The sequence below is a fragment of the Paramisgurnus dabryanus genome, chromosome 12, assembly GCF_030506205.2.
Source record: "Paramisgurnus dabryanus chromosome 12, PD_genome_1.1, whole genome shotgun sequence".
In the NCBI taxonomy this organism is placed as follows: domain Eukaryota; kingdom Metazoa; phylum Chordata; class Actinopteri; order Cypriniformes; family Cobitidae; genus Paramisgurnus; species Paramisgurnus dabryanus.
Window position 1 is genome coordinate 5994270 of NC_133348.1, and position 72089 is coordinate 6066358.

At 37.6% G+C, this 72089-nt stretch overlaps 5 protein-coding genes across 23 annotated transcripts in view; 2 read left to right on the forward strand and 3 right to left on the reverse strand.

The window, feature by feature from the left end:
- Positions 1-4397: 4397 nt before the first annotated feature.
- On the forward strand, positions 4398-21204 carry LOC135738570 (uncharacterized). The gene is made up of 17 exons (XM_073811489.1): positions 4398-4472; positions 5539-5635; positions 6844-7023; positions 9276-9770; positions 12101-12242; positions 12440-12539; positions 12837-13825; positions 14027-14120; positions 14226-14399; positions 16751-16858; positions 18111-18138; positions 18290-18360; positions 18829-18930; positions 19036-19173; positions 20080-20164; positions 20250-20370; positions 20584-21204. The coding sequence occupies exons 1-17, from the start codon at positions 4398-4400 to the stop codon at positions 20771-20773; spliced, it is 3189 nt and encodes a 1062-aa protein (XP_073667590.1). The 3' UTR covers positions 20774-21204.
- Positions 8601-9905, reverse strand: gpr31 (G protein-coupled receptor 31). Its single transcript, XM_065255742.1, has one exon. It carries the CDS (start codon positions 9752-9754, stop codon positions 8807-8809), a length of 948 nt encoding a protein of 315 aa, XP_065111814.1. The 5' UTR covers positions 9755-9905; the 3' UTR covers positions 8601-8806.
- Positions 21205-24695: 3491 nt separating the features above from the next.
- On the reverse strand, positions 24696-26680 carry ttll2 (tubulin tyrosine ligase-like family, member 2). Its single transcript, XM_065255743.2, has one exon. The coding sequence runs from the start codon at positions 26657-26659 to the stop codon at positions 25004-25006; it is 1656 nt and encodes a 551-aa protein (XP_065111815.1). The 5' UTR covers positions 26660-26680; the 3' UTR covers positions 24696-25003.
- Positions 26681-30713: 4033 nt separating this feature from the next.
- On the reverse strand, positions 30714-49541 carry unc93a (unc-93 homolog A). Its single transcript, XM_065256270.2, has 8 exons — positions 49302-49541; positions 48982-49163; positions 45487-45716; positions 45284-45409; positions 35361-35578; positions 35139-35274; positions 34685-34816; positions 30714-31153 (listed from the first exon to the last, which is right to left on the reverse strand). The coding sequence occupies exons 1-8, from the start codon at positions 49389-49391 to the stop codon at positions 30861-30863; spliced, it is 1407 nt and encodes a 468-aa protein (XP_065112342.1). The 5' UTR covers positions 49392-49541; the 3' UTR covers positions 30714-30860.
- Positions 49542-69601: 20060 nt separating this feature from the next.
- Positions 69602-72089, forward strand: part of afdna (afadin, adherens junction formation factor a) — a 166956-nt gene continuing 164468 nt past the window's right edge. For 10 of the 19 annotated variants that reach the window (XM_065256271.2, XM_065256281.2, XM_065256273.2 and 7 more), the window contains exon 1: positions 69602-69931. In XM_065256271.2, the coding sequence (XP_065112343.1) occupies positions 69830-69931 (102 nt within the window). In that variant the 5' untranslated portion in view covers positions 69602-69829. The remainder of the gene's footprint in view (positions 69932-72089) is intronic. The other 9 variants (XM_065256279.2, XM_065256275.2, XM_065256282.2 and 6 more) reach the window with 2 other exon arrangements.

Here is a 72089-nt window from a genome sequence, read left to right on the forward strand (position 1 = left end):
TATGCAAATGTTTTCTCTTAATTGATTTGTAACTCGTCAATGGCAGGGAAAAAGTTAAACAGCTTTTGAAAGCGTCTTTGGTTGGGGCAAATCTAATATGGAGTGGCAGACTATTGCATAGCATATGTGCAGCTACTGCAAAAGCCCTATGATCCATTCACTTATGTTTGGTCCTTTGAACACAGAGAACACCTTTTTAGGAGACTTTAGGGACCTAGGGGTGCTTATAGACCTAAAGTAGCTGAAATAGATAAGGGAACTAAACCATCCCGTGCTTACACAATTTTAAGTACACTCTTAAAACAAAGTGAAACAATGGACAGTTTATGAAACTTAAAGGAATAGTCAATTTTCTTAAAAGAGATAATTTACTCACCACCATGTCATCCAAAATGTTGATGTCTTTCTTTGTTCAGTCCAGAAGAAGTTATGTTTTTTGAGGAAAACATTGCAGGATTTTTCTCATTTTAATGGACTTTAATGGATACCAACTCTTAACACTTAACTCAACACGTAACAGTTTTTTTTCAACAGAGTTTCGAAGGACTATAAATGATCCCAAACGAGGCATTAGGGTCTTATCTAGCGAAACGATTGTCATTTTTGACAATAAAAATAACAAATATACACTTTTAAACCACAGTTTCTCGTCTAGAGCCAGTGGGGCGCCCGGGAGGAGCTAGGTGATGCTGTAGCTCCGGCTATAATATCCATAGCACCCGCCCAGCACCCCCAAGAAATGTCTGTAATTTTTTATATTTATATTTTAATGTCATGTTTGAATAGTGTTTTCATGTTGTAAAAAATGGAATTAAATAATAATTAAAAAAATATATATTTTTGTCTAAAATATCATGACGCCCAAACAGGTGATCTTCTTTGGCCAATGGGTGCAGCTTGTTTTTGATAGCAAGTTTGGAAATTTAGCCAAGTAAAATACACCAAAATGGATACACCAAAAACTACCCGAGGAACAGCAGAGGACACACTAGGACCAGTAATCTGGCACTTTTGGCTATAAATACGGAGAGAACGAGGACTTTTGACTGCGTCAACATCATTGATGATGCTGTTTTGTTGTGAAGACGTCTATGATAAGTGCTTGATTTTCCCCTCTGTTGGCTTTTACAAATTGAATTAATTTGGTGGCTAAAGCACAAATCTTGGCTCTGCATTGTTAGATCTATAACGTGCCCATACGTGTCATTCTTCCCGGACGCGTCCTGTCCAGGATTTCGGTGCGTCTTCCGGTAGTCGTATTTGTTGACCGCATACGCCAATCAGTTAAAAACATAATTCAATTCAATTCAATTTTATTTATATAGCGCTTTTCACAATTGTTAATTGTTGCAAAGCAGCTTTACATGAGTAGATGTAGAGGAGAACATTGAAAATCAATACATAGTATAAGAAGTAGAATATAGCGGCTAAGGATAAAAAACCGTGTAAGCGAGCATATTAATAATGTAACGTATACAGTAAAGTGCTAAGTTAAGCCAAAGTTGGCTGACTCTCCCTGGGACTAAAAAACCCCCTAGGAGAAAACCCAATGGGAAAAAATCCTAGAAGGACAAAAAACCCTAGGGAGAGATTAATATTTATATTTATAATATATAGACACGGTAGGGATAGGAAGCGTGTAAGCGGATTAAACTGGTTCAGCCGGTGGCCGTTGGTCGCGCATCGGTTGGGCGTCACGTGTAAGGACAGCCAGTTGATTAGTGGTGCGATGACCTTCACAGCAACAGGAACTGGGTCTGTTTGTCTCATTGTCCTCAGAGTCGAGGACGAGACAGGGAGACAAAAACAGAATTCTATTAGCGTAGGGGCCGTTCGCATGTAATGCAAGTGTCATACATTATAGTGGTTTAATTCAGCTCGGTTCCAGACAGGCTAACTATAGCGGCAAGAGTAAATTACCCGTATGAGGTATGTGAGTGCTTTGTTCTAGACAAAATAACTACTGCGGGAAAAGTACATTTACTGGACATTCTATGTGAATGCTTTGTTAAAGAAGAATGTCTTAAGTTTAGATTTAAATTGATCGACTGTGTCTGATACTCGAACATTATTTGGTAAATCATTCCAGAGCTTAGGGGCTAAGTAGGAAAAGGATCTACCACCTTTAGACACTTTTGATATTCTAGGGATAATTAAGTAACCCGAATTTTGTGATCGCAGTTTACGTGGTGGATTGTATTCTGATAGTAGTTCTTTTATATACGAGGGCGCTAGGCCATTTAAGGCTTTGTAGGTGATTAGTAATATTTTAAATTGTATGCGATATTTAACTGGTAGCCAGTGTAAAGATGCCAGAATTGGACTAATGTGGTCATACTTTTTAGATCGAGTAAGCACTCTTGCGGCGGCGTTTTGAACCAGCTGTAGCTTGTTTACCTGATTTGCATGGCATCCCCCGAGTAACGAGTTACAATAGTCTAATCTAGAGGTCATAAAAGCATGGATAAGCTTTTCTGCATCTGATGCAGACAGCATATGGCGTATTTTTGAGATATTTCTAAGATGGAAAAATGCTGTGCGGCAGACGTTGGAGATATGACTATCGAAAGATAGATTGCTGTCAAACATTACGCCTAAATTCTTAACCGTGGAAGATGGCACCACCGTGCAGCCATCTATGGGCAACTTGTAATCTGACATATTATGTTTGGAGCGATTTGGTTCAATAATAAGTATCTCTGTCTTATTGGAGTTTAGCATAAGAAAGTTATGTGCCATCCAGTCCCTAATATCACTAATGCAGTCTGTTAGCTTAGCAAACTGGTGGGTTTCGCTAGGATGTGACGAGATGTAAAGCTGGGTATCATCCGCATAGCAGTGAAAACTTATGTTATGTTTCCTGATAATGTCTCCTAGAGGTAACATATATAACGAGAATAGGATAGGGCCTAGAACTGATCCCTGAGGTACGCCGTATTTAACGGGGGAGTGATGTGACTCTTCCTCATTTACATAAACAAAGTGATATCGATTGGTTAGATACGATCTAAACCAGGCTAACGCCTGACCACTGATGCCAACATAGTTTTCTAGTCTATTGAGTAGGATTCTGTGATCTATTGTGTCAAAGGCTGCACTAAGGTCTAGTAATATAAGGATTGAGATTTCACCACGATCGGATGTTAATAGGAGGTAATTTGTAACTCTAAGCAACGCTGTCTCTGTGCTATGGTGGGGCCTGAATCCTGATTGGAACTTTTCATATGTATTATTATTCGCTATGAATGTGCGTAGCTGGCTTGCCACTATTTTTTCTAATATTTTAGAAAGAAAAGGTAGATTTGAGATTGGTCTAAAGTTATTAAGATCTCCCTGGTCAAGGTTTGGTTTTTTAATGAGCGGTCTAATAACTGCTAGTTTGAAAGCTGTTGGAACGTATCCTAATTCTAGCGATGAGTTAAAGATATTTAGTACAGAGTCGGACACTACATGAAATACCTCTTTTAGTAATTTTGTGGGAATGGGGTCTAATATACAGGACGATGATTTAGATGACGTTACTAATTTAGAGAGCTCTTCTATTGTAGTAGGTTTAAATGACTCAAGATGTTCGTATGATAATCTAGTGGTAAATGTACTATTGGGTTGAGTGGTGGCTGCTTGCGTAGTTTCTATGTTTTCCCTAATAGAAATAATTTTGTTAGTAAAGAAGTTCATGAAGTCGTTACTATTGTGTTGGAATTTACTATTGGTTTCTGTTTGTTCTTTGTTTCTAGTCAGTTTCGCAACTGTGCTAAAGAGGAAACGAGGGTTGTTATGATTTTCTTTAATAAGCGTACTGAGATAGGTAGATCTGGCGGTTTTAATAGCCTGTCTGTAGTGTTGAACACTCTCTTTCCATGCTGAACGCCATACTTCTAACTTTGTGTTTCGGTAGTTTCTTTCCATTTTTCTAGCTACTTTTTTAAGGGCTGCAGTATGATGGTCATACCATGGAGCTGGCGTTTTTCCTTTGATTCTCTTTTTTCGTATGGGAGCAACGGCATCCATCGTGCTAGAGCAAACGTTGTTCAGGTTTTCTATTATAATATCCAGATCTTCACGGTTATCTGCTACATGTTTCATTTGAGACAGGTCTGGAAGAGTGCTAATAAAGCTATCTTTAGTGGTGGAAATTATTGTTCTGGCTAATCTGTAGCATGTTGTAGACTGAGCGGTCCTATCTAGAAGTATTGTGTATGACACAAGGCAATGGTCTGAAACGGCATCGCTCTGGGGTGATATTTCGATGTCATTAATATTGAGTCCGAGTGACAGAATTAAGTCTAATGTGTGCTTACGAGTATGCGTGGGTAAGATATACAATAATAGTTTCATTCTTGCCTTAAAATGTAACGGTTGCTTTTCTGTAATAATAATAATAATAATAATCCTATATGACGTATGCGGCAGACAAATACGACTTCCAGAAGATGCACCCCGAAATCCTGGACAGGACGCGTCCGGGTCCGGTAAGAATGGCACGTATGGTCACCCTATGATGCTCCAACAATAGAAACAATGCTGATTCATCACTAGTGTTGGTAACTGGCTGTGTGATTTCGTGATCTGAGCATTTTAAGCTGAAGCGTGCACAGTGTCTGTTGCTGCGTTTGCTGCTCCGTTGTATTCAGGGCTAGACTGTGACAGAACTGTGAAATATTATTTTCAGAGGTTTACATTGGCAGGCTTATGTATGTTGTATCTATAGCCCTTGTGTTGAATACTTTTACATAGTCGCGGAATGAGTATAGACGGGTGTGTACGCGTGTATAAAGGGTGGTCCGATGCAACCCCCTTAATGAAACGGCCCAAAATTTAAAGCACCTTCTCTTAAGTGTTGAGCATCCCCATAGCAACTGCATCAGAAAATCTCTGGAGCCGCCACTGTCTAGATCCGGTCCTGAAAGCGTCAGCGTGACCTCACGCAATACGTCATCACGTCAAGAGGTCACAGAGGACGAACGCGAAGTGTGTTGAAAGAGGACCGTTCCGACGTTGCTGTATGTCAACTGATACTAATTAATGTCTTTGTGTCAGTTTATTGTTTACAATGGTCCGCAAATGTGCGTTTTATATATGTAACATGTGACCTCCCTATGTCACTACGCATTTACGTTAGGACCGGATCTAGACGAAAAGTTGTGGTTTAAAAGAGCATATTTTTAATTTTCTTGTCAAAAATGACAATTGTTTCGCTAGATAAGACCCTTATGCCTCGTTTGGGATCGTTTATAGTCCTTTGAAACTCAGTTAAAAAAAAACTGTTACGTGTTGAGTTAAGTGTTAAGTGTTGGTGTCCATTAAGTCCATTAAAATGAGAAAAATCCTGCAAAAAACATAATTCCTTCTCGACTGAACAAAGAAAGACATCAACATTTTGGATGACATGGTGGTGAGTAAATTACTGGATTTTTCTTTCAAGAAAATTGACTATTCCTTTAAGGTATCTTGTAAAGATTTTACAGTAGGCCTATTTACACTTTTACTGTTTATCTAGATTTTTATTTTTTTTAATCATTTGATGTTTGTGGGCAGAGTCGAGGTCAAGATGAGGCGCTTCTTCAGCTTCAGGTAAAACAGTTGCAGAAGGTTTTACAGGAACAGAATGCGTTGCTTTCTCTCATCAGTCCAGGTAGATCCACAGCACTTCATATTATTTAGTAGTCTGTTGGTTTTTTGCTTTTACGTTTCGAGTAAATGTTGTCATCATTCACTCACACCACTGTCATACCAAATCAGTATTGTTGTTTTACAGCTTTAAAAAAAACATATTCAATCAACCCTTTCCCATACATTAAAGAGCTTGAAAAATACATTATACTGTGTGTAAATATTGGACAGAACACATGTTGGGTTATAAATAAACATATGCTGGGCTGTTTGTTAATCCAGTTGGTACAACCCAGCCTAGGTTGATTTATTAACCCAACATGTGTTCTGTCCAATATTTACCCATGCAGCATTTGGTTAAAAATAATAATAACCCAGCAGAATTTAGAGTGAAGGATCACAGAAGTATCTATATAATTTTAGTAGAAGGGTTTCATTTACAATACTTACAAAGCACCCTGAAGCACATTGTAAAAAGGTTGAATTGGTCATCCCAAATGGGATTAAAGGATTACTCCACTTTAAAAAATCCCAATAATTTACTCACCCCCATGGCATCCAAGATGTTGATGTCTTTCTTTGTTCAGTAGAGAAGAAATTTGTTTTTTTAAAGGAAACATTCCAGGATTTTAGTGGACTTTAGTGGACCTAGGTCCACGTCGAAAGGTCACGGGTTACATATGTAAAACGCACACTTGCGAACCATTTAAAATAAAAAACTGACAGAAAGACATATATTAGTATCATTTTACAACAACAACATCGGAACGGTCCACTTTCTTCGCACTTGTAAACACTAGCGGTAGTTTCGCATAAGTCACGCGTGACCTTTCGATGGGATTAGTTTTATTACTTTTGGCAAAAATGACGATTGTTTCACTAGGTAAGACCCTTATGCCTTGTTTGGGATCGTTTAGAGCACTTTCAAGCTGAAATGAAACTGTAAATTGTTGAGGTCCACTAAAGTCCACTATATAAAGAAAATCCTGGAATGTTTGCCTAAAAAAATGCAATTTATTTTCAACTGAACAAAGAAAAACATTTTGGATGACATGGGGGTGAGTAAATTATCAGAATTTTTTTACGAAAGTGGATTAAGCCTGTGATGTTAACTTTACAAGTCCACTGCCTTAACCATCAAGCCCTCAACAACAGTGCTATATAGAGAATTCTTTTTTTAAGTAAACATTTTAATTGTATTTCATTTCAGTTCATCCCTTTCTGTTTCAGGGCTGATTTTATCTCCCACATTCTTAGCGCATCTGCAAGCCCAGACAACTTCAGGCTTTCCACAAACTGCTCCTGTCAAACTTACCAAGAATTCGCCTGCTTTAAAGGAAAACTTAACCAAACCCACATTGTCTAGTAAGGTTGAGAATGGGCCCGAGGGCACTGGTAAGAGACATGTTGGTCATTACTTTTGAGAAGTGCTGACACACTATCAGTTTAAATCTTTAGAAATTACCTACAGCAGTGAAATAACTATTAACTAATACTTATTTATTTGTGATGTTTCTAATAGATATTAAAGTAGTTGCTCACCCAAAAAATGGTCCCCATTGACTAGACCACACTTTAAAAGCAAAAAGTTGGTTTAACCTAAAATAATAAATACTCCAATTGGTTCAACTTAAAAAAATTCACCTAAAGTGAACCACAGTATTTTTTTGTTTGTTGAATTTTAAGTGTTACCAACTGAAGTAATATTTTAAGTTGATCCAACTTTTCACTTTTTGTAGTGCATAGTAATTTCTGTTAATACTGTCAAAAGTCAATGGGCCCCATTTATTTGGGTGAACTACTCCTTTAAGTGACAGAACTTGTATAACCTGAATCCGCCAATCACAATTATTTAAGTACATTTTGTGTACATTACATGTGTTTAATACAAACCATTCAGGGATAAAACTTAAACTGGTGCTAATGATTTAATGTTACAACCTTTGACTGTAATTTACAGTTTTGGGATAAGTTGTAGATTACAAAACTACTTCATAGCAAACAATTCAGAGTATGAGATAAACAAAAACAAATGGGGAGAACTGGGGCAAAGTAACACAGGACGAATGTAACAAATCAATTTTCTCTGAGCCCTGAAACTAAGCATCTTTAGCACGCAACTCTTGACAAGGCTGACAAATATCGAGTTACTTCATCACCGTTTTGTGCGTGTAGATCCCGAAGGGTGCTAAGTTGTTTTTTTTCTTATAACGCGTTGTGTTTCTCTTTTCATGTGATCAATACTGGTCAATCTACAGGTTATTTTGTGTTGTAACACATCCTGAAGTGTGACTTTTTAGAGTTTTTCAAAATGAAAGTAAATCGGGTTTTAATGTCAAGAGTTCCTGTCTTGACGAAAGTAACACTTATTACTTTGTCCCGCTGCTAATACTGTTGCATTATGTTGAAAATGTAATTAATTTTAATTTTATTTAATTTAATTTTCATAGTGTTCAAACTGTTGAGATTTTATTTTTATTTTCAACAATTCAAGTTTGTCGGGTTGCGTTTGAAACATTTGATGAAACTGATATGTAAAATGAAAATGTAATTTCATTATTTTTAAAAAGTTAAACAACAACATATGTTTGCAGTTACATATTAACAAGGTCATAGTCATGAATATTTACTAAAAAACAAGTGTAACACAAAAATCTAGCATATTTACACAAAATACATAATGCATGCATATTTTGTTAGTTTATGACGATTGTATATTTCCTACTTGAGACGTTTACTGAATCATGATTTGTAAGAAACCAGACAACTGTGAGTCAGATATAGGTCACATTACTGTCATAAGGCTTAATAGAAACTCCATTACGTTCAATTCACATATTAACCCGATTGTCATCTGTTACACACTTCATAATGTGTTTGGGTAGTTGATGTCATGCGATGTCGAATGCAATACTTTATCTAAAACGAAACTAAAGACACTGTAACATTTTATAATTATTGCTTTATGATTAAGAAAGCTAAAATACTTAATCTAAATATTTGTTTATTTCAAAATATACACATTTTACATTACATATACAATTTTATCCAAAAGATATGTGCATTTTATGCAGCAACTACTTATTTACAAAAAAAAACAAAAGTGCAAAAAACACATTTGACTAAACTTTTCTTAGCAGTCTTAACAAAGCATCCTTACTAATAATTGTATCATCTGGCATATTGTAAACAATCATTGTGAGTTTTCTTCTGACGTTTCCATTGGCTCTTTCTCCAGCAGAAAGGGAAAATAAATCGACACGTATAACTTCTTAAATTTGGTGCTGCTCAAGCAGTACAGGATTGGATCTAGCAGGCAATTCAGATACGACAGACAAACAAGACCGTCGTATAATTTAACAACAGCAACTTTCTCCTCGGACATCACGGGCCCGATGCGCTGTAGTTGCACTGCTCGCGTGAAAGTATACGGCAGAAAGCAAACGGCAAAAACAAGAACGACAGCCGTGACCAGGAGCATCGCTCTCTTGAGCTTCGTCCTGTCTCCAATCGACTTCTGATTCCGAAGTCGTCTGATAATCCCAATCGAACAATACACGAGAACAAAAAAAGGGATGAAAATCTGGGTGTAAAACACGATTTCCCTCAACAGAACCACTGCACTGAATTCATCCTTTTCATTGCTGTGGCATCTTATGAAGCTTTGCATCATGGCTGGAATAGTCAGAATCCCCAGAAGCACCCAGATAAAGATGGAAATCTGAGGCGAATGTTTCAGCATCCTCAGGACTTTCCTCTTCTCGGGATGGACCACGCTGAAATAACGATAAATGGAGACGACGGTCAGAAAGGCGATGCTTGCTCCTCGGTTGAGAAACTGCAGGAAGAGCTGTACCTTGCACACAACCTTGTTCTCGCTGCATTGTTGAAAGTTATAAGCCTTCACTGGCAATCCAATAAGCAACAAAATGTCAGCCAAGACCAGATTGAACAAGAAAATGTAAATGGTTTTAGATTTCCAGAATTTCAACTTGAAGATGAAGACATGAATGACCGTAATGTTCAAAAGGAGACCGAAAACAAACTCCAAGCCAACCACAGACGAGTAGAAAATGTAAAGTGGTCTGTTATTGTTGATGTGATCCTGGCAGCCCTCATCTGTATCGTTCTCCACGTTCATATTTTCCAGATTTATTGTAGGAATTGCTTCCTGATGTGTGTAGATAGCACAGGAGATTTCCAGCACATAGCTTTAGACTTCATCTGTTCGCCTGAGAGCATTGCATTTTAAAGCTGCTCAGACTTGTAGGCTGGGTACTTCCTATGCTTCGGTTGCTTTTCAAGTCCCTGCCTGTCATGAAGATAAACACCTGATCTCACAAACTTCTCATGCACTTACCTAAAGAATGCCTTGCACTCTTAAAATAGTGACAAATAAAAATATAGTTCCCTAAAAACATCTATGATTAAGAGACAGGAAGGTTGACACAATGTGAAAAGTTAAATGTGTAGTTCAGCTAGTAGTGCATGCAACGCCAGAGTCCTGGGTTTGATTCCAAGCTCATGAAAAGCATACCTCAAATGCACTGCAGTTGGTTTGGGAAAAAGTACATGAAGTACAAAAAAATACATGATTTAGGCTTAAGAGTCTTTAGAGTTTTCTAAGGAAAGTCAATTCGTGTTGATTTAATAATATGACAATTCAATGAGTTCCAGAGATGAGCAGATTAAAACCGTACAATGGCATGGCATGTTGACTTTAACAAGCAAGTTCAAACGAATGTACTGAAGTGATCAAACAACTTTGGTTATTGATCTGCTTTCTTAAGCACCTGTGTTTGCTGAATGACGCATTTTAGGTGGCTTGTCCGGGCAGGTCTGATGCATTTTTTGTAAAGAAAAGTAATTGACAGGCCAGCGTTACCTTTTATAGCTACAGGACCTGGTCTGCTACACCCCCTATTGTATTCACTTAACATATTAAGTTTGTGTAAAGTCATTTCAAAAATGTTTTTGCACATTTCTGTGTTCAGTATTATTTGGGTGGGGCTAAAATGCTCCTAACACAATCGCAAACATACATAGAGGTTGCAGAGGTATTTGAAAGTTGAGAGACATGGCAGCTTTCCCACGAGGGGGCGTGGTTTCAGCACAGACGGCGACACGCCCCCAAGCATTCGAGAGCAGAGAATCTTGCTTATTTTGGCCAGATTTTGATAACAACTTGTATTTACTTGCCGTTTTTATCATGCAAATTTGGTTGGGTAGGTAATAACACATTTTTCTGGGCTGTGACAAAACTCGGAATGCATTTAATATCTCTTTACACATACTTTAACATACAGATTCCATTTCTCTTGGCAACTTTTTACATAACAATTGTGCAAAACATGATTATTTGTGTGCTGCACGATAAATCGCATGCGCATGGCGTCGGAATACAGCCTTGACTTCCACACTGCCGCTTCCTCAAATCCATTACACTTGGCTCATTTAGAGTCCATATAAATGAAAGTCCATTAACTAAGCTCCGCCAACACAACAAGCTAAAAAAAACTTAAAAAACTTAAAAGCAATTGTTTAATTAAAAGGCACCAGAATATAAGAAAATGGTATCTACTCCAGTACTTTTGACGCCCATGGTCATGCGGATCTCGTCAGTAAAGTAAATCGGCATCACCTGCTTTCAGATGGAGCGACATTTACTTGACAATCTGGTCAATTAATCCTTCATTATCACGGACATATCACCTGCAATAAAGAATGCGATATTACCCAGCTTGTCAATGAACTAAGGCTTTGTGTAGTAAATGCCGCTCCATTTGAAAGCAGGTGATGGCGATTTACTACTAATTGAGGAACCGGCTTTACTGATGAGATGCGCATGACAATCACACGCGATTTATCGTGCAGCCTTATTTATTTGCAATAAAAAAAAAAGGTTAGGTTACCTAGTTCAGACTGATTTCAAGAAAAGTCGTGTTATAGTCACGCAAAATTTGATTAATTTATTTGTGTCAATGGCACGAAATTCAGCTTTTTTGTGACTTGAGCACAAATGTCTTTTCCGTGTCACTTGCACAAATTTCCATAGTTTTTCGTGTCCGTTGCAAGACTTTCTTTTTCATTTCATTTTATGTATTGTTTTCTCATAGTTTTTTTTCCTATTTTCTTACCATTGTCGCTTGGTGTTGGGATTAGAATCACTTTGTGTTACATTTTTGGGCATCCTAACCCAAACCCCTACTCCAGGCGAGAATAGTTTTAAAAGAAAAACATGTAGAAACCAATACATAAAAGTACATCCTACTCCCAAATTTAACCCCAAGCGACAAGGATCTAAAAATAGGAAAAAACAATAAGAAAACAATACATAAAATGATACGAAAAAGAAAGTCATGCCACGGACACGAGAAACTATTTATAGAAATTCATGCGAGATCTTTCTGTGAGATCATGTTGGCTTAGTTATACTCAAAACTATTCCAATAAGTTTTCATTAAATGGATATCTATTTGCATTGTAGATGTTACTGTCAACAGAACACAATGGATAGAGCCCAGAATCTTATCACCCATTAAAGAAGAACGGTCAGAGCCTGCCATAGACAACTGTTTCTGTAGCCCATTTGGATCCAGACGAAATGTCCTGGCAAACCCAGAGGAAAGGTATTGAAGATTATCTGGGGAGAAAACTGTTTTATTGTGCCACTATTTTGTTACGTTTTTATGGCATATGAGGTCATGCTTGAGTTTGTGTGAAGAGGTGTTTCTTTTGTCTGTGGTAAAATTACTTTAATGGCTTTTTAATTTAATTTAAAAACATGAAATACAGTACTGTATTGAATAATTACATTTTTACACAGGCCTATTCGCCCAGGACTTAAAGAGAAGCAGAAAACGTTTGAAGAGTTTGTTGAGGAGCATCTCAAAGTACATCAGCCTGTTCTCCAACAGGATGATCAGGTATGAGCTGCATTCATAAGGCGCTTTTTCATTGCATAATACCGCACGGTTTGGTTTGGGTCAGCTCACCTCACTTTGGCTTGGTTAGCGTTTCCATCAAGTTTAGTAAAACTTCAGAGTGGGAGGGATTATAGGCGTGTCGTTATATTTGCTGTACGGTGTACTGCGCCCAGTGGAAAAGCTCACAAAAGTAAGCTGACCCGACCCAAAACCAAACTATGCAATGGAAAAGCGCCAATAGAGTGATATGACACAATGCAAATATACTGTCTAAGCATTTTTACATCTCTTTCATAGACTTGTAGACAAACCACACAAGCACAAAAGAAGGATTTCCTTCGTAAAGGAGAAGGAATGTCTAGGATGGTGAAGGGTAAGGATGGCTCACAGATAATCCAAAGGAGAAATTCTCTTAGTCCACAATTCATGAATCTGAAGTCCATGCCGCAGAAGATATCCTCTTTTGAACTTCATCAAAATGGAAAAAAGAATGAGATGCCAAATATCAGCCGTACCAGAAGATATTCGCTCCCAAATGTAAAGGACTTGAGCAACCTTGGTGACCGAAAATGTGACCTTGAAGGATTTCAGAAGAAGCCCATTGATCCACAAGATGACCATTTGAAACAGGCTTACAAACCTCTGACGTCTAGCCTTGTTGACATGACAAACTCGCTCAAAAATATGCACAGTTCTGAAGACAAGGGTAAAACCAACAAAGCAAAGTCCCAAAAAAGTGGATTAAATAAACCTAACTGTCCTAGAGATGTCCGGAAAGTGGATTCCTTCAATGAAAATGTTGGCTTTAAAAAAATTAATGACCACATTGTCAAAGTCAAAGAAAAAAGTGACCAAGCTACAAGCAGTTCGCATGGCCGAAGCGAGCGTAACAAAGAGTTGGGTTTATGCAATGAGGTAATGGAGTCTCTGGCTCTTAGTGATTCCAATGACAGCACAAGCAGTGAGGATGGACCCATTTCTCAATCTCATAGACCGTTGCCTCTTTTTCCCTCAAGGCACACGGATTATAAAGATCAAAGTTTAGATCTGTCAGACGATGACTATGCAAGCGATGCCCCGAGTGAGACTGAGATAGTTAATGAAAAACATCGTTCCTCAACTCCTACCTCCAGTTCTTCAAGCTCCAGTAGTGACTCAGAACTTCAAAGGTTACAAAAGCCAATGACAAACCATTTCAAGAAAACAGAAGATCAACACGTTCAACCAAACGAGGGCAAATGGCCAGGAGATGCTGTCGGTGATTTCAGACCACCTTCAAGACTCATGCAAGTTCTTCTTTACAGTTTATAGCAGTATATAGTCAATTAATAGGTACTGTAGTGAAACCACTTACCTATGAAGTGGATAATAAATGAACCATTCTCAGTCAAGAATCTCAGTCAAGTCACAACTCTTAAAACTTTTAAAATCTTCATAAAGTTATACTGTATGTGTTAAACTTGAGCTTAATTACTGAATCTGACTAGGAAGGAGACAGGGCAGCATGACTTTAATGATGGAGATGACCACACACCTGCCAGAAGACATAAAGAAGACCCATCTGAAATTTGTAAGACTCAGGTAAAACCAAAGGTGTCTTTGCGAGACACTGAACCAGCCTTTTGTTTTTCATAAAGTGTGGGTTTGGTAACAATAAATCATATGTTTTTGTCTGTGTGCTTGTAGGATCTAAGGCAGCAGATCTTTTTCCTAAAGCAGAATTTGATGGAGAGGGAGGTTCACTGGTCTCAGATCCACAATCTCCTGCAGAACCGTGTGGAAGTCCTCACCAAAGAGAACCAGGAGCTTTATAGCAAACTCAGTGGGAATGGAAGATCTCAACTTGGATCATACAATACAGTAAGAACAAATATATGAAGAGTTTGGTTCCAAAATGCGATAAATGTCATTTTAAAAAAAATAAGTTACTGCCAAAATCAGTATACAGTGATTCTTGGGAATTTGGATAAAACAGGTTTAAATATTGAAAAAAAATTTTTTGTTAAATTACAAAATCTGAATGTATATGATTATAGACCAAGGTCTTGGCTGTTCAGCAGTTTACTGGTGCAACCTCCCCTGTTCGTATTTTTTTCATAAAATAGGCGTTTTTCCGGTTATTACTCACACAACGTGTACTTTAAGCCTAAATAGAAAAAGTAATGATTTTTTATTAAATAAACATATTTTTGTATTAATAGAGACTATTAATTTAATAACTTAACAGCACTGACGAAACCTATTGTAAGCATATTCACTTAAAACAAATAAAACTCCGTCTGACGGTGGTGACACTAATCTGACGGTGGTGACATTTGTCTCATTTTTCCAAAATGTATACCACTCAAGTCAAGGGCTTCTTGCTTAAACTTTATGTAAATATTTGTTCCAAAAATAACAATCCTGAGCACTGTGATGAACAAATGTCAAATCATTACTTCCTAAAATACATAAAACCTGACAGAAAAGACAGAAAACTTGACGGTGGTGACATCTGACGGTGGTGACAAAAACCTAATATAGATAAAAAAAATAGATGAGTTGTTCACATTAGCCATCTTGTTTCCCCTCTGTTGTTAGCTACTTCAGACTTCTTCTTAAAAATGATACATTTATTTCATAATCTAATCTAATATTTTTTACAAAGATGATGGTGTTGACATGTTATGGTTGTCACAGTAGCAGTGTCAAAAAATATGAACAAGTTTAAGAGAAAATAGCAAACATACAGGAGCTTGAGTGATCTTGAAGCATGCAGTAGAGCCGAAGGTTTGAAAATGGGGTCCTCAGGAATGCAGTTGACCCTATAGTTGTCTGATTTTTATAAATATCTGACGGTGGTGACGAATATGTGGGACACATTTTGAGCAATCACAAAATAATAGTAAATATTGTCAAAACTCACTGTTTGTAGTTTTTAATACATATTACAATGTACGCTTTCATGTGGTAAATATATTATTCAATTTGATTATTACTTTTGGCTTTTTTAATCAAGTTGAAATGATTATCTCTTAACCGAGGACAGCTGATTTTGTAAGCAATGGGCCAGCATATAATCATTAAATTAATAAAAAATAAAAATAAACCTATAAAAGAACCTTACATATGTGCAAATGACCCCCTGATTATAACATTACTTCTTTTTCTTCATGAAAATGTTTTTAATTTCCAACAGAATTAGCACTTTTCTTAGTGGGACATGTTTTTGCCAAAGTTTTAAGAATCAGTGTATAGTATCTGGTCAGTATTAAAAAGTCAATTCTTAATTTTAAGCAAAATGCAATATCCGCTGTGTTATTCTGTCATCTTTTCTCCCATTTTCCCAAAACGCAAAAAACGGCAGTCAAATACACACAGGGTGCTAGTTTTTGTCATCTCCTTTGTACTTTGTGATCATTAAACAAACAAAAACAAAATGATACTTTTGATGGCATTGATAAACCTGTGGTGGTTTTCTGTGGCAAGGAAGAAACGTAAGCCACTCGGGCAAAGGAAAAATGCCGGTTGTTGCTTGTTCTCACATCAAGCTTCTGTCATGCTTACACATTGACCCCAGGCGATCTTATGAAAAACTTTCCATTATTTTACCCAAAGTCAACGAAAGTCAACGAAAATCGAGCAGCCCCAAAACATTTTACAGCTGATCGCTGTCAAAAAATGTAAGCGTTGACGTCCCAAGGATGACAGCAGCAATGACAGTGTTCTTAATATGACAAAGTAAGTGTTTTGATTAATGTAATATTTTAATCAGTGTATACCACTAGTCAACTAAATGAATATAACATGGCAAAGATGAATGCACATTTATATATTGATTCAATAGATTTATAGCATTTAAAAAATATATATTTAGTTTTAATAATAAATCTTTAAAAATCAAATTATGGATTTGAATTTTTTATGTTTTTAGAACCTAAAGATGCTATGTAACAGTTTGTACCAGACAAAGGGGGTTTTCATCTAGTCACTTTCTTACTTTCTTGGTATAGAAAACACGTTTTTATCGAAATTAGTCAAAATGGATATATTGCGTTTTGGAACCAAACTCTTCATATATTTAAAATATATTTAATCAAGTATTTTTAACTTTTTTTACACAGTGCATAAGTATAACCTCCAAACTTTAGCCTGACTTACACACTTTTAATCCATTAGAGCCTGTCATTCAGTTCTCTGCTCTCTATGAATAATACAAATTGAATTTTTAGGGTAATACGAGCAGAGAGGACATGCAGAGAAACTCTGGAGTCAGAAGTGCCACTCCTGCGTTTACCAAACCCTCTGTCCACAAGAAGGAAACACAAACAGGACACCTGGTGAGTGTGCAAACACTATTAATGTGCATTATTCTCCGGTTTGAGCCATTTAAAGCCTCAGTCAACATGAGAATTGATTTGGTGTAAATTCACTGAGGTGTATAATGTGTTTTGAAGTGCTCTTTAAGCTCCAGTAATAATTCATGATGTCTTTCAAAGCTCAGTGTCTAGACTCTTCATAATTAATTCATGCATGTGCAATGAATCTACTGAAGTCCACTTCATAGAGTGTCTTAAATCTTGATTTTCATTTTTTCATATTTTTGTTTGTACTGTTTTTATTTCATGACTGCAAACAAACGATTCACTAAAAATGGTACACAAAGACCCTATTGAGCATCCATCGCAAATAATTCCTTTACTGAGTCAGTTTGCATGATAGTGTGGATTTCATGCCATGTACACTAACTTTATCCTGCTTTAATATCATTAAACATTATTCAATAATTTGATTTCAGTGATGTCCCAGAAAGCAATTTTGCATTTAAATGACCCAGGCACAGCCCAGACATCTAAGCAAAAACAAGGCAAATATTGGCCTATCAGTGAAAAATTTAAGGGGACATTTCACAGGACTACAGATTAAGGGGCGCTATCATCCCCTTCTGACATCACAAGGGGAGCCAAATTTCAATGACCTATTTTTTCACATGCTTGAAGAGAATGGTTTACCACTTTTAGCATAGCTTAGCATCATCCATTGAATCTGATTAGACCATTAGCATCACGCTAAAAAAAAGTGAAAATAGTCCCCTGCTATTGAACGTAACCAAGGGGACTATTTTCAGGCAGTGCGTAATATCACTACGCCTGCTGCAGCCATGTTACGGCAGCAAAGTCCTTGATTATTACGCCAGAATGAGAGTATAGTTCCTAGCCATATCGGCCTAGAAAATCACAACTTTTAATTTTCTGTCAGTCTTAGTACACGATGTAACTACGGAAGAGTCAAGTTTTAAATAGGAAAAATATTGAAACTCTTTGGTTATTTTTAGCGTGATGCTAATGGTCTAATCAGATTCAATGGATTATGCTAAGCTATGCTAAAAGTGAGACCGCCAGTCCCGGAGATCAGCTGAATGGATTCCAAAAATAAAAAAAATCAATTGTTTAACTCTAGGGGAGCTGGAAAATGAGCATATTTTCAAAAAAAGTGGAGTGTCCCTTTAAACGACTATTGCTCGCTAAGTTTTTAGGTTACATTTAAGATGATCCTTCTCACTTTTATGTTTCCCACATCTTTAATACACAGGCCAACGAACACACAGCCATCTCTTTGAGTAAGTATGTGTTCTTTACTTTATCCAATGAACTCATATTAATCACCTTAAGCTTATGTAAATAGATACAGTGCTGTACTAGATGTACTTTACTCAAGTCATCAACTTGTCTTGTCTTGTGTGCTGTATAACATCTTATATTTTTCTAAAGGAAAACGTTCTGCATGTTCACTTGATGTTGGGAATCTTGATAGTGATGCCATGATAACACAAGGCAGACCGGTATTTACCTTTCTTTTAAAGCAATTGTCATTCCAACACAGCATGAAACATAAAATGAGAAATTTAGAAGATAAAATAAAGTCCATATGACACATGTTTTATATTTCAACTTATCTGAAGCTATATGACCTGAGCATATGTTGATTTGTCCTTCACAAAAACTATTGTATGGCTTTTAACATATATTTTAACATACTATACACACCACATATCATATGCACAGCATATTGGCATGTATCCATTAGTGATCAGTTGGTAAACTGATTTATTCCTGGTATGTTCAGGGCCTGTGTAGGCCTGTAGACAGCAGATATGAATCAGAAATTCAGAGATGCTTTATCAATCAGTGTTCTCATATATAATTATATTAATAAGGATATTACATTATCCAATTGTGTCAGTGATTATGACTGAATAGTTGTGTTGGGCAACAAACTGAATTGTTGTATCATGATGTTTCAAAAACAGGGAAGTTTGTTTCAGCGCAATATCAACTGCAGTGATGCACAAATGACATCTCAATCCAGAAAAGATCAAGTGAAAGAAGAGATACGCTATCCAGATGGAAGGGTACGGAGGGTGGTTCTTATTGTATTTTACATGGTGCATGCAATGAGATATTTGAATTAAACTAAGCCATCTTTTAACCTGTTCTCAAAAAATGTTTTATGCCAGGAAGAGCGTCTTTTCTTGAACGGATGTCGCGTAATCACGTTTCGCAATGGAACGAAGAAGGAGATTGGTGTTGACAGGTCTATCACAGTTACCTTCTTTAATGGAGATGTTAAACGTATACTGGCTGATGGGACTGTGGTATGTGTCATTTAGTTATTCACAGAGCATCAATATCTTAGATTTATGACCCTGGACCACAAATCCAGTCATAAGTCGCATGGGTATATTTGCGGCAATAGCCAACAAATGTATTGGTCAAAATTATTGATTTTATTATGCCAAAAATCATTAATATATTAAGTAAAGATCATGTTCCATAAAGTTATATTGTACATTTCCTACCGTAAATATATTAAAATGTATTTTTCATTAGTCATACTAAATGACTTGCAAAGGACTTCATCTTCGTCTTGATCTTTTTAATTTTTTGCACCCTCAGATTCCATATTTTCATATAGTTGTATCCCGGCCAAATGTTGTCATATCCCAACATAAATCAATGGAAAGCTTATTCATCCAGCTTTAAGAAGATAAATCTCATTTTTAAAAATTGCCCCCTATGACTATGGTATCGTTTCTGGTCCAGGGTCACGTTTGTGCTGTATGCAACTTATGTGACCCTGTCTGTAATATCAAGGCCAAAGTCTTATAATCTAATAATGAGATTAAGTGCATCAAAGTTTGATTTCAATCATTAATTTCAATATTTGACATGATCCTTCTCAGTCAATAATAAAGGTATCAATGTTATATATTTTTTAAATGACTAAAAAGTGACTTAATCTGGGTTTTACCCTGCAGTGTTGGAAATTTACTGACTACGAAATATCTTTTGTGACCAAGCACCCGAATCATTACGTGTTGCTACAGGCCCAGTCTTTTGTTTTCTGGTTTCTAGTAATTTCATGGCTCTGCCACACCTTTTTTGTGAGTTCCTGCCATTGTATACAATAGGTGTATACTGTCTGGGCAGTTTTTTAGTGGCCTTAAGGTGATCGTTTGGTTTAGTTACAAAAAATGTACTGTTCACTTTCATCCATTTAGATTTACTATTATTGTGATGCTCAAACGATTCACTCAACGTATCCGTCTGGTTTGGAGGTTCTGCAGTTTCCAAACAACCAAAGAGGTGTGAATAAAATGATGCAATTATGACGTCTTTTTTCTGGGAAATTGGGGTCAGGTGTAATTAATGCCGTTATATGTCTTCCTAGAAAAACGCTATCCTGATGGTAAAAGAGAAATAGCCTTTCCTGACGGCACAGTCAAGATACTCTACCTGGATGGTCGAGAGGAAAGCATTTTTTCGGATGGAACGGTCGTCCGGATATCAAAGTATGGATTATTGGGATTGTTTATGCAAAAATCATTTACTTACACACATAAACACAAAAGAGATTATTTAGCATAACGTCCAAACTTTTATTTTTATACAATGAAAGTAAATGGTAACCACAGCTGTCTCTGCTTCCCATCCACTTTCATTGTACAGAAGAGAGCAGAAAAGAAAATAATAAATTAAATCCCTTTCTATGTCTGTTTCTACAGACACGGTGAAAAGATAGTGGAGTTTACTAATGGCCAGAGGGAGATCCATACTGCGCAGTATAAGCGGAGGATGTACCCAGATGGGACGATTAAAACTGTCTACACAAACGGGAGGCAGGAGACCAAGTTCTCATCCGGGAGGGTTCGCATAAAGAACGATGAAGGCATCGTTATAATGGACAAGAAATAAATCCCTTTTAATTTAATTATTTGATTTTTTAAACTGTTAAAGACATTTCACAAGACTTTTTTAAGATGTCAAATAAATCTTTGGTGTCCCCAGAGTACATATGTGAAGTTTTAGCTCAAAATGTCATATAGATAATTTATTATAGCATGTTGAACATGCCACTTTATAGGTGTGAGCAAAAATGTACAGCTGATCTATGCACCAAATGGCAGTGCTGTGGTTGGATAGTGCAGATTAAGGGGTGGAATTATCCCCTTCTGACATCACAAGAGGAGCCAAATTTCAATGAAGCACTGGGGACCCAATTATAGCACTTAAACATGGAAAAGTCTGATTTTCATGATATGTCCCCTTTAATATAACGTTGGTATAAATATAAACACAAAGCCATAATCAACAGCACAGTGGCTCAGTGGGGAGCCCTCTGTTTGAGCCCCGGGACTGTGGATTTACTCTGTGTACTCCATTTTCCTTCCAGAGTCCAACGATATTCTCATGTGAAAAAGTAGTACACTTCCATAGTACTCTTTCCCCGCCAGCGTTTTTTTTTTTTTTAAAGTTGCCAGCCAGCGGCAGCATTTTTCATGATTTTCACAAAAGTTTAATGCCTTCCAGAAAATTTTCTTCTTTAAATATATAAACATAAAATATAAATGAAAGAACCCCCTGCTTTCAAAAAAAAAAAAGTTTCATCCTACCTTGATTAGTTATCTTCTTATCACCTCTCAAATATGGGAAGGTTTCATCAAAAACACCAAATTTTGAGCAAAAAGCTGAGATAATTACATTTTTGTGAAGAACTTTTGATAGTGTTCCTATTCAGAGCGAACCTCAAAACATACATGGAGTTCTTTCTCTTTCACGTGAGGCATTGCTTCTGTGTTGTATAAGTTGTGGAAAGCCAGAAATACTCGTCATTGGCAGGGAAGCTCTTAATTGACGAGTTAACTTGTCAATGGCGGGGAAAGAGTTAAAGAGCTTTATTTTTGTGCACTAATTAATATATGCGCTTATTAAAGGTATAGCGGAAGATTTTCCCGAATTATTTAAAAGAACCGCCCCTCGATATTTTTTTAAAAATGCTCCCGAGAGGGAACGCCTGTTAAACGCGTGCACGAGACAGAGAGAAAGCATGCAGGAGCTCAGTTCTTCTCTTCGCTCTGTTTACAAGTTTCTGTCGGCGTGTTTACCGTGTCTGTGCGGTTCGTGACTTGTGCCAGGGCTAGCATCGCAAATCATAGCTTACATCAACTTTTACTAGCAGTGATTTTAAATGGATTTCTCCAAATAGCATGACAAAATGTACCTTTCCAGTAGAAACTTCGCGTGGGAAGCCCAACCTGTCCTTTTAGCTCACGCCAGCATGTGAAATAGTCTCCCATAAACATTCTGGTCTTGTTTCTTTATTTATAGTCCTTTCTCTTCTTGTCATACAATTCGTAGACACTTTTTCTCTTGCGACCCTCAGACATTTTGAAAAAAAACACAGTGAGAACGCGACCTTCAATGAATGGTTGAAACCGTAGCACAACACACATACACGTGAAAGTGCGCATGTGCAGAAAGCGAACGTAGAGGCGAGCATGTACGACGATTATACGTCAACATATAATCAGAATGATTGACATCTGGGATGACCAATAACAGTGGTGATCCACCCAGAAAACGAAAATCTTCCGCTATACCTTTAACTTAAGAAGTACCAAAGAATAATTTTTAGTATCTTAAAAACATCTAAGTGTACTTATCCGTGATATTTTGAGACAAAGTGAATATGAACTAAAATATGTAAATGTAAACTTAAACCTATCTTTGTATAAAAGATGGGTTCAAGTTTACTACAAGTGGAAATTAAATATATTTTTAATACTAAGATAGAGGGCCCTATCTTGCACCCAGCGCAATTGACTTTGTCAGTGACGCATGTATCATTCGTATTTTGCACCGGCGCACAGCGGTTTTTTCCCTCCACAGACGCACGTCGGCAAACTAGGGAATGAACTTGCGCTCCCTGGGCGGTTCAGCGCAAAAAAGGAGGCGTGTTGCGGCGCAAACCATCCCTGATGCTATTTTGCAGTTTCAAAAAACAATTGCGCCACTGACCAAAAAAACTAGTTTAAAGTCAGTGGTGCATTGCGCGTGGTTCATTATGCTATTTTAAGGGCGCATGCTTGACCATAATGTATAGCGTGCACAACGCGCATACACTTTGCATCTAATCTACACAGATGCAACAGTTATTTTTGTAAATCATAAATTGTTACAATAAAAAATATAAAAGGGCCCATGTCACAGGACTTTTTTAAGATGTCAAATAAATCTTTGGTGTCCCCAGAGCACATGTGTGAAGTTTTAGCTCAAAATACCATATAAATAATTTATTATAGCATGTTAAAATTGCCACTTTGTAGGTGTGTGCAAAAATGTGCCGTTTTGGGTGTGTCCTCTAAAATGCACATGTGCAGATCAAGTGCAAACACTGATCACAATGATGGTGGTTTGTTGAAATTGAAACTCAATTGTTCTGTGAATTATTTTCTCTCTGTACTAAATGGCAGTGCTGTGGTTGGATTAAGGGGTTGGATTATTATAATAAGACCTCCTTATGACATCATAAGGAGAGCCAAATTTCAACGACCTATTTTTTCATGTGCTTGTAGAGAATGGTTTACCAAAACTAAGTTACTGTGTTGATCTTTTTCAAATTTTCTAGGTTGATAGCATCACTAGGGACCCAATCATAGCACTTAAACATGGAAAAAGTCATATTTTCATGTCATGGCCCCTTTAACACATGAGATAAGGGGAATCCTAGTGGTGAGCATTGTGGTGATAGTTTTTATTTATTGTGTGGCTGCGTTAAAAAATTCTCATGCAAATAACGATTAAAATATTTTCATAAGTTTGTTGTGTGGCTGTATTACGTTTATTTTATGTAAATAATAATTAAAATGTTTTCATAAGAAACCTTAATGTATATGAACTTGATTTGTAAGTTTACTTTGGGGTTGGACCTTGCTTGCGTTTCTTGGGTCCGATTTCAATGCCTCCATACGCTTTCAGCGGTGAGGGTGGACGCAGCGATGTCCTCTGCTGGCGTCGGCGTGCCCGATTTATGCTGGCAAACTTGGGATTCCCCCGTCTCCTGACATCATTGTAGTGCTTGGCCCAACAATGGGGGGATGCCAGCTGATGAGACTGTGGCTATTTCCTCTCATGCCTGTTTAACCGACGCTGATTTGGGCGGGTTTCTCCCATCCCCATACAAAACAACTTCTCTGTCTTTGACTGCTCTTACAAGAACGTCGGTCTCCTCGGCTGTGAACCGCTCCTGGCGTGCGCCTGGTAAATCCCTCATAATAATAGCAACCCACCATGGAACTTGTGCCCTTGCGTCTAAAGGGAATGTTGGATAGCGTTCTGATTGGTTTATTTGATGTTACGCCCAACCAAACCACACCTATGAATAATGAACCATCTTCAGACCAACCCCTTATTGATTTGCGCCTGGCACAAGAGTTATTTCTCCCGCCGGGAAAATAGCAACAGTGCCCAAGATTCTCCCACAAACTCACTTGCGCTTTGCGCTTCGCACTTGCGTTTTAGATCGTTAAAATAGGGCCCAGAATGTTAAAAGTACATTTTAGTTCATATTTATGGTATCTCAAAGTAGCACGGATTATCTGAATTTATTAAGTCCAAAATTAGTGTGTGAAAATAGAGCACTTTTAGTACCTTAAGGAAGTGTACTTTTTTATCACCTAGGTATGCAAGTTGTGCGAATTGGAGATGCCAAATTGTCCCTTGCCCCAACGTGGGTATAGATCAACTGCTGGAATGGCATAAATAAATAAATAAATAAATAACAAATCCGTGATCATGTGCAATTTAAATGTTTTATTTTGATTTAAACTGGCCTGTATTGCTTCATCTTTAGATACCAATAAATTAAATTATGATTAACTAGTCCAGTTATTTCCCAGCATGGGTTAAATACAACCCAGCATTTTGCTGTGTATTGTCAGTAAGCATCTTGAGTGGCACCTAGAAGCATATTATTTATAAGGGTGTGAAACAGTGCCGTCCGTAACAACACATACAGTATCAGATACTCTATACAGGTAAGGTGACCCAATGCTGACATTTTACTACTTTTTAACACTCTGATTTCAATGGTGGCAAACTCTGAAACAGTAGTCCAAGACATTACAAATTGTGCATACTAGAGCTTTAGCATTCTGAACTAAATTCACTAAGAAGAGGTGGGTTTTTCGGACCCCAAAGTAGAGCTTCAAATCTGTCCCTGACGACATCACGTTTATCCATCTTTGTTCTTTCTTTGTCACTAAATGAAGAGGCGAGTCGACTTGTGAGTTTATGGACCTCATGCACAACAGTCTTAACATCCACTTCATCCCGAGAGGCTTTCCACGTCACCTCGTTGAATGGAAACGTCAGTATGAAGTCGCCCACACGAAAAGGAGGGATGCATCTGTCTTTAGATTGGCGGTTCGACGGGGCTGTTGGAGATTTGTGATTTTGTACATGAAGAGAAGGTAACTTGCATGCAGTGGATGCCAATTTCCTAGATGTCTGTCTCACTTGGCTAAGTGCTGTGAGATCAGATTCCTCATTATCTATTTCCTCATCATTAAGAAAGACGTCAACCAGTTGTTTGTGGTAAGTATGAGTGTTGTATGTTTCTTTCCGGGGACAGACTCGGATAGAATTTGAAGAGATGGATTTGTTTGGGCCTGTTGTCTTGTGTAGCAGAAACGCTGGAGGCCGTAAATAGTGTCTGGGACAGCATGGTCTCATATATCTTGTCCTGAGGTATCCCTTGTGTCTGAAACTGTCAATCATCTTGTAGTTCATCAGGTCGATGATGTCATTGATCAGACCTTTCTTGACCGTTACGTCCGCAGGGCAGTCCAATGAAAGCGCAGGACTGTAATTCACTTCTAGAAGCCACGGCTTAAAGCTGGTGTCAATGAGGATGTCAAAACCCAACAGCTCTAGACAGTTTGGGCTGGAGGGAATGGAAGGAGCAGCTGTGAGTAGAGTCAACGTGACAATATTACTGATCTTATTCCATAGCAGAAGATCATTAACACCTTGGTTATGAAGAAAGCAGCGAAATTTGCTCATGGTCCACTTGCATCCCCTGCCCACTTGTTCTTTATATGCTGTATAGCACAAACCAAACTTATTGATGCTAGTGTTTGTCAAATGAGAATATAGGTTATCCAAAGAGGCGAGGCTGTATTTTTCGGTCCCAAAGCGCACCAGGCCTTCCTGATGCATGTAAATTACGAGAGGAGAGAAGCTTTTTACGCAAACGTAAATGCGCAAGTCAAATTTGTAGCCTGAAATGAGAAGAGGGTCGCTGATGTACTTTTGTACGATTACAGGTGAGTCGTAAGCTAAGTCCTTAATGTCGTCAAATAGAAATATTCCTCTTCCCCTTGACAGATCAACTGGTTTACAAATCCAGTACTGAGATTTTCCAGATGTACGATTCCTAGTGTACACCCCTAAAAACTTTGTGTATTCATTTGGCAAGATAAAGGCAGGAGGGCTGAAGTCATACGCAGATGTGCCGTAAGCGCTCTTCATTCTTCTCAAGTGTCGTGTCAAACAGTCCTTGCGCGTGATGTGGATCGTTTTGGGATGGTGGTTCATTCTCTGCCAAGGCAAGATGTTTTCGTAATCGGAGTTTCGGAAGGCAGACGTTCTCCAGTAGAGGTTCCAATCTCCTTCCTCGTGTTCTTGTTCGTCATACTCCTCCCATCCACGCTCCAGCAGAACCTCGCGTACCACCGGTGGAGACCCTTCATGTAGTCGGAACACCAAAGGAGAAACGTTTTCGTGCTCCCCCGCAGCCATAGAGGAATTCAAGTGCTTCCGATTGATTGAAGACAGGAACCTCAGGAAAAACAATTCTCTGATTTCTGTGCAGAATTAAGACAAAAATTAATTTTTACTTTTATAGTTTTCAATTGTAGGTATCCATCAGAATTGTTGTACTGTATAGGTCATGTTATGAAATGCCTTTTCGACTTTATAAAAGTTTTTAACTTTTTCCTGCCATTGACAAGTTATCTCGCCAATTAAGAGAAAACATTTCCCTGCCAATGCAAGTTTTTACTGCAATCCATATTTCCACTATTATCCACTAAGTGGTGCTCTTACCCAACTTATAAAACACTAAAGTATCTACTGATCCAAACACAGTAAAATGGTGTATGTTTTGATCATTGCTGTGAATCTGTGCCCGTTTGCATAAAAGTCCTTAAGCTAAGAAATCCATAAGATATAAGGTTAAGGGTACTCTTAAAAAAAATGGGTTGCAAGAGAAACCCTAAGTGTTCACTTAGGGAACCATAAGTCTGTATTTACCCTTATATGCTAAAGTATTACCTTAAGTTCTGCTATGCATTGCTACAAAGTCCTTAGTATGTTCCCTTAAAAACTTAAGGGACTATAAGGGGTGCAACGTCTGATTTTATGGTTATTTAAGAAAAAAAAGTATCAACACACATTTCTAATGATCAAAATAGTCCCTTAGAGAAAAGTGATATATTAGGAGAATTAGGCTGTTGATTTATGTCTATAACAGAAAAATGAATTCTGTTTTTCGTAGCGATTACTATGTGCAAAAACTAAAAATAAAAAAGTTTTTTAAATCAAACGCCACCCTGGTTTTTTTCTGGTCATATATTACATATACAGTTTTTATTAAAAACTCGTCTTTCTGTTTTCTCGGTTTTAATAAAACTTTTCAACAAAAGGAATTGGCCAAAGAGGAGAAGCCAGCTTCTGTTATGACATAACACAAGAAATAATAGCAGAACCTCACGCAAAAATATTTCTCAGAGAACAAAACGCTGACATGAATGTATGCTGGTGAAAAGATGAAATAACAACAATAGTCACTGTTTGTGCCTTCTATTATAAAAATAATAATAAGGCAAGGGAAGAAAGCATCAAAGGCCAAATGCTCATAAAAATAAAGTAAAAAAAATACTCCACTGAGTGCTTTTCTTTAAAGGGTTGCCAAATAATATTAAACTTTTCATTGTTACCAAGCATTGTTAATAAATAAAAAATTAAAGGTCATGCACCCAGTGACGAGTGATAGATCCAAAAAGAAAGTATGAAAAAGAGTCGCTGGATCTTCTCAACATCTGTCACATGTAATATCAAGATCTGGGTTAAATTTGGACAATTTAGTCTTTGTCCAGTAAAGTCTAATGCTTCGTTGTTGTTTGCTTTTCTTTTTTTTATTTTATGTGAACCTACTTTGGTACGATAAACTATTGTGAAAGGGGCTATAAATAAAATTGAATTCAATTCCATTCAACTGCATTAGTGCATGGCATGGCACAGATAGATGAGGAATGTATACGACAGATCGCTTTTGCCCTCCTCGTCTGTGAAAACGTGGTTAAGATGAAAAGCCTGATAGCACAGTAAATAAACAGATTGTTTGGTAAATATAGATGGCACCTTTTGTATATAGCTTGGTCAAACTCGTATTTCGGAGGTGCATGAGAGAAGTGAGAAAAAAGCAGTTCTTATAAATACACGAACCTGGAGGTATTGAAAAAAAATATTTTAGGAAGGCTACATTTATCTGACGGATATTAAAAGGTAAAAATACATTGAGAAAGATGAGTAATATTAACAATGCCATGTCTGCAAAAGCATCATTTAAAACACACATTTTTATATTCAGGAGACATATCGGACATGCCTGGAAACCAAAACGTTTTCTAAATTGTACTCAAATTTTTTAAGCTATGTAGGGTTGGATGTATATGGTCCTGCTACAAAAATTAGGCTACACTTTTATTTTGACCCATTCTGCCCGCTCACAGTCCATATGTGACTGACTCCACTAGAGAATGGATGTTGGCTGCCCAAAAATATTCGTCTTCCTTTTTTAAAGTTAACTTGTCTCGTTTTATTGAGTTGTAAGCGCATTAATCACTCTTACCTGCCCGAGTTGTGTTGTTCTGTCAGACAGGTCGGGCTCGCTCTGGTCATCTTCCGTTGCCTGGCAACCTGCTTGGCCTTTGAATAAAAGCGCGTCCTCATGAGCAGATGACGTGCGCGTGCTAATTCATGTGAGGTAATGTCGCAGTCCGTGAAAACAATCACGCTCGTGCTCAGTGGCTGTGTGAAGGAACGTTTGTATATGTATTAATAATAGAAATGTAGATATGTTTTTGAAACTTTGCGTCAACAGTTTTACTTCTAGTTTTGGAAAAACTATGAATTCCCGTTATTTAAGTTTAAAACAATTCTTACATTCTTTGTCTGGTTGCTTGTTGTTCCTGTTTATTTATTCAAAAAATGTACACGCTTGTACGCAACCATATTATACTGGAGGAGCAGTGCCACCGTGTGGTCAACAAATATATGCACTTAAACTAAAAGCAAACCCTTTCGAAAATTAACCATGGTTTTACTACAGTTACCATGGTTTAACTATGATTTTTGAAAACTATTTTACAAAACCATAGTTGTTTTGTGTTAACCATGGTTTTACGACAGCAACCATGGTTAATTTTCGTAAGGGAAGGATTTAAAAGGGCTATACAGTATGTTATCTATCAGAAAAAAATGACAGTGAGTTACAAGAGGTTTTTCCTGTCATATAATACAAAACACATTAGAATATGAAATTTACATTGACATTAACATGTAGGCATTTAGCAGACGCATTCGTGACTTCCAAAATCAAGGAAAAACAGCAAAGCGAATTGTCAAATTGGTTTCCTTGTATTATCCAGTAAGAATCACTGGGCACATTGAAGTTAATTGCAAAATGTTTTATAATATTTTTTTTGCAATTGTTTTACAGCTGCTATAAATTGATAAAATGAAATTCCCCAAGCTGTAAATGTATGAGCCATGTTTGCCAACATCATTCATAGTGTTAGTAAGCAAAGTAATGACCTCAATTACAACCTAGATCCACAGAATGACAATAATCAGTTATATCCATCTTTAAAAATGAGACAAAGAAATTCACATTTACCTTTATATTGATTCAGCTGTACCGTACATTATTTCACTGCTAGTTTTCAGCAATATATGTAAACTATGCACTTCTCAATACAATACATACTTTCAAGCATCACTTGAAACAAAAATACATCTACTATTTTTTTTCAGACTTTCTTTAGATTTCTTTATTTCTTACCACCATTCAAGCATCTACGGCTATATTAATGGCGAGAACAAGTTAATCCATACACAAGTTTTATTAAGACAAGTTGATCCATACACAGGTTGGGGGAGGGACGATTTGGCATCTCCAGTTTGCATGTTTTTGGCCTGTTTGAGGAAACCGGAGTACCCGGAGTAACTTATACAAACTAAATTTAATAATAAACCAAAGTATTGTTATGTGTGTCTATAATCTTTACTGTATTATGTAATGTGCAGAAATGCCCTTCTGCCCATTGCTGATAAGAAGTGCATCCTGTACACCCAAAGCTGTAAAGACAGTCTTTTATGTGAATGGCATCTCAACATTACAGTTATACATTTAACAGGTTTACATTTGGTTAGTTATTTGCATAATTCTGCAGGGTAATTCACTGTATAGAGAGGTGATACTAGTTTTAAATTGTACATAATTTCTTTTATGGACTCAGATGTTTTTTATTATTTGGTTTATATATTGATTTACATCATGTGAAACTGGCATGATACACCAAACGTTGATCTTTGACTCCTCAACACAGTGGTGCAAAAATAATCTTGAAATAAAGTTTATACAAAAGTTTATACAAATACTAAACACAGTGCCAAACATATCACATTGATAATTCTTTTTATATTTAACATACGAGCCTGCTATGTATTGCACTTAAATATATAAAAACACAATACACTAAAGTGGTTCATCAGCTTTTTATATTGAAAAAAAAAATGATAGTAAAAGAAATTATTTGTGCATTTCATTTACACGAATTATGCATATTGTAAAAAAAGAGTTAGTAAAAATACTGCAAAAATAACCTCTTAAAAACATTAACATTTTACATACATGGATACAGTTTGTGTACACCCTTTATAATTGTGACTGGGTGATAACATATTTTTCATTCATGCCTTTTAGGTCATCCTTCTCTGGATTATGCATGTCGTAACTCACTTGTGCTGTTGGATGCTTGTACTCGTTGTACTCAACGTAAAGGTAAGTTACCATGGTAAGGGCCAGAACAGCCAAAACGATGTAAATCTTGGTAGACAGGCAGATATATGTGCTGTATGCAAATGCTATGACGAATCCCAGTGATTCCCACATGCGGTAGTTTGCAAATGCAGCTTCTTTATTCTTAGAGAAGAGAATCCCATACAGTACTGTAATGATAATGGACATTTTATATAAAAACTATACATAAAGATTTTTTCTTTATTACTAGTGATAAATAATTACAAATCAAATAAACATTAGTACACATCATTTTGTACATAATTCAAAATATTTATGAAGCTACAAAGACCTGTGGTTTTACTGTGGTACAAGAATGAGCTTTTTAAGACTTCAAGGCATTTTTATAATAAAAAAAAACAACTTATCATGTGGCTCAATGAAAGCCTGTAAGTTGCTTTGGATAAAACATCAGATGCATAAATTTGAATGCGTAATGTATCTGTGTTCCTACAGCTCAGTTGATTGATCCTTGCATTTGCAACGCAAAAGATTTTGAGTTAGATTTTTTTTAGGGCATGCTGACATACTGATAAAGAAATATTTTGCTTAAAGGACAAGTTCGGTATTTTACGCGTAAAGCCCTGTTTTAAGATTGTTTATGATGAAATAGAACGGTTTTGACTGAATTTTGGACATATGATGCTGGCACGCGAATTTTCAGGTGTTTGTTGTATCACCCCCCACCTCTACATCGGCTGTATAGGTGCACTGGAACAATCCTTCCTAAAATGCATTAAACTTTCGTTTACAAAGACGTGAAACTCACCGAGTGGTCAGGGGTGTTCACTGTTATGCTCACACAAAAATCGCTGGAAAAGATGGTAAATGCTATGGTTATGAAACCATACAGCCAAAAATATTTATTACAAAACGGCCTGTTCTGGTTCTTCATTCTGATTGGTGATAAAATACCCCGGTAACCCCACGGTTCAGACCGCATTAAGTATCACTGCGCTACTGTTGCTGTGAACTGATTTATGAAAATAATCACCAGTCTTTAATCATATTTAAAAATTTTCTACAATTGCACAATTAATGGCGATATCCAGATAAATGTCAATAAATATTGTTAAATCATGTCGTCAATAAAGAGAAAACGCTCCCTGAGGAGTTTCTACCTCAATTCATATTTCCGCTATCCACTGGGTGGCGATCTTACCCAACTTAAACACTGACGCATTCACTCAACACTAAAAACACCGTGTAGTACTGTTCATGGCTCTGAATCTGATCTCTTACAAAAGTTCTTCACAAAAATGGAATTATCTCCGCTTTTAGCTGAAATTTGAGAGGTGATAAGAGAACAAATGAAGGTAGGATGAAACTTTTTTTAGCGGAGCATCTGTTCTTTCATTTGATATATTTTATGTTTATTAAAAGTATATCATTTTTCTGGAAGCCATTAAACAAAAACTGGGTGGCAACTTTAAAAAAAAACGCTGACAGGGAAAGAGTTAAAGTTCAGCATGCTTCCACGCATATTTGATTATCACTTCAACAGTAAAACAATATAATTTTAAAATTAAAAATTAATCATATTTTCATTGTGTCTTTGCTGCGTCTGTGTTGGTTGGGAATTGCGCTCTGTTGCAGCCACACTTGATTCTGAGGAACTACTTTGTTTGGCGGAAGAGTAATATTTGTACTAATATAATTACAACTTATTTGTGTTTTATTTTGTGAAATCCTGCTAACGTTATGCATATGAAGTAATCGTTTTATAAAAGCAATAAGCCCCGCAAAGCAGTGGGGTTACAGTGCATTTTATAACAGCTAAGGGGGTTTTAGGAACTCTGCTTCGCGTCGTGCCTAACAACGCCCCTTAGCTGTTATAAAATGCACTGGTAACCCACAGCTTCTTTGGGCTTATTGCTTTATTCTATCGATTCTTTTAGCACTTTTATTTTTACCTCATTCCCCGCCAGCCATTTTTTTTGTTGCCCCGACATTTTTTGTGATTTTCACAAAGTTTCACAAAATGCCTCCCAGGAAAAATATATTCTTCTAAAAATATATAAACATACAAATATTTCAAATGAAAGAACAGCCCCTATGCTTTCAAACAAACAGTAAACAAACAAAACATGGGAAAATATTTCTATATTATATGTCTATATTTCTATATTATATATCTATATTTTTTTCTCTGCTTATAAAATTTTAAAATATGGGTATTTTTCTTAAATAATTGCATTTTTGTGAAGGAATTTTGTTAGAGATCAGATTCAGGGGTGCGTTTCCCAAAAGCATCATTAGCCAACTGTTGTAAGTTTTGTCGTGACAAAATTCAACAACTTGGTGTTTCCCGAAACCATAGTTCTAACAAACATTCGCAAGCTGCATCACAAACTTGTGTGGTTTAAACGACAGCTCTTCACCTGTCGTTAAGCATAGTTCCTTGTTATTAGAATATGTAGGCTTACGTTGATCATGCTTTTGAACAAAATAAACAAAAAACATGTAGTGCATTCTATATCCATCATTCTAAATATATAAAAATTGTATCTTACGTCTTTAAGTTTGTAAACAGAAATAAAGTGCTGCATTTGAAAACTGTGCATGTGCGCAGTCATACGAGCTTTAAGACCCTGGGGAATATCCCTGATAGGAGTGAGGTAAGAGGAAACATGCACATGAATTAGATATCTTATAAATAAACAACAGATAACTAAATCACGATAACAAAATCAGTCTTCTGATGCAATATATGTTATTTACAGCAATAATCTGACATTAAATCGATTTGCACAGATTAATTAGTACTTCACCTCCCACGTGACATCATCAACAATGTTGTTAAATCAACATGGTTCAAACAACGAATGTGCGACAAAGTTACTATGCTTTCGGGAAACAGTCGTGACAAGGTAGTTGGTTTCTCGTACTATGCATCGTACAATGTTGGTTCAACAGCGAGTTATGTCGTTGTTCGGGAAACGCAGCCCAGAACGATTATCAAAACATACACAGAACATATTTTTGTATAAATTGGGTAATTTAGTGGATAATCGCGGTATTACAGATTAACATAAAACCTCGTCAGGAACACATTTTTATGCAAATGTTTTCTCTTAATTGAAGAGATAACTCGTTAATGGCGGGGAAAGAGTTAAAAGTGTGTTTCATTAATTTGATTAACTCTTTCCCCGCCATTGACGAGATATCTCGTCAATTAAGAGAAAACGCTTCCCCGCCAATGACGAGATTTTCCGTCTTTCCGCAATACCGCTATTATCCACCAGGTGGCGCCCTTCCGCAACTTTTTAAACCCGGAAGTATTGCCCTATGGCAAGCGGCTGCATGTCCGTGTCTGTTTTAAAGATCGCTCTGAATGGAATCTCTATGAAAAGTCCGTCACAAAAATGGAATTATCTCTGCTTTTTGCTCAAAATGTGGTGTTTTTGCAGAAACTACCCATATTCAAAAGCTGATTGCAAAAGAACCACTGAAGGTAGGATGAAACGTTTTTTTTTTGTTTGAAAGCAGAGGGTCTGTTCTTTCATTTGGTAAATTGTATGTTTATATATTTAAAGAAGAACATTTTCTGGAAGGCATTAAACTTTGGTGAAAATCATGAAAAACGCTGGCGCTGGCTGGCAACTTTTGTTGGCTGGCGGTGAAAGAGTTAATAATATGACTGTATGCCATTATAGTAGTATGCCATATGAAGCACTCACCATTGGTTTGTGTTTGCCACACAGCATCTGCCATACCCCAAAGAGCAGAAATTACAAAGAACACAGGCAGCTGATCTGGATGAGGTCTCCAGTACAACAGGCCCAGTAAACAGCCCAGATTTGTCGCTGCAGCTGTAAGAGTCAAGAAACACAAAATTAACAGCAATTCTAACAACCGTATTTAAAGGGACAGTTCACCCAAAAATGAAAAGTCTGTCATCATTTACTCACACTCATGTTGTGCTAAACCTGTACGAGAAGATATTTTGTTAAGCACACAGTTGACTGCACCCATTAACTTCCATAGTAGGAAAAATAAATACTATGGAGTCAATGGGTACCGTCAACTGTGTGCTTACCATCATTCATCAGAATATCTTCTTTGAATAAAGAGACTCATACAAACATTTTTGGGTGAACTATCCCTTGTCAAACCAACTTGTTCCTCTATTACCCAAGCAAAAGAGAGCGATCCTTCCAGTGTACGCCGCCAGTCGTCCAAAAGCAAACGAGCAGACAGAATTCGTAGCCCCGAAGCAGATCATCACAAAACCAACATAGTGTATCCCTAAAGCACAGGTCACATAGTTCTGCGTGGAAAAATGTGATCATAAACACGTTAAGTTCATGGATAAGAGGGAGAATTAAGATGCAGAAGAGTCTTTATTTGATGTACCTTTGTGTATTCACCAGACATAAAACTTTGCTCGAACCCGCTGTACATGGTCAGTGGAATGAGCATCAATAATTTTGGATCTCTCAGGAGAGCAAAGGTAGCCAGAAAGGTGGTGCAGAAGGATTGATTTCCTTTGTTTTGACGAAAGTCTTTGGCTAGATCTCGGTCTATGTTGTCCAGAAGTACTGCCACGAAAAGTATGGCAAAGAGCCCCACAGCTGCATGCACCCAAAACATGAGGTACTGGATGTTATCTTACTTTCAAGGAAACACTATATTTTTTTATTTAATGTAGGAAGACGTGGACATTTTGTGAAATCCTCAATATGACAAATTTTACATTTTACATCACAAACAGAAACAGAAACAGTAAAGATAAATGATTCAGAGATTTCAGTCATTATTCAGTTGCTGCTATAAAACGTATTTTTAACAAATTAGGACAATTAGGTCACACATTTAGATCTTTTCTCACAAGTAAGCTATTAAAAAGCTGTGATGAAAAGGTGATTTTAAGTGGATGTACACTCTCAGAAAAAAGGTACAAGAAGGTACAAAGTGGTACCTTTTCAAAAAGTACACTTTCGAACCTAAAAAGTGCACATTGGTATACCTCACAGGTACATCTCTGTACCTAAATGATACATATTATGACCTTTTTAAAAGGTATCGTCCCAGTGACAACTTTTGTACCTTTTCTCTCGAGAGTGTATGAATGCAGTTTCCCTATGTAGTTCACATGATTTTTGTTTTGTTTTAAATGGTCCCAAGCTGTTACCCTTTCAAAAAGTACAACTATGAGTTCATATTAGTCTCTCAAATGCACATATTGGTACCAAATGTATACATATCTGTATATAGATGGTACACACACTCACCTAAAGGATTATAAGGAACACCTGTTCAATTTCTCATTAATGCAATTATCTAATCAACCAATCACATGACAGTTGCTTCAATGCATTTAGGGGTGTGGTCCTGGTCAAGACAATCTCCTGAACTCCATGGCATGGTTGTGAGTGCCAGACGGGCCGGTCTGAGTATTTCACAATCTGCTCAGTTACTGAGATTTTCACGGACAATCATTTCAGGGTTTACAAAGAATGACGTGAAAAGGGAAAACATCCAGTATGCGGCAGTCCTGTGGGTGAAAATGCCTTGTTGATGCTAGAGTTCAGAGGAGAATGGGCCGACTGATTCAAGCTGATAGAAGAGCAACTTTGACTGAAATAACAACTCGTTACAACCGAGGTATGCAGCAGAGCATTTGTGAAGCCACAACACGCACAACCTTGAGGCGGATGGGCTACAACAGAAGAAGACCCCACCGGGACCACTCATCTCCACTGCAAATATGAAAAAGAGGCTACAATTTGCACAAGCTCACCAAAATTAGACAGTTGAAGACTGGAAAAATGTTGCCTGGTCTGATGAGTCTCTATTTCTGTTGAGACATTCAGATGGTAGAGTCAGAATTTGGCGTAAATCAGGCACGTGCACACATAGACATCAAAGGGGGCTTGAGCACCTGCCCTTTTTATTCCTGGAGAGAAAGTGCCCTTTTTTCTGGGGTGCTTTAAAAAAAAAAAATAATATGATCTTTATTCATATAACAACTGATGTCTGTTTGTTTCTTGTGTTTTTTACTTGCTGCTTATTTAATTTAACATGAATTTATTCAGAAATCATTTAAATGAGATTTAAACTCTTATATAAAGAAAATAGCGCTATTTGTGGCACACAAACGGTTAACAGATGAGTCCCGCCTCCAAAATTCAAATCGCTAATATGATTGGCTTTACCTTTCCTTAGTCCCGCCTCTCTAACTTACTTTGCTTTATGATTGGTCTGTCTACACTCGTGCTGCATCATTCGCGCTTGAAGCGCCAAAGCTCAGCCTGAACGAGACGCGATAATGTGCTTGATTATGCAGGCAGCTACCGGTAAGTGTGTGAGGAAGAAAGCATTCTTATATTAACAGTTTTATGCACAAAATATGGGACACGTTGTTACACATAACGATTCAGGGACATTGTTTTCCATGGGAATCCCATATTAACCTGAGGAGTTGCAAACTTGTAACAGTGTAGTGTATGTAGTTTAAATAGACTGCTCATCAAATAATAAAGCACAAACAATAATATAATTGCTAACTACAGTAGTAAGCTTTTTTGTTTGCGTTTTTTGTAATGGCTGTTAAATAAGTATAATGTGTTATACTGGAGTGCTGGAGTAGATTGGGAAGAAATCTGATGGTTCAGTATTTTACTTGCCCAGTCTGAATTTTCACTGAAATCACAAAAAAGTAAAATATAAAATACAAATAAAATAGGCCTAATCTATATTTGTTGTTTCTGACATGTGTAAGCCTAATAAATATGAAACCTAAGATTAAAGGTGCCATAGGATGTGTTGTCATAATATGTTAAATTGTTCTTTGACAATTACATAGAAGGTATGTTGCTTTATTAAGTGCAAAAATTATCCAGAAACGTTTTTACATGTCCATTTACAACCCTAGAATTTGTCATTTGAATGAAATGGTCTATTTTTGCCCTATTTGAAAGGGTCATGAATAATAATGTTGAGCTCTGCTCTGAGGCTCATGCCAGAAGCTCACATTAGTAAACAGACCTTATATTTTGAGCCCTTATCAGACAAAAATAAATTTTGAGTAACAACTAATCAGCTAAACGCTAGCATATGATATAGCATTTATTGGCATGTAGCGCTAAATCAGCAGTCACAACTTTGTTTTTAGCATTTTAACAAATTTGTAATTAATGTGTAAATTAATGTTTTCAAAACATGCACATTGTGTAATGGCTTCCTTTCCTGCTCTATAAACCTAGACTACTAAGGAGACCATGGTGTCTGTGTGAGCAACTGATTATTTTGTAGACATCTTTTGAAAATGAAACAATTGCCTGAGTTTGAGGAAGATAAAATTAATTAACTTTTTTAATATTTTTTTAAAAAGGAAGTCAGAATTGCGTTAATATATATACTTTTTTATACATAATTATGAGAAGTGCCCTTTATTTCACTTGAGCCCCTGCCCCTCAAAATGTCTGTGCACGTCCCTGGCGTAAATAGAATGAGAACATGGATCCATCATGCCTTGTTACCACTGTGCGGGCTGGTGGTGGTGTAACGGTGTGGGGGATGTTTTCTTGGCACACTTTAGGCTCCTTGGTGCCAACTGGGCTTCGTTTGTCATGACTTTGGTTTATTGACTGCTTTATTTTGGGTTCTCAGTGTTGGTGTTTGTGTTTATAGTTTCACACGAGCGCGTCTCAGTCACGGGTGTAATTTGTGTTATTTGTTTCACCTGCGCCACTCACCTGCAGTTCATTTCATGGCCATTTCGGTTCAGTATTTAATCCCTGTGTGTTTTAGTGTTCTTGGCAAGTCCGTCTTTGTATGTGCTCGCCGGTTTCTAGCGCTGCTAGATTCTAGTCTTGTCCTGTCTAGTTTTTGCCAGTTTCTCTTGTCGGTTTTATTTTTCCCTGTTAGTCTGTGCTCTCTGCTACCCGTAGATTTTGGAGACTACTCGCCAAGTTCATCTACTGTTCTCCGCTCTCTCACGCTGCTATAAAGACTGCTTTCTCCATCAGCGTGCTGAGGATTCTCGCTGCGGCTCTGCCGCTGTCCTATTGGGCGGTTCCTCGCCACGGGAGCTGTCCAGCCTGCCCTGTCAGCTTTCAGCACCACTAACGCTCTCTCTCTCTCTGCCCGCCTCAGGATCATCTCGAGCTGGCTCTGTGCCCTAGTGAGCTGTGGACATCTCTCACTGTGTCGTGTGTGAGTTCTCTCCCTCTTCCACTGTTCGCCTGTGTGTGACAGTAGCCCGGACGAGTGTGCTCATCCTCTCAAGCCCAGCGTGTGCTTTCTGCTTCGCCGTCTGCCTCGGAGTGGCCTTTGCGCCCAGACGTGCTTCTGACATTTCCCTTATTATTATTTTAATAAATATTTCTGTTAACCTGCTCTGGGATCTCTCTGTGTGTGTTTTCATCGTAACAGAACGGACTTGCCACCATGGATCCCGCAGATGCAGAATCTGTCCGTTCTGCGCTCGCGCAGCAGGGAGCCTGGCTGGGCCAACACTCTGCCCAGCTTTCCACTACAGTTCAGGAGGTGGAGGATTTGTCCACTCGCATGGACGAGCTCTCCACACGCCTTGACCGGACTCGTCATTCCCTCGATTCAGAGCCCCATGCTGCCAACCCTCCACTCTTCCTGTCGGGCGTTTCTGTCCCAATGCTCGCTGGTGTTCGCTCTCCAGCCTCGCCGCTATGCGACTGAGCGCACCCGAGTCGCCTATGTCATCACCCTGCTGGTAGGGAGAGCGCGCCAGTGGGGCACCGCCGTTTGGGACGCCCAGGATCCCTTTTGCCGGTCATTTGAGGAGTTTCGGGAGGAGATGGTAAAGCTCTTTGATCGCTCCGTTCGTGGTGATGCCGCCGCGGCTCGGCTGGCTCGCCCAGGGATCGGGCTCGGTGACGGATTACTCCATTCAATTCAAGACTTTGGCGGCGGCATGCAGCTGGAACGAGGCAGCCCTCCGGGCGCAGTTTCTTGAGGGTCTGAGTGACAACATTCAAGATGAGATAGCGACCCACGACCTCCCACACTCACTTGACGGCATCATCGAGCTGGCGCTTAGAGTTGAAGCCCGGATGCTGTTCCGCGACCAGCGCCGTACTCTCCGTCACCGGGCCTTTTTGAGCGAGCCCACCCAGTCCAGCCAGCCCAGTAATTCGTTATCTGTGGAGAGTGAGCCCATGCAGCTGGGCAGGATGCGTTTATCGCAGAGAGAGAGAGAGCGTCGCCTTCAGAATTCTCTATGCCTCTATTGTGGCAAACCTGGACATTTTGCCAAACTCTGCCCGGTAAAAGGGGTTGCCCACCGGTGAATCAGGGGTCCTGGTGGGCCCCACGTCACAGAAAACCTCCCCATCATCCTGCACCCGGCTTCCGGTCACCTTGTCCTTCTCTGGTTTCGATCATCCCACTATGGTTCTGCTCGACTCGGGCGCCGAGGGCAATTTTATCAGTGAGGACCTGGCTCGTGCTTGTGGCATTCCTGCTGTCTCTCTCGAAGCTCCCCTGGATGTATGGTCCATCAGAGGTCAGCAGATGGCACAGATCACTCATTGCATGCCCCCTGTAAGTCTTTTTATTTCTGGCAATCATCGTGAGGAGATTGTGTTGTACATTCTGCATGCCTCTCTATCTCCCATCATTTTAGGGCATGCATGGTTGGCACAACACAATCCCCATGTTGATTGGCAACAAGATGTTATTTTAACTTGGTCTCAGTCCTGTCATGTGTCTTGTCTTGGTTCTGCTGCTTCGGGTTCTGTTTCTTCTCTCCCTCAAGTTTCGGCGGTTGATTTGACTGGAGTCCCGGCGGAGTATGCCGATATCGGTCAGGTGTTCAGTAAAGCCCGGGCCACCTCCCTTCCCCCTCACCGGCTGTACGATTGTTCTATCGAACTCCTCCCAGGCACTTCTCCGCCCAAGGGTAGACTTTATTCTTTGTCTGGTCCTGAGAGAGAGGCTATGGACCGTTATATTAATGATGCCCTTCGTGCCGGTCTCATCCGTCCCTCCACCTCCCCCGCAGGGGCGGGGTTTTTCTTTGTTAAAAAGAAGGACGGCTCCCTTCGTCCCTGTATTGATTATAGGGGTTTGAATGACATTACTGTTAAGAATAGGTACCCCCTTCCTTTAATGTCTTCTGCTTTTGAGCTTTTGCAGGGAGCACGGTTCTTCACCAAGTTGGATTTACGCAATGCCTATCATTTGCTACGCATAAGAGAGGGCGATGAGTGGAAGACAGCATTTAACACCCCTACTGGACACTTTGAGTACTGCGTTCTCCCTTTCGGGCTTTGTAACGCTCCCTCTGTCTTCCAGACTTTGGTTAATGATGTGCTGAGAGACATGATTAACAAGTTTGTCTTTGTGTACATAGATGATATTCTCATCTTTTCTCCCTCTATGCAGGAACACACTCAGCATGTCCGCCGAGTCTTACGTCGATTACTTGAGAACAAGTTATATGTGAAGGCGGAGAAGTGCGAGTTTCACAAGAGGTCGGTTTCGTTTCTGGGTTTTGTGATTGCCGAGGGTGAGATACGTCCCGATCCAGCCAAGGTCAGAACGGTGGCCGAATGGCCAGTCCCCGACTCCCGTAAGGCATTACTTCGTTTCTTAGGGTTCGCCAATTTTTACCGGCGATTCATTAGAAACTTTGGTCAGATTGCTCAACCCCTTACGGCTCTCACCTCCACCAAGGAGAGGTTTGTCTGGGGTATGGAGGCTCAGGAGGCCTTTGATAAGTTAAGGTCCCGGTTTATCACTGCTCCTGTTCTTTCTATTCCAGATCCTACCTCCCAATTCATTGTTGAGGTGGATGCTTCGGATGTCGGGGTTGGTGCCGTTCTGTCTCAGCGATCGTCTAAGGATGGCAAGGTGCATCCTTGCGCTTTCTTCTCACACCGGCTTAACCCAGCAGAGCGAAACTACGACATAGGGAATCGGGAGCTGCTGGCTGTCAGATTGGCTTTGGGTGAGTGGCGTCACTGGTTAGAGGGGACCTCGGAACCCTTCCTGGTCTGGACGGACCACAAGAATTTAGAATATATCCGTTCAGCCAGGAGGTTAACATCACGTCAGGCTCGTTGGGCGGTCTTCTTTGACAGATTTAACTTCATCCTCTCGTACTGGCCTGGCTCTAAAAACACAAAACCTGATGCCCTCTCTCGGTTGTTCGAGGTTTCCAGTTCTGACAGAGACGAAACCATCCTCCCGGAGGGGCGGGTGGTGGGGGCTCTGCGCTGGGGCATCGAACAGCGAGTGAGGGAGGCCGGACGGGAGGAGGAAGTGCCAGAGGGGTGCCCAGCGGGTCGACTTTGGGTTCCGGAATCGCTCCGTTCCGAGGTCATCCGGTGGGGTCACGAGTCCAAGTTAGTTTGTCATCCTGGAGTTCGGAGATCGCTGGCTGCCGTCCGTCAGCGATTTTGGTGGCCCTCTATGGGCTCCGATGTCAGACAGTTTGTGTTAGCCTGTCAGGTTTGTGCCCGCAATAAGGCTTCTCATCAAGCCCCAGTTGGTCTGCTTAAGCCCTTATCTGTCCCTTCCCGTCCTTGGTCTCACTTAGCCATTGATTTTGTTACCAATTTACCAAGTTCTAGAGGTAACACTGTAATTTTGACCTCTGCCCAAACTCCCCTCTGCCAAGGAAACGGCTCAGATTATGATAGAACACGTCTTTCGCTTACATGGTCTGCCTTCTGACATGGTTTCTGATAGGGGTCCTCAGTTCATTTCCCGTTTTGGCAAGAGTTCTGTAGACAGATCGGCTCCACAGCCAGCTTGTCTTCAGGTTATCACCCACAGACCAACGGGCAATGCGAACGGGCTAACCAGGATCTTGGTCGTGCGCTCCGCTGTCTGACATCTCAATATCCGAGCTCCTGGTGCCAACAGTTACCCTGGGTAGAATATGCTCATAACTCTCTCCCTGTTTCATCCCTTAAAATGTCCCCGTTTGAGGCTTCCATGGGTTTTCAGCCTCCTTTTTTGCCCAGCTCAAGAACCCGATGCGGCGGTCCCGTCTGCGCTAGCCTTCGTTCGACGTTGCAGACGCACCTGGAGGAGGGCTAGAAATACTTTACTCGAAACCTCCAGAAGGACCAAAGCCGCGGCTGACCGTCATCGTAGACCCGCGCCCCGCTTTATCTGTGGGCAGAAGGTATGGCTTTCTTCCAAGGATCTGTCTCTCCGAGGGCCATCTCGCAAGCTGGCACCTCGCTTCCTTAGGCCATACAGTATTGAAAAGGTTATTAACCCGGTGACAGTCAAGCTCAGATTGCCCCCTGCTCTCGGTCGGGTTCATCCAGTTTTTCATGTGTCTAAACTGAAGCCTGTGTTTTTTTCTCCTTTTAACCCTGTCCCTTCTGCTCCCACCCCTCCCACCCTGCAGCTTTTGGATGGTGCCCCAGTTTTCACTGTTAAGACCCTTTTAGATGTGCGTCGGCGGGGCAGGGGTTTTCAGTATTTAGTGGATTGGGAGGGCTATGGTCCGGAGGAGAGGTGTTGGGTACCGGCCCGGGACATCCTGGATCCTGATTTGATTGTGGACTTCCGTCGGCGACGAGGTGAGCCCTCCCTTGGACCGCCTGGTGGCGGTCGTGGGGGGGGTCCTGTCATGACTTTGGTTTATTGACTGCTTTATTTTGGGCTCTCAGTGTTGGTGTTTGTGTTTATAGTTTCACACGAGCGCGTCTCAGTCACGGGTGTAATTTGTGTTATTTGTTTCACCTGCGCCACTCACCTGCAGTTCATTTCATGGCCATTTCAGTTCAGTATTTAATCCCTGTGTGTTTTAGTGTTCTTGGCAAGTCCGTCTTTGTATGTGCTCGCCGGTTTCTAGCGCTGCTAGATTCTAGTCTTGTCCTGTCTAGTTTTTGCCAGTTTCTCTTGTCGGTTTTATTTTTCCCCTTTTAGTCTGTGCTCTCTGCTACCCGTAGATTTTGGAGACTACTCGCCAAGTTCATCTACTGTTCTCCGCTCTCTCACCCTGCTATAAAGACTGCTTTCTCCATCAGCGTGCTGAGGATTCTCGCCGCGGCTCTGCCGCTGTCCTATTGGGCGGTTCCTCGCCACGGGAGCTGTCCAGCCTGCCCTGTCAGCTTTCAGCACCACTAACGCTCTCTCTCTCTCTGCCCGCCTCAGGATCATCTCGAGCTGGCTCTGTGCCCTAGTGAGTTGTGGACATCTCTCACTGTGTCGTGTGTGAGTTCTCTCCCTCTTCCACTGTTCGCCTGTGTGTGACAGTAGCCCGGACGAGTGTGGTCATCCTCTCAAGCCCAGCGTGTGGTTTCTGCTTCGCCGTCTGCCTCGGAGTGGCCTTTGCGCCCAGACGTGCTTCTGACATTTCCCTTATTATTATTTTAATAAATATTTCTGTTAACCTGCTCTGGGATCTCTCTGTGTGTGTTTTCATCGTAACATCGTTTAAATGCCACGGCCTACCTGAGCATTGTTTCTGACCATGTCCATCCCTTTATGACCACCATGTATCCATCCTCTGATGGCTACTTTGAGCAGGATAATGCACCATGTCACAAAGCTCGAATCATTTCAAATTGGTTTCTTGAACATGACAATGAGTTCACTGTACTGAAATGGCCCCCACAGTCACCAGATCTCAACCCAATAGAGCATCTTTAGGATGTGGTGAAACGGGAGCTTCGTACCCTGGATGTGCATCCCATAAATCTCCATCAACTGCAAGATGCTATCCTATCAATATGGGCTAACATTTCTAAAGAATGCTTTCAGCACCTTGTTGAATCAATGCCACTTAGAATTAAGGCAGTTCTGAAGGTGAAAAGGGGTCAAACACAGCATTAGTTTGGTGTTCCTAATAATCCTTAAGGTGAATGTATTTAGCACTTTTTTTAAAGGGCACTGCCCCAGTGACAGCTTAGGATCATATTTTGACCATTTTCTTCGATAGTGCATCCAAGCAAAGTCGAAAGTCCTCATACTAGACTTACTATACTATACATACTATATGTTTTATAATGCAAATTAGTGCACAATTGTCTTAGGTGTATACAGCCTATAAATGCTGGATTATAAAACAACCCAGCAAAGGTTAAATTACAACCCAACATGTTGGGTCAAAAAGAGACGAACCTAACCTGTGGGTTGTTATTGAACCTTTGGGTTGTTTTAACCTATTGTTGAGTCAAATATAAAAATTTTCTAGGCTAATTTAACCCAACAGCTATTTTGCATTTTTTGACCCAACGCAAGGTTAAAAAAACAACATTTTTTAGAGTCCAAATAATTTTTGGCGCTACTGTAATGCTTTATTGCATAAAATGAAAACAAATTTTGCCTACCAATATAACTGCCCACCAATGTGTCCACTAGGCTTTTTACTGGCCGTGTTGTATTTCCAGTGGTGGTAAAGTTATCATAGCATAACGCAGCACCGCAGTACTGCAGATCCTCCTCAGGGATTTCAGCTGTTGACACAGACATATATTTACTGCATAAAGATGAATTTTGGCGAATAAGTACGTTTTTGATTGTATTTTATTACCGATGTTAGAATCCTGTCCGAATATAAGAGATGACATGAGGTTTCCCCACACTGCAGACGATTGAAAGATGAAGAAAAAGACTCCAAAGTATTGGTTTATGATATCCTGGCTTTTCTTGTTGCTATTCTGGCCTTCCAAATTTCCAGTTATGGTGAGATATGTGCATTTTGCAGACCACAGCGGTGCACCTCCCAAACCCAAAATGGCAGATGTACTCAATAGACTCGCCCTGGAGAGAAGATATTTTTGAAACATTGCAGATACAGGTAACATACAACCAAACTCAAATGCCTGTTTTGGTTACACTTTACTTAAAGGGGTGTTTATAAGACTGACATGACACCTTTATAACCATAACATGACACGTGCCATGAACATGAAGGAGATTTTATGCACATTTATGAGAACTGTCATTACGTGTCATTTGTTTAATTGTGTCATTTTTATGCAAAGATGATATTGTTAGAAATGTCTTAGTTATGACAACTTGACATTAACCAATACATAATAACTTGTCACGACAACTTGACATTACCAAGACAACATAATTGACCACTTTTTACAGTAATGCAGTAATTGAATTTGTCATTAAAATGTCATTAAGTGTTAATACTCTGTCATATAGTTTTATAACAAAGTCAACAATATTTTTTGACCTCAACTACAGTGTTACAAATATAATTTGTTATTAAAATGTCATTAAGTGTTAATACTCTGTCAAATGTTTTATAACAACGTCCTGAATATTCTTCAGTTCATATTGTTGTTTTATTTGTTTCCTCTATGATAAAATCGATCATCCAGTAATAATAATAATAATAATAATTAAAACTGATAAAATTATATTTTATTGCATTTGGAGAACGATTCACGTAAATTTAAATTAAATCAGTACAATGATGTGTTAAGCCATGCAGACTTGGGTCCATATCATTGGAAAAACAGTTAATTACATTTAATTAATTATTTCAATGTTTTGTTATTTTTTTTGGTCACACTTTATCACTGTTAAGGTGTAATTATACATTTAAGTACTAAGTAATAATCATTAACAACATGTACTTACTACAGGGTTGGGGTTAGGATTAGGGTTTGGTTTAGAGTTAGTTGCATGTAATTATGCATAATTAACTGTTATTACTATAATAATTACATGTAGCATGTAACAAAGACACAAAAGTGTTACCTTTTTTTCTTTGTCAGAACATTTTAGAACCCTCTGTGTGAGTAAGAACAAGTTCTGCTAGGTGTCAGTTTTTTTATGTATTGTGCACAAAGTTAAATATAATCTTTTGATATGCTTGTTGCATTTTGTTAAGGTATTTAACAGTATTTGTATTAAGACTAAATGACATTTAATGACAGTTAAATGTAATGTTAACCCATAATGCTAGTTTTTTAAGTTTGATAATTATTCTGCTATGTCATTTTAATTTATGTAAGACTTATGACAAGTTATGATGTATTGGTTTATGTCAAGTTGTCATAAAAAAGACATCTCAAACAACGTTATCTTTGCATTAAAAATTACATAACTGAACAAATGACACTTAATGACTTAATAAATGTGCACAGAGGGGTTTTTTGAGCCAAATGGATTTTGCATGCAACCTCAAAATCAAAGAAGCGTCCATTAATCTGTTATTTGACTTTTAATCTGTTTAATATGCACAATATTATCAATTCTGTGCTGCATTTATGTCACTTTTCAGAGATTTTTTGTCGTTTTGATAGTGTTTTGATCATGTTACTTCATGTTACATCAGCGTCTAAACGCGCCCACAAGCTTTGCTGTTGCTGGCGCTGCATTTGGCTATCTGAGGAAGTAAAACGCCTAAGTAACGCTCACAACATTTCCAAACCCCAGTACGGTAATGTGCAGTTAACCTCCTCTAGAAAATGTATAGTTTAATTTAATGCAAAAATCTGTTCCTCTAAAAATTTTATCTAAACATATTTAAATCATTATTGAACATTACAATCAATCACGTGGCTATAGCTTATGTCCTTTTCGTTGTTTATATACTTTATGGATTTAAAATGACATTATAGGATAATGCAGTTATGCATTAATGCATTAATGACACAAATTTAAACAAGTCATTAAGCAAAACGTAAATAAACAAAAGATGTAAATATGATGACAATAGTTCGATTGAATAGTATTTGATATAAAAGTTAGTCAACACTTTAATTTTGGAGGTTTTTGCATGAAGGCAGGGGCGCTCAGATTGTTTGAAACGTAAGTGCCATGGAAAAGACTGAAAGCTCTATAATATTTTGTATGATGTCTGTGTATGCACAAATTTCTGTGAACTGTGCACACTGTGCCCCCTTAAAAAAAAATTGGTGCATGACGCCCCTGAATGTGCATAAAATCTCCTTTATGTTCATGGCACGTGTCATGTAATGATTATGAAGGTGTCATTGTCAGTCTTACGAACACCCCATCAAGTTAAGTGTTACCGAAGATTTTTAAAGCTGTATTTGTTAACAAGTAAATGCATTAGCTAATATGCACTAACAATGAACAATATAGTTTTCAGCATTACTTGGTGACCACAAACCAGTCATAAGTAGCACCGGTATATAGCAATAGCCAACAAAACATTGTTTGCATCAAAATGCAAAAGGCAAGTAAGTATAAAAACAAACTATTTATCATTAGTAATATGTGTTACTAAAGACTTAATTTAAACAACTTTAAAGGCTCAATATTTCTCAATATTTTGTTTTGTTTGTACCCTCAGATTCCAGATTTTCAAATAATGTATCTCAACCAAATATTGTCCTATCCTTACAAACCATCCATCAATAGAAAGCTATATATTCAACACAGTTGTTCATGTTAGTTCATTGTGCATTAAAAGTTAAAACTTTAACTTTATACATTCTTTATGATTTATGACTGATTTTATAAATGTATAAGTAAATGCTGAAATTAACATGAAGATTAAAGAATGCTGTTGAAGCATTGTTCAGTGTGTTAGCTAATGCTTTAACTAATCACTGTTAAACATTTCTGTAGAAATTACAGTATTACTAGCAGCAGTTTTCCAGTAACTTAATATAGATATAAATGTATGTTATTTACTGGCAACAGTTTGTTCAGAAATAGATGAACATGAAACATTAACAAGACTTTAAAAAAAATGGCATTATGCAAAGCATTTCTGGGAACCTAAATCTAAAAAAAAAAAAATGAGGAAGGTCAATGAGGATTTCGGGTTCCCAGAATGATTTGCATGAGGCTGTTTTTTATCATTTTATTCTGTAAATTGTTTAATATATTTTTTTTCTTTAAACAAACTGTTGCCAATAAATTTGATAAATATAAATCTATAATAAGTTACAGGTAAACTGCTCCATAATTACAGCAATTATTTTATAGTGATGTTAACAAATTGAATATTTGTGTAAAAAATCCCAACAAACTGTATATCACAATATTATGTGCTGTTTTGAACTATATAATATTTTTTAAATGCACGCACCAGCCTGGCTTTAGGTTTCCAAAAGAATATGTCACATAACAACCCATAGAAAGGACGATGGTCCATTTACAGCCCAAATTCTTGATCATTATGGGAGGCAGAAACATTGAGGAGAGAATAATCGCTGCATATAAGACGCTGAGAGATATAACTCCCATTCCATCCTCTGAATTCAGACTGCTCTGTAACATACAAAACAAGCAACTAGCAAAGTATAAATAGAAATCAATATTAATGATGAACCATAGTATCAGTAAGGGGGTTTCTGACAATGCATAAAGAAACATCCCCATGCAACACCATGTATTTGTATTTGTTACCTGTAAACTTTGCAAGCCTCCATATGCAGTAAATAACAACAAAAATCCAAAAGAAACCACAAGGATATTTTTGGTGTTTCGACTTATCATTTTCGTAGATCTTAAATCCTGTTTAAAGTAATACGGTTCAGTAATGTGCAGAAAGTCCTGTAAGATGGTAAAGTATAGATGAACTCCAAGTTTGTAGAGAACTAATATAGTAAAGGAAATTGTGCTCCAGGACAAAGTTCAGGGTGTTGCAGTCATAAACGCTGACAGTATTTGTATGATGTTATTTGCATAAAGTTAAGTCAAACAACTGCTGATTTCTTATCAGTCACTTAAATGGTTTTAAAGCTATTTTAGAGACAGTAAGGTATAGTGTTATGATATCAGTCTTTAAAGTTTTATCATGTCCATACATGAGCTGAATGTGTTGACTGTGATATATTTAAATAACATGTGTTGTCCTTGTCTTAATCTGTGAGAAAAACGTATAAAAAGCTGACAGGTTGTATTGTCAAACATTTTTATTATTTGTCACACGCTCAGAGGCAATGCAATATGTTTTAGTAAACATTTTATTGGTGCACCATTTCCAGTTTGAACTTCAGGAGTTTGAACCCACAATTTTTTTTTATCAGCACGCCTTTTAACACATACATACAGTATAGTATGACATTTTGACATATTTATGGATCAACGCCTCTGAAATGTTTTGTTTATAACCAATATAATGTTGTATTTAATTTTGAAATGCATTTTAGTGACTCTTTGCTTTGGCACAGTTGCCAAACGTTGTGCCAGAAGCTCTGTGATCTAACAAACCTGTGAACAAAAACTATCAAACAAAAATTTTCTTAATGTGAATTGTTTTCTTCAGAAAGGTTTTATTTGCTAACTTACAATAATCACTGTGTCAATATTCCAAAACGAACTTTATTTTTGTTCACACCCATTATAAAGTCATTACAAACCATTTCCTTTTATTTGTACACAAGGTTGAAATTTACCTTAAACACACCTTGAACTTTGTAGCAATCATAAAAATATTTGATACTGTTAAACATTACACTCCAAACTGCAGATATGTTTTCATTATGCAATTACAATATGAAGCATGAGGGCTGTGCTGTGTTGTGAATGTAGTCACTAAGGGGCGGTTTCCCGGACAGAGATTAGACTAAAATAGAAGTAAGAACTTTCCAAATTGAAAACAACTTGCACTGACATTGCAAGTTGCAAATAAGATACATCAGTGCCCTTTGTTTTGCCTTAAAATTCACACTACCAACGTTTTTAGTAAGGCATGTTTGTTAAAACTAGTTACATTATCCAATTTAACTTAAGGCCTAGTCCTGGCTTAAGCTAGTCCCTGTCCGGGAAACCACCCCTAAATGTCTGGCACGACGTTTGGCAATTGTGCCAAAGCAAAGTGTCACTGAAATGCATTTCTAAATTGAATACAATATAAAAGGGGGTTATAAACAAAACATTTCAGTGCCGATGATCTATAAACATGTCAAAATGTCATAATTTACTGCATGTGTATTTTATCAGGCAAATAATGAGTCTGTCAAAAAAAAAAAATCAACAAATATGTTTATGTTACTTTAACTTAGCAAATTAGGTTAAATAATTTAAAGGTCAAAACTTCAAAAAGTCAGTTCAATTGATTTGCATAATTGAGTTGTTTAACATTTATTACAGTGTAATGAGACAGATACTCATGTGTAGCAGCATTGCAAAAAATATTTTTTAAGAAAAGAAATTCTTAGTATTTTTGTCTTGTTTTTAGTAAAAATATAAAAAAAATCTTAAATTAAGATGCTTTTTCTTGAAAATATGTCTAGTTTTAGACCAAAAATATCAAATGTAAGTGATTTTGTGCATAAAACAAGCAAAAAAAAAATAATCTGCCAATGGGGTAAGAAAAAATCTTGAAAATTTTTCTTAAACACTAAATTCAAGTAAAATTCAAGAAAATGTTGCTTACCCCATAAGCAAATTTTTTTGCTTGTTTATGCACAAAATCCCTTAAATTTGATATTTTTGGTCTAAAAACTAGACTTATTTTCTTGGGTTGTTTTGGTCATCAAGAAAAAGCATCTTAATTTAATAATTTTTAGATATTTTTACTGAACTAAGATTTTTTATTCTTGAAAATCATTTTTTGCAATGTATTTAAACTACAAAAAAATTTGCCTTTAAGACCCAACATTTGTGCCCTGACTGGTTGTACTATAATACACTTTAGCCAATCAGTAATTTATACTTAGCGCCTGGTTATCTTTGAGTTATAATATTCATCAAGTGTGTTTCCCTGAAGATTTATTTTCCTGTTTCATTTACCGTCGCCTTGTAAAAATACATTTTACAGTAAGCATTCTTAGATAATGTTAAGAAAAATGACCGATGTATGATAAATGCGATAAAGAGCTGCAATCATCAACATCATGTCTCTGATTGTAAAATGAATATTGTTTTACTGCTCTCTATTTCAAACAGCTGAGTGGTGAAATGTAACCACAGCAGTAACTCCACCCAGCTTTTATCTCTTTGTTTGACTCTTCTTCCTTTTAAGTCAGATTATATCACGTAACCTGATGCTTTTGTCCCCACATGATTAGAGATTAACTAAAGTTAGTTCACTCACAATGATTACAGTTTGATTCTTACTTACAAGAACTGTAGGGTTTATCTGGGATAGCGAATCCTAGGATGGACTGAAGGATCTTAGATGCTAAGATACATTATAGTAATTAGTTTAAAGATCAGCTATAGGTTATAGGTGTTTATGTTCGAGTACACACTTTATAAACAATACATATTTGCTCATAAACCTACATGCAGATTTTTATATTATAGTGGAAACGCTAGATAAGATAAGTAAGTTCGTTGGGATATTTTACAAGATTACAGTTAAATAGAGAGCTTTAAATGATTCTCTGAATCTTCTATACAAAAACAGGCATCATACATTTAAAAAAAAATAATTAACCACACTTTAATTATTTCATACTTTTATAAGCATGCAAAAAAAAAAAAACGTTTCTTTGAGGGTTAATGGATAGAAAATATTATGTGTGGCTAAATGCAAAGTTTTTCGATTTCTTAACACTAGATGTCAGTGTTTGACAAATATTATGGTGAGAACTTTCCATATAGAAGGTATGCACTCTGTCTTTTGCCATTCAGTCTGCGTAACTGCAGTCACTTTCGCCAAAAGTGACGTCATGTGCATACCCTCTATTCAACCCTATAACTTCTACCATACCTGTTTTCCAACCAGAGGCTTAAAATGATGTAAATTAAGAATTATTATGTAAAATTAAAAACAAAACAAGCATTAAAGGGGACATATCATGAAAATTCGACTTTTTCCATGTTTAAGTGCTATAATTGGGTCCCCAGGGTGTCTATCAACCTAACATGTGAAAAAGATCAACCCAATAACTTAGTTTTGACAAACCATTCTCTGCAAAGAAAAAATAGGTCAAATTTGGCTCCCTCTGTGATGTCAGAAGGGGATAATACCGCTCCTTAATCTGCACTATCCAACCACGGCACTTCCATTTAGTGCAGAGATCAGCTCATTTGCATTTTAAAGGACACACCCAAAACTGCACTTTTTTTGCTCACACCTACAAAGTGGCAATTTTAACATGTTATAATTAATTATTGTTATACCACAGGCCTGTTGAATGCTTTATTCTAATTGGCTGAGAAATGTTCCATGGGTGTTGATTATTTTTCTGTAAACCGCACACCTAATTTGTCCAATGTCTTAAAAATAGACACCAGAGCAATGTTTTTGGTAACCGTGGTATAAACAGAATAATTGACTCCGGTCCATTGAATTATTTGAAAATAATGCACACCCGCTTTGTAACCTTGGGTGTGCATTATTTTCTTATAATTCAACAGTCCATCGTCAATTATTCTTAACATATGGAATTTGGGCCAAAACTTCACATGCGTACTTTGGAGATACAAATATTTATTTTACATCTTAAAAAAGTCTTGTGAAATGTTCCCTTTAAAACAAGGGATTTTTAGTATGTCTAGAAAATTTGATTGGGTTAAAATTGTTAGTAGGGGCCTTCACATATTGTTATGGACAATAAGATTTTTTTCTGTAAACCGTACACCTGACCTGTCAAATGTCTTAAAAATAGACACCAGAGCAGTTTTTGTGTTAACCGTGGTATAAGCAGAATAATTGACTATAGTCCTTTGAATTATTTGAAAATAATGCACTCAATTATTCCTTACTTAAAACCGAACTGACTTATGTCTTGTAATGCTCAAAACAACAGATGAGGTTAAAACTACTTGTGTTCAGCTGGGATTGAGCCAACACTCACTAACCTTGCAAGTGCCTCGCTGAGATTTTCCCTCTTTCTCAAGCCTCCTGTTCATGTGCAAATCCCTTCAGGAATGCCAGACATTCACCAAACATTGTAGCCATCTCATCCAAATCCTCTAAATCTGAAATACTCTCCATGGGCCGACCAACTGAAAGGTTTATATTATTAAATGCATGTTTACCACAACCTTCTGCAGCTTTCATAAATTAACTACAAATTGTTGATATACACCTTTAAAAAAATGCTGGGTTATTTTCAACCCAGTGTTGGGTCAAAAAGGGACTGACCCAACCTGTCGGCTTGTAATTTTACTTATTCTGGGTTGTTTCAACCAAAAATGCTGGGTAGTCTCCATTCAGTCTCATTGCTGTCTGAGAGAAACATAAGGATTATTGAAAATATTTTTACATTTGGTAGACGCTTTTACCAAAAAATAACTTAGTCAGTGTATACATTTTAGTAGTAAATATATATTTTTTTCTTTTGGTTAATGTCCTATTGGAGGCACTGAGAGAGGTTCACTCAAATTGTCAATGAGACAGCAGGATGACGTCATTTCAATGCTAGGTGGCGCTGGTGGTTGTTACAACACGTTGTCAAGAGTCACATGTGCTCATTTGTTTAGTTTTGTATGTGTGTGGTGAAGCAGGAGAGACAGGTTTTTCCTGCTGATAGTTACTGATGACAGGCGTGAGTCACTCGCAGGACTCATTGTTAACTGTTTGCTGATGTGGATGTTGATCTGCAGGGCTTTTTCTTCTGCTGGTTCAAGCACAATACACAATGGATAGATGCTGACATCCTACAAAAATGTCTTTATTTAGCAAAATTAAAGCCGCTGTGACATGTCTGGTTTCCCCTCATCTCATCCCTCCAAAAAGAGAAAGGAAATGAAAGGATCGGATGAACAGATGAAGTGTTTGTTAGGTTTAAGCACTTCTGATTTTCGGCCTTGTAATAGTTTATGACTTTTGTAGTTTTGTCTGTTGTTTAATTTTACTAGCGATCTGTAAATCAAGTTCAAATGAATGTTTTGCTACCATTGATCATATTTAATCATATTCAATAATATTTGTCATAAAGGTATTTTGGGCAGTTATGGACCAATAGGGCAATCATTGCTATGGTTAGGTTCAGGCTTGTAACCCCAGGGTTGTTGGTTTGATACCCACAGCTGGCAAGAAACAACTGTGCTTCCCAATACTATCCACTATTCACATGAGTGTGTGTGTGCGTGTGTGTGTGCGTGTGTGTGTGTGTGTGTGTGTGTGTGTGTGTGTGTGTGTGTGTGTGCGTGTCTGTGCGTGTGTGTGTGTGTGTGTGTGTGTGTGTGTGTGTGTGTGTGTGTGTGTGCGTGTGTGCGTGTGTGTGTGTGTGTGTGTGTGTGTGTGTGTGTGTGTGTGTGTGTGTGTGTGTGTGTGTGTGTGTGTGTGTGTGTGTGTGTGTGTGTGTGTGTGTGCGTGTGCATGTGTGTTCACGACACGCAGTTCAGTGTAATTACTACTCACTGGAATGGGTTAAATGCAGAAGACAAATTTAATGTCACTTTCATTTTCACTTGACAAGAATTTAAATAGTGCATGATGTTTTATGAGCTAAAACTTTCATGCATAGCACATTTTTCCCTTCATGACAACTGTGAAGGGGTGAATTTTTTTGCAACTCATTCGTTTAAATTTATTATACCATGGTCTGTTTAAATACTCGATTCTGATTGGCTGGAAGGTGTGCATTAAAACCGTTTAACGCACAGGTAGTTCCAGTCAGTTTGATTAAAGTTAGAAATTAATCCACTACTATAAACATTGGTAACCATAGTAACACAGTTACACTTGCAGAGAGAGCGAGAGAGAGATTTCCAACTGTTTGATTTTTGTTTTCATTTAATTTAATCCATTTCAATAAATGTAATGTGTCCTTATATAGTAATCGTGGTTAGAGACGTCGGTTTTATTTCACACTTTACATAATTCATTTAAATAAATGATTAGTTCAAATAAAGATTGCCTTGTCACTGTCAGTGTTGGCTGTCATTCATAAATTATTTAATGAATTTAAATAAATATGATAATTCATTTAAATAAATACAATACAATGGCACTACTTTATTTAAAGCGGACGGAGTGCAAGCCTTAACTTAAGAAGATGACCGTCATTTTTTACCTGTCGGTTAAAATTACACTGTAAACATTAATTACAGCTTTAACTTGGCAAATAACCAAGGTATAAGCGGGATAATCCACGGCTAGCCATGCATTAAAGGGTTTTAATGCACTTCGCAGAGGCAACCACCCTCCGCTACGCGTCGGGTGGTTCTTCGCCTCTACGTCGTGCATTAAAACCCTTTAATGCATGGCTGGCCGTGGATTATCCCTTACTTAAGCCTAAAAGTTCTGCATAATTAAGGGGGTGGGACTTGAGTGACAGCTCCACCCACATTCTGCCCACTGTGGCTTCAAAAACGCTCTTTAGAAACCTATGATTGACGTCACGGACATAACATTCATGTTCTATACAGTCTATTCTTAAAACTCATCTTTGAGCATCATAATAGCATAAAAGTTTTACTTGTGACAGTAATTTCTTTATGCTTTGAAACAGCTTGGATGTAACTCTACACTCATGCCCTCTCTATCCATACATAATATGTATTTCTACTGATCCACGCATTCAACTGTGTTGCTGTGATTGGTTACATGTTTGTGACATAGGAAACCATTTCAAATCACGGGAATGAGGGAAGGTGTCCCAAATTTTATAGAGAGAAAATACTCAGCAATGGTGTTGAATGATGAATTTGCCTTACCCCTCGTTCAGACAGCCAACGACAAGCAGTAGCAGAGCGACGCGATCTCATTCATTTCAATGGAAACCTGGCGACTTCCGGCGACACGAGCGACAGTGACCGTTGGCGACCGTATGGGCGTGTCCAGCGACGCGAGAAAGTTAAGAAAAGTTTAACTTTATGCAAATGTCGAGCGACTTTCGGGAGCGACTACCAATGAGAACAAAGCAGTGGAGTTCACGTCACCCTTCTCTCGTCAGTTAATGGCGTGGATGGTACTCACACTGTAAAAAAAAATCCGTAGAAATTGCAGCTGGGTTGCCGGTAATTTACCGTAGATTTAAATGTATGTTATTTACTGAAAACATTTTGTTCAAAGTTGAATGAACATTTAACATTTACAAGTCTTTGTCTTTACAGAGTAAAACTAAAAAAACAGCATCAAGCAAAACGTTTTGGGACCAAAATCTGAAGCAAAAAACAGAAAAAGGTTGATGATGATTTCTGGTTCCCAGAATGCTTTGCATGAGGCTGTTATTGTATAGTTTTATTCTGTAAAGATAAAGACTTGTTAATATAAAAAATTTATTTAACTTTGAACAAACTCTTGCCAGTAAATAACATAAATTTAAATCTACGGTAAATTACCGGCAACCCAGCTGCAATAACATTGTAATTTCTACGGATTTTTTTTACAGTGCATTTGTTTATGACAAGCAGATTTAGAAACGCCTCATTGAAAGAGACAAGCAAACACAGCGATAACGTCGCTGGCTGTCTGAACGAGGGGTTAAAGTATTTTTTAAACACCACATGATTTTCCTCACAGGGGGACTTTAAAGGGGCCATGCCACAAGACTTTTTTAAGATGTAAAATAAATCTTTGGTGTCCCCAGAGTGCACATGTGAAGTTTTAGTTCAAAATACCATATAAATAATTTGTAATAACATGATAAAATTAACACTTTGTAGATGTGAGCAAAAATGTGTAGTTTTGGGTGTGTCCTCTTACACTCTGAGGATATTTTGGGGATTTCCGCCTGGATTTGGCCTAGTTTCAAAAGCTTCTCATATCCACAAGCAGAGGTGCACATACAAAAGTTTGGTATCATTTTACAAGAAACCCTTTGAAATTGCATAAAACACTGTTAAAAGTGCTCAACATGGTTGTATTAGTTGTCAGTCCTCTAATAAACACAAAAATAAATAGGCGCTTTTTGATGTTTTTTTTCTAAAGTCTGTATTTAAAAGTGTATAACTCTGGCCCTGAGTGGTAATGAAACCTGCAGATAGTTTTGTTTGATTCCAGCATTTACCAGCTTACAGAGGAAAAAGGAATTTTTTTCTCTATCATAATAAATGCAAAAGTTATTTTACTCCAACTGAAGGGAGGAATAATACCCTTTTTGTATATAATTTCTGCCTAAAAACATTTGAAGTGCTCCCATAACCACATACAGTGGAATAAATGCAATATCTTTATATCATTTTTTAGAAAACCCTTTGAAGTGACATAAAAAGCTGCTGTTTGTGACAAATAGTGTTATGCATGTTGTTTTTCATATGATAAAACACCAAATTTTCTTTGATAGTGTATAACTCTGGTTCTGGGTGCTCTAGCAGACTGCAGACAGTTCTGTTTGTTAGCAGCAGTAGACAGTAAACACCCAAAAAAAGAATGAACTCTTTAGCATGTCGCATTCAAAAGATATTCTTATTTTACTGAAGGGTGTGAAAATACATTTTTCATATAAATATTAATTTTTTGTTTTGCACATATAATAAATAGCAAGGGATTATATATGCACACAACCAAAGAAAATGCTGTGAATGGACTCATTGTTTAGAGTAGGACCTAAGATAAAAGATGGTGTATCATTTGTGGCTATATGTGCTATCTGGGGCAGTTCACACTCAAGTTTCACATATGTTTACAAAAGACCATTTTTTACCTTATTATTCATTCGACGATTGTTGGATATGTAATAATAATAGAACAAACATATTTTATTCCTGAGAGTGAGAGCTTTCATTTGATATAAGACTTGCCCATGTTTGTCATACTTGAAAAATATGAAATATGTGAATATTAAATCATATACAAAATTGTGGGCGGGTGATAGTGTAAATTAAGCGTAAATAACTTTCTTACAATAAAACATATGTCAAAGTGATGCATATCTGCAGAAAGTAGAGAGTCTAAGCTTTCAAACAGTAACTCATATGTGGTACTGGGTCCATGACAGACCATTAAAAATTAAAGGAATATTTTATATTAAGTCAAAATAAGATAATTCTGGACCCGGTACAGGGTCCACAGAGTCAAACAAGTTAAAATGCAAATAAACTGTTGATCAAACACTGATCACAATGATGGTGGTTTGTTGCAACTGAAACTTAATTGTGCTGTAAATTATTTACCCTCTCTCTGTTTCTCTCTGCACTAAATGGCAGTGCCGTGGTTGGATAGTGCAGATTAAGGTATTATTATAAAAAGATCTCCTTATGACATCAAAGGAGAGACTAATTTCAATGACCTAATTTCTCATGTGCTTGCAGAGAATGGTTTACCAAAACTAAGTTACTGGGTTGATCTTTTTCACATTTTCTAGGTTGATAGAAGCACTGGGAACCCATTTATAGCACTTAAACATGGAAAAAGTCAGATTTTCATGCCATGGCCCCTTTAAGATTTAGATGTAGAAAAATAAGAAAATTAGGATTTTGGTTTACTTACCAAATTATTAAATATATTTGCATTCCTTAATGTATTTTAATACAGTAAATTTCTGCTCATCTGTTCAGATCTTTTATAGGGAGGTAAGTATGTATAGGTACAAAACCTCATTGTTTTAACACCTGATTATACCTCTGTGATCGCTCAGGTGATAAGAAACAGTGGCCTCTATTGATATACAGAACCGCATTTTATCTCAAAATAAATACTATGCAGTGTGCTACTGTTGTCACTGGGGCGGTACCCTTTCAGAAAAGTACACTTTTGCAAATCAAAAGTACATAAAATGTATACACATGTGTACAGTACATTATGGCCTTTTTAATGGGCACTGCCCTAGGTGACAGCTAGGGACCATTTTTTTCTGGTGTACTCAGCCATCTAGTGTATGCATTTCAATAGACAGTCTCACCTCAAATAAAACAAATTTTTTAACATTTAAAAAATGAAAAAATATGAAAAGTTATATGGCTTTATTACGTGCAAAAGTGATCCAGAGATGGTTTGTCCATGTACAACCCTAGGATTTGCCTTTAAAATTAAATGTTCTATTATTACCTTATTTGAAAGGGTCATGAATAATAATGTTGAGCTCTGCTCTGATTGGCTGTTTCACAGAGCAGCTCCTTTAGTAGCTCTGGGGTGCGTTTCCCGAACAACGACGTAACTTGCTGCTGAACCAGTTGGAGAAATGAACTACCTTGTCACAACTGTTTCCCGAAAGCATAGTAACTTTGTCGCACATTCGTCGGTTGAACCATGTTGGTTTAACAACATCGTTGATGATGTCACGTGGGAGGTGAAGTACTAATAGGTCTGTGCAAATCGATTTAATGTCAGATTATTACTTTAAATAACATGTATTGCATCGGAAGACTGATTTTGTTAATGTGATTTAGTTATCTGTTCTTTATTTTCAAGATATTTAATTAATGCGCAAGTTCCCTCTTACGTCACTCACTCTCCTTTAAACATTTAATTCAACCGTACTTCTACATGCAAGATATTTGTTTTTCTCTAAATGGTGTTCAGGGGCAGAAGTATGCAAGTATGGCACAGACTCTGCATGCCTTGCATTTAATGCAGAGAAGGAAGATATTAGTGACCATGTCTGAAGCATTAAAGACTTAAGACTAAAGATTTACTGCAAAGTGAAAAGGTGTCAGGGTCAGAACGAAACAATAAGACTGTGACAAAACTATCATGAATAATTCATCTCCCCTCTTTGTCTTATGCTCCTCTTCACAGCGCACAACTCTGACAGCTTTATTCCAGCTCCATGTAAAGGCGAGAGAGTGTGGTTTTCTGCACCTTCTTACTTCCAAAAATGGCCCTTTAATTAGGCTGACAAATTACAGTCCACGCTCACTGCAGCTATCAGGGAAAGGAACTGAGAGAAATTTGTGTTCCTCAAGCTTTCTTTTGTCTACTGACTGTAAAGAGAAGTAACAGCCTGTGGGAAGCTATTATTCAGGTAAAAATGTAAAGTGCCACCATTAGCATCCTTTAAAGATATCAGTCTTCCTATTTCCTTGATTATTTATCTCACAGCTTTTGTCTTCACGGTAATGAAACACTGTAGGAAATGGATTGACGTTGTAAGTAAAATGTTTTGTAAAATATTAGTGAACAGCTCAGATGCAAAAGCTGCAAAACTCCAACTCTGTCAAAAATGAGATAATGATTTCTGCACATATTATACGTTCATCAAACACTTTCACTTCAGAGAAAAAAAAACCCTCTTCAAGATTTCTCTATAAACTCTGTGCTGTGAGTAGATGTGGGTGGTAACGCACTCAGCTAAACCACACAGATGCAGAAGTTGCACCGGTTGCCATGGCAAATACAATTAACAGGTACAACTACAAGGCATTTGCCTCGATCACTTAACGCTCATAAATCTTCCCCTTATTGGTCTTTTTAAACTGCTGGTCTTGTTAAGACCAATACAAAGGACGTCATTTGAATGCCAGAGAAAGAAGCGCATTGTCCGTCCCGTGTAAACTGAATTATATCAGCGTGCGGCAGCCTCTCGTAAAAACGTACCAGCGGCTAATCAGATGCGCAGACATCTGCCACTTCACAGGCACTGAGACTCAGTGAGACTCAATGAGGTGAAGCTTTCTCCATTGCCAAGCCATCGCCACGGAAACGGCATTCAGTGCCAGAGCGCATCCTCGGAGACTGAAGGCGACTGCCCACTGGTTCTCTCTCTACTAAATAAATGGACCTGGAGGACAGACTTGCTGTGGCTCTGAGGCTTCTGCTATCTCACTTTAATATCAAACACAGATGTGCCTGCAGAAAGCTATTACAGGCCTGGCTGTTGGTTTATGGTTTGGTGACCATTTGGTTGTTGACCTCAGCTCAATAATACTGAAGGATTTTACATTTGTGATCCAGCCTTTGTTCTGATGAACACAAAGGAAGATATTTTGAGGAATTTTTGTAATGAGCCACATTGACTACCATAATATTCTTTTATCCTACTATGGAAGTTAATGAGGCCTATGATTGGTTTGGCAACAATTTCTTAAAATATTTTCCTTCGTGTTCATCATAACAAAAAGAAATCGATACAGGTTACAACATAAGAGTGAGTAAAAAATAGCTGTAATTATGCAGCTGGTTGCCAGTAACTTACTGTAGAAGAGAAAGGGCCCTATTTGAACAATCTAAGCGCATTGTCTAAAGCGCACACCAAACGGTCTAAACGGGCGTTTCCGAACCCACTTTTGCTAATTTAAGGACTGGAAAAATGGTTTATGCGCCAAGTGCACGGCATAAAAGGGTTGTTCCTATTTTTGTATTGAGTAATGGGTGTGTTTTGGGCGTAACTGTTACGTGCAATAAACCAATAAGAGTCTCAGCTCTCATCCCCTTTTAAAGCAAGTTGCGCCAGGCCTAATCCCTATTTAGAAAGCGAAATTTATAAACTGAAAAACTAAAAGGAGGAAGAAGAACACCGGTTTAAGATTAATGTTCGAAAATTGTGATGTTTTTATTTATTGAAATCATTTTTATTATTATTATTATTTTTATTATTATAGATTAAAACCTTTAAAGGTGACATAGAATGATTGAACGGAGTATTTATCCTTGTTCTGTGATGTGACATGTAGACAAAAACAATTTGTTTGGGTCTGTAATGCCTTAGAAGCTTCCTAAAAACCTCTCTCAGATAGCTCTGTTAGGTTGGGGGATTTTAAACAAGTGGTTTAGCACCTATTTGGCTCCCCCTACTGGCTTAACTTGCAATATCATTACTGATTGGCTGACTTTGCTGCCACTCAAAAAATGTAGCCAATTATTTTAAAGTGGAGAGGCAGTTACATGTCTGTGATGTCATAAGCATCAGTTTTTCAGATTGGGCTGTTTTCTGGCTGACATTTCTAAAAGAGGAATTTCTATGAGACTGAGATGTTTTGCATGTTTAGCACTTTTTGTATGTTTGTGAATGTGGGTAGACTACCATTATTCAACAAAGACAAGGTAAAAATGGTTTTTCATTCTATGTCCCCTTTAAAAGCCGTTTTCTTCAGTCATGGAAGTAAAAATAGCAGGCTTTTATTGCTGTAAATGTATTGATATCCTACATAATCATTGTAACCTCATAAAATAATTTGCAAATATGCAAGAAAACGTTTGTACTCTAAAAATACTTTATTTGGAACAAACAGGAGATAAAGAATTTACAAACTACGGAGAGCCGTTTCAGCACTCGGACAGCGCAATGTTTTTTTTTTTAAAGCATTACTTAAAAATGTTTCTCATCTTACCATATTTACAGGTATAAAGTCATCATATACAATAAATCCGTGTGATAGCATTTAAAAAAAAACATTTAAAATTTATGTCCAAGAAACTCAATAATAATCTTTTACATTTTAATTATTGAATTTTTCGTATTTAATAGCGTTTTTGTGCTGCTGCGCATCCATGTATGTGATAAGCAAACCCGATTTGTCGTCACGTTTATAGGCGCATATTTCTAACGCGCTCATTAAATAATGAAAACACTATTGCGCCATTGACTTTAGACTTTAGAGCAGGTTTTTGTTGGTCAATGGCGTAGTCTATTTTAGTTGCCTCAAAATAGCAACGCGCCAACAATGCGCCTGAACACACCTCGTTTTCAGACCAGAACGCCCATGGGCGCAAAATTGGGCGCAAATGCATTTTGCTATTTAAACAACGCGGCGCTAAACGTGAAAATGATAATTGCGCCGGGTTGAAACTAAGACACTTGCGTCGCGCATTGCGCTGCATTGCGTTGGGTGTATGAGAGAGCCCAAAGACTGAAAATGTTTCATGTTCATTTAACTTTGAACAAACTGTTGCCAGTAAATAACATAAATGTAAAATCTACAGTAAGTTACTGGCAACCAGCTGCCAGTAATACTGTAATTTCTACAGATTTTTTTACAGTGTAAATAATTTTTTAATTTTTGGGTGAACTATCCCTTTAAAACATTAGGCACACACTGCATGCCAAAAATGATTTGTTTAGTTTTAGTCATTCTTATCATTTCTGCTGTTATACTTCGTGTTGTTATGTTTGGCACAGACAATAAAAGTAAGAACAATCTGCCACCTCGTGGATTTCAATTTTGTCCTAGATTCTGAATGTGCTCTGTGTCTCTGTGTGACTTTTGTTTATTCCTTACTCTTGAAAATAAACCACAGCATGAGAATATAAAACACCAGTGAGAGATGATCAGACTCAAAAGTTTCCATTTTCATTGTTAGTGCATGCAACGTGATGGAAATATTCATCATCATTAAGATATGTTTTGCCAACCTTTGTGGGCAGCTGTGTAAACTACATGAGTTCCCAAAAGGCCATGCGAGCCACTCCTAAAATGAATTTTGTGATGGAAACTCAACAGGATTTTTTTCATACCAGGAGACCCAGCTCTTGATAAATAATACAATGATGAAAACCAGCTAAAGTGACAAACCAGTGTTAACTGAAACAGGAGCTGTAGTTAGTACCGCAAAATATGCTAACAATGTCAACAATGTCAAGATCTTATCAGTCAATTCTATCTAATTTTACAAGAAACTCATTGCTTTGTAAACACCATCTCTGAACCGTCTCTGCAGATCACTGTCATATTTTTAATTTAGACTCATAGCTTGTGTCTCTCACCATATGGCAGAGTCAGGCTGTTTTGTCTCAAAGAAAACTATGTATCTGTGCAGGAGTGCATATGGGGGTAATTGAATTAGTCTCTTTGGATTTGAGTTCAATGGTTTACAGATGGGTGGGTGTATTCGTTGAAGCAAAACAGAGATGTTCCACTTAATTCTTATTTTGTGTCTATTATTAAGATTTTATGTAAGACATTTGTAACTAACTTTCCTGTAGCTCAACTGGTAAAGCACAGAGCTAACAATGCCAAGGCCACAAGTTTAATTCCCAGGGAATGTGTGTGTTCTTCTTCCAGTGCTTATATACAAATAAATGCTGGTATTTGTTTCAGTTTACCAGTTTTAAATCTTAACCCCTTATGGCGCAAATCCCTTTTAAGTGGGGAGGTGAAAATGTTACGTACACCTTTAAATTATATAACTCTGGCATTTTTTGGTCTAGAAGCCTAATCCTGATCTTGTTTTAAAGAAGACACTTTAGGTTTTTTCACAAGAGTGTCTGGTTAACTTTTTTTACAGCAGTTTAAATTAATTTGAAGAAATAAAAATATTTCAATAACATCATAATTTTATAAATAAAATTATAAAAATGAAAACATTAAACAAAAGTAATAATGCAAACATGAAGCCTCATAAGTCTCAAATTTTAAGTTAAAATCACAAAAAATTTGATTTGTGTGACAGTTTTAGTGGTTTTACCAACAACGGCCACTAGGTGTCAACGGTTTGCAGCATACTCCTGTCACAAATTAATAAATTACTGTCACTGCATTATTATTTACACAAAAACATTTTTAAAAATATGAAAACTCTTAGAGCTTTCCAACAATATATAGTTCGTCAACATTTTTGAAGATTTATAAGATATAGTGATATGAATAAATAATAATTAATATGCATTCCTATGGGGGGAGGTCATGTAACAAAAAACATTACATCACTACATTATTTCTATCATTGGATGACCTTGAAATATGAAAACTACATTCTGAGAGCTTTCCGGTGATATATAGTTTGTCATGATTTTTTAGGTTTAGAGTAGGGTTTTAGTGTTATAAATATGTAAAAACAAATTGGGTCCGTTGGACATTTTATAAACTGACTCTCACTACATCATAATTTTCACAAAATAGTGATGCAATATGAAAACTACACTCTTTGAGCTTTCCAATGATATATTGTTTGTCGAGATTTTTAGGTTTAGGATAGGGTATTAGTGTTACAAATATATAATAACAAAGTGGGCCAACCTGTGGACCCGTGGCATTTTTGAAAATGTCTCTCACTATGTCACCAAAATGGTGATGATGGATGAAATATATTTTCGATAGAGCTTTTAAACGATATGCAAAACAGTGACGTTAACGTAGGTGTATTCATATTCGTATGACCACGACTATCTTGTATATCTTTTCTCATTAGTCACTGAAGATTAATTGTTTGTATTCATGTAATGTGATGATATCCATATATTAGCAGAAGGATACAGGATGCATGATGTTGACCTTATTTCACCTTCCTTCCTCCCTCCGGGCTACAGCACTAACATTCCTCAGCTTTTATTGCAAGAGCACAGATTATGGGTTTTGTTAGTATGTGCTGTGCTATAATAACTATTCTTATCACCCCAGTATATTCTGCCGATATGAAGATTTGCTAAGTGCTTTCAGATATCAGTTCAATTACATTACTCAGTTCAAAGTTCATTGCTAAACCTCAGATTTAAAGTAAGCATGGGTGTGCGAGCGAAAGAGTGAGATAAAATGAAACGGGAGTTTAAAAAAAGCCTCAGACCGCAGCAGGAAACCATATCACTTTAACTCTCATCCACTTCCTCTTTCTACCACAGATATCACAACGACTCTGTGATTTTCTTATTGTTATGACCTCACATTTCTACTAAAATAGAAGAGGTTCTGAGATAAAGATATGGTAGATGAGAAAAAAAAACATAAATAAATAAATAAACCCTCCAATTAACTGTTGCTTGGGCAACAATCCGTACCAGATGCCCTTACAACATTAACTTTTTACAGCAGGTTCACTTAGTGTTTGCTTAATGAGATAAACAGCCATAAATCTGTAGTTTATTCTCACTCTCTCAGCCAAAATAACTTGTGAGATGATCTCTCAACAGTGATTACAAGATGCCTGGATTTATTTATTTGTTTGATTTCATTTAAAATGTTCACTAATAGGCCACATTGTGCCTTGTTTAGACATCTGGGCTGTGTTTGGATGGCTATTAGACATCTTTAAATGCAAAATTGCTTGCTGGGTCTGTTTTGGTGCATACAGAGCCCATACAGAGGCTGTCACAGAGACATGTGTGATTTCTCAAAATACTATTATAAGTGTTATCTGTCAAGTATTAAAGGAAAACACTGCAGTTTTTCAATATTTTACTATGTTTTTACCTCAACTTAGATTAATTAATACATACCTATCTCTTTCAATGTGTGCACTTTATGTTTGTACAGCGCGTCGTGGATGTGTTAGCATTTAGCTTAGCCCCATTCATTCCTTAGGTTCCAAACAGGGATGAATATAGAAGCCACCAAACACTTCCATATTTTCCCTATTTAAAGACTGTTAGTTACACGAGTAAGTATGGTGGCACAAAATAAAACTTGCGGATACAAAATGAGAACTATATTGTATGGCGGAAGAGCACTTAGTTTGCAGCACTTAGGCCTCGGGCGCAGTAATATTGACGGATGTTTGAGAGAGAGGGGAAGTAGTCATAGAGTGATGATGTTAATGCGTGCCGAGGTCGAAGTGCTGCAAACTAGGTGCTCTTCCGCCATATAATATAGTTCTCATTTTTTTCTGCTAAAAATCACGTTTTATATTGTGCCACCATACTTACTCGTGTAACTACTCATGTAACAGTCTTTAAATAGGAAAAACATGGAAGTGTTTGGTGGTTTCTAAATTCATCCCTGTTTGGATCCTAAGGAATGAATGGGGCTAGGCTAAATGCTAACACATTCACGATGCACTGTACAAAGATTAAGTGCACACGTTGAAAAAAGATAGGTATGTATTAATTTGTCTAAGTTAAGGTAAGAACAGAGTAAAATATTGAAAAACAGGTGGTGTTTTCCTTTAAGGACATTTTATGCACGGTATTAGAAAAATCGCTTACAGCACCTTTAGTAAAACTTTCCATCTGTGCTTGGTCAGATTCTGCTTGTCAATATATACGATTGAAGTGGAGAATGTTGCCACTATGGATGCTGACTCACAACACACACGTATTTGTTACAAACGATGATTTATTTTCCGCTCTTGACATTAATTTGCCTGTCAAATAGACAATTGATGTCTGGCTCTTCAGACCACCAAGTGCAGCGCTAGACAGGATCTTTCTATACCATCCCAAGTAAGATCAGACAGAATGTACATCACTCCCGTTTCATTTAAAGATTTTTCTGATTACTTCTTTTAGACCACAAACCACATTGCGTAAACAGTTTATAAAAAAAGCATGAAACTAGATGTTTACGTAAAGAAAATGTCAGTGTTGCTTCCCCATACAAATCTGGTCACCATGATGCAGGCCTAAAGTCAAAGGAGCTCATCCATTCGTCTCAGTGATGTTCTGTAGCCAAATGCAACAAACCCCTTACATTAAAAGTAAGTTAAGTTTAATACCCTTAATTATGTCTGTAACATAAACAGTTTAGGGCAAATTACGTGCCAAAGTTTAATACTTAAGGTTTTGAAATGGCTTAGTAAGCACCACTCAAATAAAACAGTCTATTCAGACTCCTGTATTATAGTATCATGTATCTCGTATTAAAAAAGTGCTTACAAGTGAACAGCACTCTAAGGTGATGCAACAGGGTTATACCGAATTAGTTTTACATGGTGGATCTTCTTGGCTCATTGAGCTGTTGAGCAGATGTGCACAGCTGGTCTTGTCAGGTCTACCGTGATGAATGCAAAACCAGTGAATTACTGTGCACCTGAGCCATTACATATGAATAAATATGACAATGTTATGAAATAAAGGGATAGTTCACTCGAAAATGAACATTTTGTAATCATTTACTCACTCTCATGTTGTACAAATCTGTATAAATTCCTGTATAAGTTCTGATGAACACGAAGAAAGATATTTTGAGGAATGTTTGTAACCAAACCGATCATGAGCCCCAATCACTTCCATGGTAGAAAAAAGAATACTATGGATGTGAATGGGGCTCATAAACAGTTAAACATTATTCAGAATATTTTCATTTGTGTTCATCAGAACAAAGAAATGTATACAGGTTTGTAACAACATGAAAGTAGGTAAATAATGAAAGAATTTTTAATTTTGGGTGAACTTTCCATTTAACAAAGCTAATAAAGTGCACACACGTGTCAATTTGTCATATATGCATGGTTCTTGATTTAACATGAAGGAATTTATTTAAAATGTTCACATGGCATCACTGCAAAGAACCCTTATATTATATATTTTTATTAGGGCTGTGAAAAGATTAATTGCGATTAATTACATACAAAATAAAAGTTTTTTTTTTAATAATTTATGTGTGTGTATTGTTAAATATTTTATATATATATATATACACACATTAATGTTTGTATTTAATTAACATTTACATGTATATTTATATATATTTTTTATATATTTTATTTTATAAATATAAATAAAAATATGCCTACATATTTTTTTTCTTAAATTCATGCATGTATGTGTGTATTTATTTATACATAATCTATACAAACAGTACACACACATATATATTATGCAAACACAAACTTTTATTTTGTATGTGGTTAATCACGATTAATGTTTTGACAGCCCTAATTTTTATTATTACTATTTTAGTTTACACAATGAATAAAATAAGTAGCTAATATTTTAACAAAACAAGTAGGCTGACATTGTAATAAATATGCCCTGCTACTGTATTCATTAATTTACATTATTTAGCATATTTAAATTTAACAGTTTTAGATTATATTGTAAATCAGATTTTTATTAATTTAAATAATTTATAACATCGTATCAGGTAAAAACATTCACGTCTATCAGACCAGATAATCATTCGTTGTTTTATATATATATAAAAAGAAACAAACATATTCATATAAGTGAGAAAGAGAGAAATCCGTGCCTGGCACAAGCGCTTTCTTTCATTATCTATTCTCCTGCGCGCTCCCCTTAGCGTCCCTCGTCAATTGTGTGTGGAGTGTCGGGCGCGCGCACCGCTCCAGTCAGTCCCACTGCTTTCCACAGGGAGCGCGCACGGAGCGCGATAAGACAAACGAAAGAGGGGAACGCGGAAACAGTAGAAGCGGCGGACGAGAGCGGAGATACGTTCACCGGCGACTGCGGGAAGGAGCGATACTCGCCACACGAACCGCTTTAAAACCCAAACACGGGTTTAACGTATTCACTTTTATCTCGGTGTCGTTAACGTGGATAAAAGCGAGGAAACGGGATTGTTTGTCTCTCCGGCTTGACTAGAATCAGTCGGATTTCAGCATGTCGGGGAGCCGAGAGGAGGAGCGGCGGAAACTCGCCGACATCATCAACCACTGGAACGCCAACAGGCTCGACCTGTTCGAGATCAGCCAACCGACTGAGGTGAGACCGCGGAGCCGTGAACGAGCGCAGGCCGCACGCGTATCAGCTCGTTGCGGTGGCCAAAAACGTGGCGTAAATTAGTTTTGTTGATGTGTGAGGGACCGTGTACGTGTTAAATCACGTTGACTAGTCGAATGACGTTATGTCTTGATGACTGAGGTAAATAAAATAAATAGCGTGTGGGCTGAATTAGCCGCAGCAGCTGTCAGTTATATTACAGGCGATTGATGTTCAACATCGCCACGGTTCTTATCGGGAACGAGACGGTAATTTATCGAGCTCAAGTCGTTGCAGATTGTAGCAGACAGGGGTGCAGGGTGAGAACTGCATAGGTGTCAGATTTGATCAAACCTTCTGTATTATAATGGCTGCATGAGGCTGTGGGTTGTATATGTTATTATAATAACATGCTGCCTGTATGCATGCACTAGTGGGGCTGTAATACCGAGGGAAAAGCCGGTGCTAGCTAACAGAAGCTAGGTGGTCACAATTATTCGTATGCTAAACGTATAACTAAGCGATTCAACCTTAAATACCCGAGTGGAATGACGTTTGGGTGCTCAATGTTGTCTTACAAGTTGTACCATTTATGTTTTTATTTATTTCGCAAGCTGTCATTGCATCGCATGCGTGGCTAAGCCACCATGATGCATGAGGGCTTATATGTGATGCATCTATTAGTCGCGCAATCATTGTTGTGTTTTAGTGCATTTTAGCACATTTTAGTAGTAACGTTATAGCTTTTTAGTGCATGAGTTGTGTCTCTTGCACCTGCGGCTGCATTGGATTGCAATGCAGTTTGGCAGGGTATTAGTGCTTTTAGGCGGGCAATGCATGAATGCATTGAATGATGGGGGTTGGGGTAAACCATCAGGTCGGGGGTCTTCCCTGCTGATTTACTGGAAAAGCCCAAATACTCGTTGACTATCCTTTAGCCACTAATAATTCATGCACAAGTGATATTGATGAGCCCCCCAGGACACCTGCTAATGTGACACAAAAAGCTTAGATTAGGTTTGTTTTGGTCTACTCGAGGGTGGTTAGGACCCCCAGACGCCCTATTATGACCACGATGAGGCAAGATAAGCAAGTGTTGAAAATCTGATGATGACGTAATGGTCTCATTCTCTTGCTGAATGTGACAGGAGATCTGGCAGCCTGGTGCTATTGTGGCTTTATATTCACTGGCACGTTCTGGAATAACACCTCTATTTAAAGCAATATTTTATCAAGTAAACAGATGCATGCATGAAAAACACAAGTAAAATATTTTGTGCTGAAACAGATTGAGGAAGTATGTATATGAGGGATTCGTTTTGTACCTTGATCTTGTGTAGTTAGTTTATGAATGGGCATGCTGTGCTTTTATTGTCAAATCTAATACCATGTGGCATTTCAGTAATGATGAACTCTTTGTGTTAACATAGATGAGATATCAGGATCCTCAGATATATTTAGGGTATCTAACTAGTGTAACTTATGTATTGTGTGTGTGTGTGTAATCATCATTATCTTAGGGTTGTAATAGGGAATGGGGATTGTTTTGGTTGTGGTATCTTCACTGATTCTTGTCCAATTTTGATATCCAAGACTATTTGAGATCATCGGACTTGGAAATGAAGCTGAAGTTGGAAATGATTTAGCGTTTTGTTTTGCAAGTATTAAAATGAACTGGATTTTGAAGTTCAATGTTTCAATGTCATGTTGATCATGACAAACTAAGCAGTCGTTTAGTTGCAGAGAGAATAAAGGTGATGCATGCCATAATTTCCTGACTATGCATTTGTGTCTTGTCCACCAGACACCTGAGTGATTCCATTCCCATGTTTCCCACCTTCGCCCACACTGGTAGATGTTCATTCGTGAAATAAAACAAATAAAATTGAAGTCAGATGCAGACTCATTGTTTTGCTGACATTGAGGTTGCAAGGTTTTGCCTATCCAAATGAGATAAGTGGGATGGAGGATATACCTTTTAAAACCAGTAATAATTATTTGGCAGTTTAGCTGTCATATTTCGTTAGGTAAAGGTAATTTACTTGATTTGATTAATTAACATGATTAGACAATTTACATTCAGATGCATTCAGTGAGCTTTAGATATTCTGTTCGTTTAAAACCTTAAACTAGTTTATTGTCTGCACATTTTTATAATGAT

Bases quoted from the DNA above. Each gene is read 5' to 3' on its own strand.
- LOC135738570 (XM_073811489.1), top strand. From the start codon at position 4,398: ATGACGTATGCGGCAGACAAATACGACTTCCAGAAGATGCACCCCGAA. The intron at 12,243-12,439 runs GTATTGAAGATT...ATTTTTACACAG, and splicing joins CTGGCAAACCCAGAGGAAAG to GCCTATTCGCCCAGGACTTA. The intron at 20,371-20,583 runs GTATGGATTATT...CTGTTTCTACAG, and splicing joins ACGGTCGTCCGGATATCAAA to ACACGGTGAAAAGATAGTGG.
- gpr31 (XM_065255742.1), bottom strand. From the start codon at position 9,754: ATGAACGTGGAGAACGATACAGATGAGGGCTGCCAGGATCACATCAAC.
- ttll2 (XM_065255743.2), bottom strand. From the start codon at position 26,659: ATGGCTGCGGGGGAGCACGAAAACGTTTCTCCTTTGGTGTTCCGACTA.
- unc93a (XM_065256270.2), bottom strand. From the start codon at position 49,391: ATGATAAGTCGAAACACCAAAAATATCCTTGTGGTTTCTTTTGGATTT. The intron at 45,410-45,486 runs GTAATAAAATAC...CTGTGTCAACAG, and splicing joins CGGACAGGATTCTAACATCG to CTGAAATCCCTGAGGAGGAT. The intron at 35,579-45,283 runs GTAGGCAAAATT...GGGTGCATGCAG, and splicing joins ATTGGTGGGCAGTTATATTG to CTGTGGGGCTCTTTGCCATA.